This window comes from Lampris incognitus, chromosome 8 (genome assembly GCF_029633865.1).
Source record: "Lampris incognitus isolate fLamInc1 chromosome 8, fLamInc1.hap2, whole genome shotgun sequence".
NCBI classification, from domain to species: Eukaryota; Metazoa; Chordata; class Actinopteri; order Lampriformes; family Lampridae; genus Lampris; species Lampris incognitus.
In genome coordinates this window covers 1,321,667-1,393,755 of record NC_079218.1, presented here as the reverse complement: position 1 = coordinate 1,393,755, position 72,089 = coordinate 1,321,667, and the positions used below count along the sequence as shown (strand labels likewise).

Genomic DNA, 72,089 nt, shown 5'->3' with positions numbered 1-72,089 from the left:
AAATTACAATAATCATACAACATATTACACAATATCAATACACCATACATCATGACTTCTGCTTTTCTATGCAACAATACCATGCTGAAGAGTCAAGTTGAGCTTCATCATGCTGAACGTTTTGCAATGTAAAGCACGATACCAGACCAAAACCAGTTTTAAAATAATATTCCCTCAAATATTTCAGACCTAATTTTTAGAGTAATTTTAGGAAATGGATTCTCGTTATCATTACATTAGAATATTAGATTATTTTGTAACATGACAATGCAATATGCATTTTGAATTACTGCCCAGTCCAAGTAGTCAGTATCTACTTTGTTCACTATACCATGTGCCAATAGTTTAGCACCCATTATGTTTAGTTTTTTTCCCCCCTTTTCTCCCCAATTGTACTTGGCCAATCACCCCACTCTTCCGAGCCGTCCTGGTCTCTGCTCCACCCCCTCTGCTGATCCGGGGAGGGCTGCAGACTACCACATGCCTCCTCCCATACATGTGGAGTCACCAGCCACTTCTTTTCACCTGACAGAAAGGAGTTTCACCAGGGGGGCGTATCATGTGGGAGGATCACGCTATTCCCCCCAGTTCCCCCTCCCCCCGAACAGGCGCTCCAACTGACCAGAGGAGGCGCTAGTGCAGTGACCAGGACACATACCCACATCCGGCTTCCCACCCACAGACACGGCCAATCGTCTCTGTAGGGACGCCCGACCAAGCCGGAGGTAACACGGGGATTCGAACCGGTGATTCCCGTGTCGGTAGGCAACGGAATAGACCGCTACACTACCCAGACGCCCCGTTATGTTAAGTTAGGGTTTGTTTATGTTTATATTTATGTTCATTTACCTAAATTTTGTCATACTAACCACACAGAAGTAAAACTATTACATATTTTTTCTTTGGTCTATGTGGCTCCATCCCCTCCGGAGACGTAAAAGGGCAAGTCTCCCCATTCCAGCTCTCACCACCTTCTACAGGGGCACCACTGAAAGCATTCTAACCTATGGACTCACTTCCTGGTTCGGTAACTGTAAAGCAATTGAACAACACCAGCTGGACAGGATAGCGAAGACATCTAGCAAGATCATTTGTGTCCCTCTCCCCTTCCTGTTGGAGAGTTACCATCAACGCTGTGTTCTCAGAGCCTCCAGCATCATGAAGGATCTCCACCACCCTTCTCACAACCTGTTGTCCCTCCTGCCATCTGGGAAGATCTACAGCAGCATCTGAGCTAAATCCAGCCGAAGGCTAAATAGCTTCTACCCACAAGCAGTCAGGATTATTAACAAAATGTGCCCCCCTCCCCATGGTCATGCCCACCCACCTACCTACCCTCTAACCCCCCCCCCATCAGTGCTGGTCACTCGTTGACAGACACCGGCTGTCAACATTTAAACTGAAATGGCACTTTAATGGATTGTGTTGCACTTGAATGGACTGTGTTGTTAATTGGTTGTGCTTTTTATGTTTTTAGTGGTATGGTTTTTAGGGAATTTTTGGATGTGTATTTTTTTTATCTTCTCTGTTGCACTGCTGTGGGCTGGGAGAAACAGCATTTTGTTTTTATTTATGTTCGCAGGTACATAATGAAAATGACAATAAACTAAATCTTGAAATCTTGAATCTTGAAGTTGCTCAAACAACTTATTTGTCCAAGAGATGCTGGGCATAAACTCATCACCATGGAAACTATAAGACATGCTTTAAACAGTGTGTGCATCAAGACTGTGCAGACAATAACTTCTCAAATCGCTGCACTGACAAAGATCATGCAAAACAGCCTCAGATTGAACACCTTCAACCACAGCATCGACTCAGTGCTTCTCAGTGCACGTTGTCATCTTCCCCTCCCTTCTGCTGCAGACAAACGTTATCTCTCGCTGGTGTCAGGAGAGCTGGCCTGAGTAAGATTCAATTAACGCTGAGCACAGAACGAGACAAAAGGAAGCCTCCAAGGAAAGCAATCTCTTACACGGGAGCGCACGAAGACACAAGCCCTATTTAAGTAATGACCAGCCTTGGTCGTCAGACCATGATGGATGGAGCTGATTAAAAAACTTGATAGGGCATATCTGCAGACCAAGGTATGAGCTCAGTACCCTCTGAGACTTGGTTATGCTGCCCATTCATTTGGGTAAGCACATGGGATGAAAACAACGGTTACAAAGGAAAACATGCTGCTTGGAAAAAATGTTGTTGCAGTCAAAAAGGCTTCTAATTTTTTTTTTTGGACCCCCCCCCCCTTTATCCCCAACTGTATCCGACCAATTACCCCCCTCTTCCAAGCCGTCCCGGTCGCGGCTCCACCCCCTCTGCTGATCCGGGGAGGGCTGTAGACTACCATGTCTCCTCCCATACATGTGGAGTCACCAGCCGCTTCTTTTCACCTGACAGTGAGGAGTTTCACCTGGGGGACGTAGCGCATTTGAGTATCACGCTATTCCCCCCAGTTCCTCCTCCCCCCCGAACAGGCGCCCCGATCGACCAGAGGAGGCGCTAGTGCAGTGACCAGGACACATACCCACATCCAGCTTCCCACCCACAGACACGACCAATAGGTTGTTTGCATATGACATCACGAACTACAGACGGAGAGCAGGAAGCGGTTTTCTACATAGGAAGCACTATCACAAACTTTCAAAATGCCTATGTTTGGCGTCATTAACTGAGAAACCACAAGGAGTTTTTATTGAGTACCAAAAGTTGTTGTTCAAGAGGGGAGAAAAAATGCAAGAAATTGACTGAAAATGCCAGAAAAAATGGCTTGTGAACCGTCGTCTGCGGTCGGGAGGAGCGGAGTCGGATAACGAGCGTGTGCAGTGACCACTTCGTCAAAAAAATCACTCTTCATAACATAAGGATCATGTCCAACATATCTTACTTTCTGTTTATACCTTTCTCTCATAATATCGTCTAAACTAGCACAGTTTGGGCTAAACTAGCTCCATCTCGTCTGTTCTGCTTTTCACTTCCTGCCCTGCATCTGAATCTCACGCGTCATCACAATCACGTGACTGCAAACGAGCTACTTTGTCTGTAGGGACGCCCAACCAAGCTGGGGTAACACGGGAATTTGAACCGCCGATCCCTGTGTTGGTAGGCAACGGAATAGACCGCCACGCCACCCAGACGCCCCAAGGATAACATCTTAGCTGTAAAATAATCATTCACTCCAAAACAAAACATCAAAACATTAAAATCAAAATAGTCAATTATGAATTATTGGCCGGTGAGAGAATGTTCTTAACATGCATTTTATTCACCATTAACATAAGGTGTTTAATAGTATTCACTTAATTCACACCAACTTACGATCATATCCTATTATATAAACCATTATAACTTGATCATAGTTTGTCAAAGGTGTGTCTGTGCATGACCTTTAATATTCCAATACACCAATAAAGCCAAAGAAACTAGATGCCCAGAAAAAGGGAACTAGCAGGTGAGGAGTCACAGCATCACAGCACTGCCACCTTGTTACTGCTGCACCCTTTGATAAGGCATCACAGCACTGCCACCTTGTTACTGCTGCACCCTTTGATAAGGCATCACAGCACTGCCACCTTGTTACTGCTGCACCCTTTGATAAGGAATCACAGCACTGCCACCTTGTTACTGCTGCACCCTTTGATAAGGAATCACAGCACTGCCACCTTGTTACTGCTGCACCACCTTTGATAACACATCACAGCACTGCCACCTTGTTACTGCTGCACCCTTTGATAAGGCATCACAGCACTGCCACCTTGTTACTGCTGCACCACCTTTGATAACACATCACAGCACTGCCACCTTGTTACTGCTGCACCCTTTGATAAGGAATCACAGCACTGCCACCTTGTTACTGCTGCACCCTTTGATAACACATCACAGCACTGCCACCTTGTTACTGCTGCACCCTTTGTTAACGCATCACAGCACTGCCACCTTGTTACTGCTGCACCCTTTGATAAGGCATCACAGCACTGCCACCTTGTTACTGCTGCACCACCTTTGATAACACATCACAGCACTGCCACCTTGTTACTGCTGCACCCTTTGATAAGGAATCACAGCACTGCCACCTTGTTACTGCTGCACCCTTTGATAACACATCACAGCACTGCCACCTTGTTACTGCTGCACCCTTTGTTAACGCATCACAGCACTGCCACCTTGTTACTGCTGCACCCTTTGATAAGGCATCACAGCACTGCCACCTTGTTACTGCTGCACCACCTTTGATAACACATCACAGCACTGCCACCTTGTTACTGCTGCACCCTTTGATAAGGAATCACAGCACTGCCACCTTGTTACTGCTGCACCCTTTGATAAGGAATCACAGCACTGCCACCTTGTTACTGCTGCACCCTTTGATAAGGCATCACAGCACTGCCACCTTGTTACTGCTGCACCCTTTGATAAGGCATCACAGCACTGCCACCTTGTTACTGCTGCACCACCTTTGATAAGGCATCACAGCACTGCCACCTTGTTACTGCTGCACCACCTTTGATAACACATCACAGCACTGCCACCTTGTTACTGCTGCACCCTTTGATAAGGCATCACAGCACTGCCACCTTGTTACTGCTGCACCACCTTTGATAAGGCATCACAGCACTGCCACCTTGTTACTGCTGCCCCCTTTGTTAACGCATCACAGCACTGCCACCTTGTTACTGCTGCCCCCTTTGTTAACGCATCACAGCACTGCCACCTTGTTACTGCTGCACCACCTTTGATAAGGCATCACAACACTGCCACCTTGTTACTGCTGCACCACCTTTGATAAGGCATCACAGCACTGCCACCTTGTTACTGCTGCACCCTTTGTTAACGCATCACAGCACTGCCACCTTGTTACTGCTGCACCACCTTTGATAACACATCACAGCACTGCCACCTTGTTACTGCTGCACCCTTTGATAAAGAATCACAGCACTGCCACCTTGTTACTGCTGCACCCTTTGATAAGGCATCACAACACTGCCAACTTGTTACTGCTGCACCCTTTGATAAGGCATCACATCACTGCCACCTTGTTACTGCTGCACCCTTTGTTAAGGCATCACAGCACTGCCACCTTGTTACTGCTGCACCCTTTGATAAGGCATCACAGCACTGCCACCTTGTTACTGCTGCACCCTTTGATAAGGAATCACAGCACTGCCACCTTGTTACTGCTGCACCCTTTGATAAGGCATCACAGCACTGCCACCTTGTTACTGCTGCACCCTTTGATAAGGAATCACAGCACTGCCACCTTGTTACTGCTGCACCCTTTGATAAGGCATCACAACACTGCCACCTTGTTACTGCTGCACCACCTTTGATAAGGAATCACAGCACTGCCACCTTGTTACTGCTGCACCCTTTGATAAGGCATCACAACACTGCCACCTTGTTACTGCTGCACCCTTTGATAAGGCATCACATCACTGCCACCTTGTTACTGCTGCACCCTTTGATAACACATCACAGCACTGCCACCTTGTTACTGCTGCACCCTTTGATAAGGCATCACAGCACTGCCACCTTGTTACTGCTGCACCCTTTGATAAGGCATCACAGCACTGCCACCTTGTTACTGCTGCACCCTTTGATAAGGCATCACAGCACTGCCACCTTGTTACTGCTGCACCCTTTGATAAGGCATCACAGCACTGCCACCTTGTTACTGCTGCACCCTTTGATAAGGCATCACAGCACTGCCACCTTGTTACTGCTTCACCCTTTGATAAGGCATCACAGCACTGCCACCTTGTTACTGCTGCACCCTTTGATAAGGAATCACAGCACTGCCACCTTGTTACTGCTGCACCCTTTGATAAGGCATCACAGCACTGCCACCTTGTTACTGCTGCACCCTTTGATAAGGAATCACAGCACTGCCACCTTGTTACTGCTGCACCACCTTTGATAAGGCATCACAGCACTGCCACCTTGTTACTGCTGCACCCTTTGTTAACGCATCACAGCACTGCCACCTTGTTACTGCTGCACCACCTTTGATAACACATCACAGCACTGCCACCTTGTTACTGCTGCACCCTTTGATAAGGCATCACAGCACTGCCACCTTGTTACTGCTGCACCCTTTGATAACGCATCACAGCACTGCCACCTTGTTACTGCTGCACCCTTTGTTAAGGCATCACAGCACTGCCACCTTGTTACTGCTGCACCCTTTGATAAGGCATCACAGCACTGCCACCTTGTTACTGCTGCACCCTTTGATAAGGAATCACAGCACTGCCACCTTGTTACTGCTGCACCCTTTGATAAGGCATCACAGCACTGCCACCTTGTTACTGCTGCACCCTTTGATAAGGAATCACAGCACTGCCACCTTGTTACTGCTGCACCCTTTGATATGGCATCACAACACTGCCACCTTGTTACTGCTGCACCACCTTTGATAAGGAATCACAGCACTGCCACCTTGTTACTGCTGCACCCTTTGATAAGGCATCACAACACTGCCACCTTGTTACTGCTGCACCCTTTGATAAGGCATCACAGCACTGCCACCTTGTTACTGCTGCACCCTTTGATAAGGCATCACAGCACTGCCACCTTGTTACTGCTGCACCCTTTGATAAGGCATCACAGCACTGCCACCTTGTTACTGCTGCACCCTTTGATAAGGAATCACAGCACTGCCACCTTGTTACTGCTGCACCCTTTGATAACGCATCACAGCACTGCCACCTTGTTACTGCTGCACCCTTTGATAAGGCATCACATCACTGCCACCTTGTTACTGCTGCACCCTTTGATAAGGAATCACAGCACTGCCACCTTGTTACTGCTGCACCCTTTGATAAGGCATCACAGCACTGCCACCTTGTTACTGCTGCACCCTTTGATAAGGCATCACAGCACTGCCACCTTGTTACTGCTGCACCCTTTGATAACACATCACAGCACTGCCACCTTGTTACTGCTGCACCCTTTGATAAGGCATCACAGCACTGCCACCTTGTTACTGCTGCACCCTTTGATAAGGCATCACAGCACTGCCACCTTGTTACTGCTGCACCCTTTGATAAGGCATCACAACACTGCCACCTTGTTACTGCTGCACCCTTTGATAAGGCATCACAACACTGCCAACTTGTTACTGCTGCACCCTTTGATAAGGCATCACATCACTGCCACCTTGTTACTGCTGCACCCTTTGATAACACATCACAGCACTGCCACCTTGTTACTGCTGCACCCTTTGTTAAGGCATCACAGCACTGCCACCTTGTTACTGCTGCACCCTTTGATAAGGCATTACAGCACTGCCACCTTGTTACTGCTGCACCCTTTGATAAGGAATCACAGCACTGCCACCTTGTTACTGCTGCACCCTTTGATAAGGCATCACAGCACTGCCACCTTGTTACTGCTGCACCCTTTGTTAACGCATCACAGCACTGCCACCTTGTTACTGCTGCACCACCTTTGATAACACATCACAGCACTGCCACCTTGTTACTGCTGCACCCTTTGATAAGGAATCACAGCACTGCCACCTTGTTACTGCTGCACACTTTGTTAACGCATCACAGCACTGCCACCTTGTTACTGCTGCACCCTTTGTTAAGGCATCACAGCACTGCCACCTTGTTACTGCTGCACCCTTTGATAAGGCATTACAGCACTGCCACCTTGTTACTGCTGCACCCTTTGATAAGGAATCACAGCACTGCCACCTTGTTACTGCTGCACCCTTTGATAAGGAATCACAGCACTGCCACCTTGTTACTGCTGCACCCTTTGTTAAGGCATCACAGCACTGCCACCTTGTTACTGCTGCACCCTTTGATAAGGCATCACAACACTGCCACCTTGTTACTGCTGCACCCTTTGATAAGGCATCACAGCACTGCCACCTTGTTACCTGCTGCACCACCTTTGATAAGGCATCACAGCACTGCCACCTTGTTACTGCTGCACCCTTTGATAAGGCATCACAACACTGCCACCTTGTTACTGCTGCACAACCTTTGATAAGGAATCACAGCACTGCCACCTTGTTACTGCTGCACCCTTTGATAAGGCATCACAACACTGCCACCTTGTTACTGCTGCACCCTTTGATAAGGCATCACATCACTGCCACCTTGTTACTGCTGCACCCTTTGATAACACATCACAGCACTGCCACCTTGTTACTGCTGCACCCTTTGATAAGGCATCACAGCACTGCCACCTTGTTACTGCTGCACCCTTTGATAAGGCATCACAGCACTGCCACCTTGTTACTGCTGCACCCTTTGATAAGGCATCACAACACTGCCACCTTGTTACTGCTGCACCCTTTGATAAGGCATCACAGCACTGCCACCTTGTTACTGCTGCACCCTTTGATAAGGCATCACAACACTGCCACCTTGTTACTGCTGCACCCTTTGATAAGGCATCACAACACTGCCACCTTGTTACTGCTGCACCCTTTGATAAGGCATCACATCACTGCCACCTTGTTACTGCTGCACCCTTTGATAACACATCACAGCACTGCCACCTTGTTACTGCTGCACCCTTTGATAAGGCATCACAGCACTGCCACCTTGTTACTGCTGCACCACCTTTGATAAGGCATCACAGCACTGCCACCTTGTTACCTGCTGCACCACCTTTGATAAGGCATCACAGCACTGCCACCTTGTTACCTGCTGCACCACCTTTGATAAGGCATCACAGCACTGCCACCTTGTTACCTGCTGCACCACCTTTGATAAGGCATCACAGCACTGCCACCTTGTTACCTGCTGCACCACCTTTGATAAGGCATCACAGCACTGCCACCTTGTTACTGCTACGCCACCTTTGATAAGGCATCACAACACTGCCACCTTGTTACCTGCTGCACCACCTTTGATAAGGCATCACAACACCGCCACGTTGTTACCTGCTGCACCACCTTTGATAAGGCATCACAGCACTGCCACCTTGTTACCTGCTGCACCACCTTTGATAAGGCATCACAGCACTGCCACCTTGTTACCTGCTGCACCACCTTTGATAAGGCATCACAGCACTGCCACCTTGTTACTGCTACGCCACCTTTGATAAGGCATCACAACACTGCCACCTTGTTACCTGCTGCACCACCTTTGATAAGGCATCACAACACCGCCACCTTGTTACCTGCTGCACCACCTTTGATAAGGCATCACAGCACTGCCACCTTGTTACTGCTACGCCACCTTTGATAGGAAACTATCAGGCAGACATTCTAAAAGTTGCAACTGGCTGACCGATTTATGTTTAATCCAAGTAATCTATATGCGTGCAACATGTTCTCATTCACTGAATACTGTGGGATTACCGTTACTGACATCGATGTTATTAGTAAAAAAAAAATTAACAAACACGTATTTAGTAGGTCAGGTGAATCGGCCGTACTAAACTGTCCCTAGGTGTGAATGTGTGTGTGTGGGCCCTGTGCTGGTCTGGCGGCCTGTCCAGGGTGTCTCCCCACCTGCTGCCCAGTGACTGCTGGGATAGGCTCCAGCATCCCGTGACCCTGAGAGCAGGATAAGCGGTTTGGATAATGGATGGATGGATGTTATTAGTAGTAGTTCCAGTTGTAGTAAATTTAGAGTTTTACATCAAAGAAAGATGGCCTTTATATGTCTGACAGGACAATATAACACAGTAGACTACAAAAAGTTAAGGGGAAAAAAGAGAAATCGCACACTTGTCACCTTGACATACACAGTAGCTAATTCAGCGGGTTCATGTATCCTTCTGCATCTGTTACTCTCACATTAAGCCCGTAGTCATGAATTCAGACTGCACTATTCCAGTTTAACTTATCTTCTATCCATCCTCAAGTTGAAGCAGATACTGTTATTACAACTAAGACTACCTTATCTAATAATGGCAGAACTGAAAATGAAGATTTTCAAACTTTCAGTCATATCCATTGATCCCTGCTGTACGGGACTATCTACTATACGTATGTCAGCTATGTGACAGTGCATACACTACATTTTGAGAGTGCACACCTAATTTCATGTTAATCCATGAAAATGGTGCCACACAGGCACATGCAGCAGTGGGGTGTGGGTGGGGGTTTTTTGTGTCGGCTGGAGGCAGAGAAATCTGAGTGGCGCTGTCTCATCAGCAGCACAACTGCAGGTTAGCAAGCACACACAGTGATTAACCCACTACACACGTGAGTCTCCCTTATGTGAGACTGGAACATGAACACTCTGGACGTACCAGAAGTGAAGCAACATCTGAGTATAGAAAGAACTGGAGCCACGTCAGTGTTTGTACTGAATCAGTAATGGTGAAAAGATGTGTGGATCCTTTAACTACGTGTTGTGTGGGAGTCAGTAAAACTGGACTGAACTCAACTGTGTTTATCTCAATTCAGTGGCAGAATAGCCATCATTTCTATAACCACCAAATTTTAAAAAATGGAGTATAAAACAAGGATTTACAGTATATTAGTACCAAAATAATATTCTGTATTTATGTATTCATGAGTTCTGAATTTATTGGATGCATGTGGTTATCGTGACAAGAGTTCTTTGGATTAATGTCACTATCACTGTGTCTTCTCTGGTGCAGGTTTCTAAATCTGACAGTGTCCCACAATACACTACTCAAACATTATGCAAAATGTCATTCTGTTAAATGCAGGATACCAGGATTACAGGAGAGAGTGTACTTCGTTTAGAGGATTGAAAAAAAAATCCAGGAAGATATACTGAAACCCACAATGTATCTTTCTATCCTGAAACACACTGGTAACTTGCAGGGCTGGATTATAACGTGGTTCCCTCATGATGTGAGAGAAGCAGTCTTATCTAGCTGGAGAGGGAAGCAGAACACTCAGTGCCAGGCTGGACTGTCTGTCCCTCAACTGCACAATTAAAGCACTGAGAGTCGTGGGGATGATGAATGGGTTAATCCACACACAGATCCACTCTGCAGTGATGGGGTTTAGCTGGGGCGCCCATGCTACTGGCCAGATTAGACGGCACCTAATGCTTTGTAAGATGATTACATCTATTTCAGGAGGCATTTGTTCCATGGCAGAGTTGTAACTGTATTTCATTGTGTTGCTAGACCTATTGTTTGTCAAGACTGTCAGAGGAATCAGTTAAGTGGTTAGGGTCCATTTCCAGCAGATAGCATCGTTTGTGGTAAAAAATTAAAAAAAAGTTTGCAAAATAACAAAGCAAGGCATGCTTTCAGCCAATTATCAGTCAATGAAAGTCAAGCAACCAGCCACTGACATGAATCACTAGGATACTGCCGCCCACTCCACTTCTCCAGACTCCATTAAAAATTCCAGATCTATGGCAAAAAAATATTAAGTATTAGCATCTACAAGGGCTTCACCAAATGATTAGCTCTGCATTGCACTGGTAAACAGATGCATAGTAATCAATACTGCTTTCTATGGACAACTTGTAGTCTAGTATATATACACATATATATTTCTAATGCAGAGCCTTGCAAGTTTTAGATATGGATATGTTCTTGGAAAACATCTGTTGCAGAATATTATGTAAGTATTCAAACAGCATGTCGGGAAAGATTAGAAATGTAATTCCTAAATTAAAATCATTACAGAAAGGGATCCCAATGGAGACTATCCCCCCAGAGAATTTGGAGAATACGTTTGTGGTTTTCCCTCCGATTTTTGTGTCAAACTGGAAACTGAAAACACATTTGAAGGTTTAAAATTCTGAGAAACACCATAATCCAAATGAAATGCCCACATTCGATTTGGCTTAAGATGGTGGGACAGATAAACTGTAATTCCCAACTGTGAATTGGGACAAACACTTTTCATGATGACTTTATTTTCAATGAAGAGGTTAATATTGTGTCAGACCTGCATGGGTGAGAAATATTACCACTTACATTAGCATTTACACTTGTTGCAAAAATATTCTAGAATTTGATTCTGATCATACATAGAGCTTAGATCTGACCCACTGTGGACCTTTTCCCCCGATGCCCAAATGGTGATCAGGCTTTTCCCCTTAGAAAGTGATCAGAAGGCGGCTAGCAAAGTCATTATCATTACTGAAAGCAGAATGAATCACTACAGTGCAACCATATTGAGTTTTGGGTTGCATCAGAGGATCTCATATTGCTCCTGTCTTGAAATACTTGCACTCGTAACCAGCAGATTGAGACTAGATTTCAGATTATTTTTGCAGGTCCAGCCATAGACTTAATCATGAATATGCCTACCAAAGTATACTCCTGATACAGCCCTCATATCTGATCTCCGTTCTTTTAGCGATTCCTAAAACCAAAGGCACACACTGATGCTGCTTTTTGCCATTTGGGGCCTAGATGTGGGAACTGATCCTTTTTAAATTTTGTTTCTTTTCATTCCTGTTTATGGGGTTTTTTTCAGAGGTTTTTTTTTTTTTTGGCGCATCCATTGATCCATTGACCCCTCCCAAACTGCACCATTACCCAATAACAAAAAGCACCCAGATACTGGCTACTCTATTGCTTTCTGGTTCACTTTTTGTTTTGCATTAACTTTTATCAATTTGTTGTGTAGTTTATCATCCCTAAGTTAGGAATTTTCTTTTCAACCTCTGGTTGAACTCCAGGGTCAGCTAGCTAGTAGCTAGCTGTTGTGAAGTAGCTGTTGAATACCCTGCTCACAGAGACCGTCAGAAATGGCCACACAGTGGATGGCAAATTAAACTCCAAGGCTCCAGTGGAAGCAATGTAGCAGCTAGGGTGGACAATATGGGAAGCAATGTGGCAGCAAGGGTGGACAATATGGGAAGCAATGTGGCAGCAAGGGTGGACAATATAGGAAGCACCTCACTTGTCTTGGCATCTGAGTCTTCATGAAAAGGCTTCTCTCTAGAAAACATCAGTATCTCGCTTCTAACCTTTCGTTATGAATGTTATCTTCTTCACCGTCACCAGTCTTCATTGCCGTTTCTTGGGTCTGAGTCTTTCCCATGCAAAGAAATCAGGAGCCTTCTCTCCAAAAATGAACTCTTACCAAAAACTTTCCGGTTGTTGTTTTGATCCAAGATGTAACATCTGCTGCAGTGTTCCTTTTTTCAAGTGGAAATGTAACACATAGCTGATAACGCATAGGTTAGATCTTTTTATGCGGGCTACATTTCAAACTCTGCCATGCTGTTCAGTGAGGTGCCTCCTGTAATATGTCTGCATTGTAACCAAGAAGATTCGAGTTGCAGGAGCTCTGACAATTTGGCCAACACCATTTGCAACATTATATTTATGACAGTGGAGTATAATATTGCCATTATGCTGAAATGAAAATGGCCAATACTGAAATTGCTTCCGCCCCAGTTTTTTTTTTCTTTCCAGTTTACACATTTCATAAATTAGATGCACTTGGTTCTGTATTCATGCTTTTTAATGGAAATTCAATTACGAAACTTTAATGGAAAAAAAACTCTATTTCATTACTATATAAAATGCAGCTTGATTGATTTTCAACATTCATGCACTTGGGGCGTCCGGGTAGCGTAGCGGTCTATTCCATTGCCTACTAACATGGGGATCGCTGGTTCGAATCCCCATGTTACCTCCGGCTTGGCCGGGCATCCCTACAGACACAACTGGCCGTGTCTGCGGGTGGGAAGCCGGATGTGGGTATGTGTCCTGGTCGCTGCACTAATGCCTCCTCTGACGGTTGGAGCGCCTGTTCGAGGGGGGGGGGGGGAGAGAACTGGGGGGAATAGCGTGATCCTCCCACGCACTACATCCCCCTGGTGAAACTCCTCACTATCAGGTGAAAAGAAGCAGCTGGTGACTCCACATCTATGGGAGGAGGCATGTGGTAGTCTGCAGCCCTCCCTGGACCGGCAGGGGGGGTGGAGCAGAGACCGGGATGGCTCGTAAAATAGGGTAATTGGCCAAGTACAACTGGGGAGGGAAAAAAAAGGGGGGGGGGAATTAAAAAAAAAACCAAAAATATTCATGCACTTCTAGAGGACATATAGATAACATTTTCTTGGGTTATATGTTTTCACCAATACCACTATTGGTTGACTACCAAAAAATACTTATTAAGCCGCTTTAAAAAGACGGCTGAGATTTCAATGCATTTCTATCATAGCAGCAGAGCCATTTGGAAAGAATGTGTGTGTCCCAACCGTTGAGCCTTGACATACACAATCTAGGAATCCTGAAGCTAAATGGGTAGCGGCCAATATTTCGGGGCTCCCTGTGTAGCTGCTGGCTGTTTGCTTCCATTTCCTACGAAGACTTCCTCTTCCGTGTGCCCATCATTGTTTACAGTCAGATTAGCAACTTGAGTCATAAGAATGGGGCTGAAGTTGCGAGACGATGTCTACAACTGGGACTGTTTCACAAGCAGTCAACACGAGTCGAATGTTTCTCAACACAATACACAAACATTGATACTTTTTGTAGGCGTTTTAGCTACAGAAAACATTTCAGCTAATGCATTCTGCCTCTTTTGCTCCCCCACATGGACTGTTATCAACAAAGCATGTTCCTGTAGAAACACAAACACCAACACCCCCTCCTCTCTTGCTCCTTCTCCAGCCCCTCCCTTCCTCAGGTAGCCCTTCCCCCAAGCAAAACTCAGACTCGTTCATGTGAGTTCATTTTTACCGGCGGTGGTAACAGAGAAATAACAACCTAATGCTACAGAAAACAGAAAGGAGCTCCAGTATTTTATTTATTTATTTATTTATTGCTTGAATATGCAGTTGTTGGCAACGGAGGAATTGGAAATTTACAAGGAGTCGATTCCAACACTGCCTGAGCTTCCTTGTCCACCATTGTTATGGATTTCTCATGAACGTTCAGGAAACTCAAGACAGCAACATGATTGACAAGAAGTAGGGACAGCCCCTCAACCTATCAGGGCGGAGGGGCCAGAGAGAGGCCCTGATTGGTCAAAGCTTACGGGAGCGGTAGCATTTTCAGATTCCTGAATACAGAGGCAGGGGATAACACTGAGATCCTGATTTATTCTCAGACCACTTATATTACCGATAGCTGAAAGGGTATTATGGCATTTTTACCCAAAAAAACACAAAAAAAGTTACCAACTGTAACTTTAATGACACCCAATATGTGAAACCACCTCTTTACCCCTGCCAAGTTAGATATGGCTTTTCGAGCATGGCATGGGAATGGAATTGGTTTTATAAAGGATTTATTTTTTGATGGGATATTTGCTTCATTCAATCAATTGGTACCTCACTCCCACTTCTACCGCCATTTACAGATTAGGCATTTTGTTCAGAAGGGTTTCCATCCTTTCCCTGAAATTCCTCTGACCACATCAATCGATACACTTTCAGCCACAGAGGCTAGTCTCAGGGGCGCCATCACAAGGATCTATAATAAACTAGCCACTATAAATCCTCAGCCAATGGCTAGCCTTAGAAACCTCTGGGAGCAGGATCTTGGTACTCCTCTCCCTGATGATCTGTGGGATGCAGTTTTGGAACAGGTACACTCTTCCTCTTCATGCAGTAGATTTGGGCTCATTCAGTTTAAGACTGTTCACCGTGTCCACCTTACCAAAGCTAAATTAGCCAAAATTTACCCCAACACATACCCCACTTGTGACAGATGTAAACATGCACCTTGTTGCATATGTTCTGGACATGCCCTTATCTACATACGCTTTGGTCAGCGATATTTAAATCCTCAAGCGAAATTTTTAGTACAACTATTGATCCGCATCCTTTAATTGCCATACTTGGTGTGAGACCGGAAGACTGTGACTGGCCATCTAAAATGTATAAATCGGTGGCCTTTACTACATTACTAGCTCGGCGCCTAATACTCATAAATTGGAGGAGCTCAAGACCCCCATCCCATGTCAGATGGATTGGGGATATTATGAATTATCTCAAGTTGGAAAAGATAAAATTTACCATGAGGGACAAGTTCAAGAAAGTCTGGATGCCTTTTCTGACTTACTTTGACACTTTAACCAGTATAACAGACTGGGAGGCCTCTTGACTCGAGTCAGGAACGGCCCAAATAGTGTAGACTGTAAACCGAGAGATTTTTTTTGTGTATAGGTGAACCATGCTGATTATTTATTTTTCTTGAACCTTTTTTTTGTCTTCGATTTAGCTGTATGTAATTTCATTATTTCTTTAATCTGTATTTCGCCTTGAGGATCAGGGAATGTCGGGTGAGGGGAGGTGAAGGGTTTATTGTGTTAAATTATTCAATATGTGACTTGTTTAATATGCTAAAATTGTAAATGCCAACATTTTCAACAAAAAAAAGAGCAGATAGTAATTCATTAATATGTAGCCACAGCTGGGCAAATCATAAATAACCAATCTTTTCTGTATACTTCTTGACGATTCATTTTCAAAGTGTAATAAAGTAGATAGCAGCTACCAGTTCAGCCAGGGTGCAGGAACTGATTTCCCTACTGATATTTAATACTAGCCGATGTATTTCCTCTCTCCTGTCAGTGTCGGTGAGTCTCTATTTATGGTAGAGTGAATTTTCTGTAGCTAAAAGAAAATTCAAAAATATGACAAAAAAGTACCTAAACTTTTATTTTTTTGCCAACAATTGTGTTTTTAATCATTCTCTATGTTTCTTCAGGAAAATCACACCTGAGTTCAGTATTTCGCTGTACGAGACAAATTAGAATAGACTTCATGTTAAATGTTGACTGAAGTATCAATGACCCCAAGTATCTAGCCAAAAAGTCACATTCTACATAAAAGTGGGAAATGTACTTGGAATATGACAAATTAGACCAATTATCATAAAATGAGTTTAGAAACTGAATTGAATATATTTCTGTTTTCAGGAACAGGCTTATAGGAAAGCGTTCTTGTCCCGACTTGGGTTAGATTTATAGTTGGCTCACAACACAGACCTCTATGAAGTTTCTGCAGGAAGCACACATGACACAAATACTCTGATTCTGGAATTGAAGAGACACTCCACAAGGGAGCAGTAGACAACATAGAGCATGTTGAAAGTACCGGAGGCACTTTGAAGCAAGTACTGTCAAATCAGCAGAGTTAAAAATAACCAAATTTCACAAAAAAAAAGAAAAGAAAAAGAGGACAAATGTGAGAATGTGCTGCTCTATGCAGGCTGACAAATGGGATGGTAAACAACTTTACATACAAAGACGCCAGATAAAAGAAAGCATATGGTCCCTCTGCATATACTTGGTGACCTCTGTGGCCTAAAGACTGCATTGGTCCAACTGTTGCATTATTCAAAGCCTACAGGAAATGGGACAGCACTTATCGCAGCATGGTAAGATTGTGTTTGCGATGCATGTGAATGGTTGTAATCATCTTACATAGCGTCCTTTTCATATATAAAAAAGGGACAATCCTTAATTCAAATGTAAACAACCACTAACAAATGCAAAACACAGGACTGGAACCTGCTATCACTCCCAAATTTACATAAAACTCATCAATAATGTATGTAAATATACTTCAGTTGTATATGGCCAAATGAATCACATTTAACCCATGTTGAGAAAAATAACTTTAAGCTTTGAAATGTCAGGATAGATTACAATCGACCTGGTCAGCAAGCAGTTTATTTGCACCTTTAGCTCCCTTAGCATCTGAATGATTCTCAGATTGTCATTCCTTTGGCCAAGGTCTGGGTTATAAGCACGAGTCTAAATAAAAACAAAGATACATTATGGGATGGGTCAAGGTAGCCTCACTGACTTACCAAGAAGGGCTTCAAACAAGTTGCTTTTAAAGATCATCATCACTCTCTGAATGGCAGTTTTCAGCTGTTGCTCCTCTGGCTTCTTCAGTTTGGAGCAATACTCCTCTAAAAGCCCCAAGGCTCTAGCGGTGTCTGCAGGCAAAGGCAAATATGACAGTAGCTATTTTAGATGACTGCAACATCTCAACACATTTTGCAAGCTGAACCATCTGTAGCCAGTACGGCTGCCATACAGCACAGCTCTTACGAGAGATGTGACAAATGAGTAAAGAAGCGCGTCTTTCCCACCGCGCCCACATGTACCACAACGCACCACCGCGCCCACATGTACCACAACGCACCACCGCGCCCACATGTACCACAATGCACCACTGCGCCTACATGTACCACAATGCACCACCGCGCCCACATGTACCACAATGCATCACCGCCCCCACATGTACCACAATGCACCACCGCCCCCACATGTACCACAACGCACCACCGCGCCCACATGTACCACAACGCACCACCGCCCCCACATGTACCACAATGCACCACCGCCCCCACATGTACCACAATGCACCACCGCGCCTACATGTACCACAATGCACCACCGCGCCCACATGTACCACAATGCATCACCGCCCCCACATGTACCACAATGCACCACCGCGCCCACATGTACCACAACGCACCACCGCCCCCACATGTACCACAACGCACCACCGCGCCCACATGTACCACAACGCACCACCGCCCCCACATGTACCACAATGCACCACCGCGCCTACATGTACCACAATGCACCACCGCGCCTACATGTATCACAATGCACTCACTGTATGTTACGCTTCTGTGTCGGCGTCCATGAAGTCATGTGACCCCTGGGGGCCGCTCACACGGAAGCGTTTTCAACTTAAACCGGCCAAGTATTGTTGCGCTTCGGCCGTTCGGTCACACGAAAACGGCGTTTCGGAGGCCTGAAAACGCAAACTTTAGAACCCGGGTTCCGCCGTGAAACCTTCTGAAAACGCAAACTTTAGAACCCGGGTTCCACCATGAAACCTTCTGAAAACGCAAACTTTAGAACCCGGGTTCCACCGTGAAACCTTCTGAAAACGCAAACTTTAGAACCCGGGTTCCACCGTGAAACCTTCCGAAAACGCAAACTTTAGAACCCGGGTTCCACCGTGAAACCTTCTGAAAACGCAAACTTTAGAACCCGGGTTCTGCCGTGAAACCTTCTGAAAACGCAAACTTTAGGAACCGGGTTCCACCGTGCAACCTTCTGAAAACGCAACGTAAACCAGCAAAACCGGGTCCTGCGGAAACGGTGACGTCACGGCTCCGCTTCGCCACGCGCGAGTAAGAGGACCGCGTGAACGATGGCGGCTTACCGAGCTGTGTTTGCGCCGTCATCTCTGCTACGTTTCTTAACGCTCGTCCAGCAAAGTGTAGACTTGCTGCGCCGCTGCCGTGGCGCTTTACAGTCCCGGGTCACAACTCCACTTCATCGTCCGTCCAGACAAAAACCCGGTGTTTGGAGCGTCCGCTCGCTGTCCACCGTCTGCTCACTCGCCGCGCTGAGAGTACGGCGTTGTGCGCAGGCGCGTGGTGTCATCGGTCCACCGGAAGAGCTCTCTACTACAAAGTTTCACCGCCACCTACTGGCCTGGCATGCACACTGCAGCGTTTTCCGTCGGTTTTTTTGCGGATCGTATTCAAAACGATGCCGCCTGAACGCGGAACTTTTTTAAAACGCAAAGGAAAAACTTCTCCGTATTTAGCGAGAAAGTTGTGGTGTAAACGTGACCTCAGTCTTTTCCACAGCACCTACATCAGGGGTCCCCAATTACTTTTCATAGCGGGCCACTTTTAGGGTCACTTTTAAAACCACGGGCCACTCAACCTCCAGCAGCATGTTGTTCGTTAGTTTGTTTCGGTGTCGATACGTTGCAGGTATTATAATTTAAACAGAGATTTTTCATCTATTTTTCGATATATTACTAGTCTTACTTTTACTAAGAAATTAATTATTTCACATACAGTAGTGGCCAAAAGTTTAGTCCGGGTGCCGAATTTGTAGGTTTTCAATAGAACGATGATTCGTAAGATCCCGATGTTTATTATATTTAATGAAAAGAAACTAACTGAAGCATTTTCAGTAATGCTGATAAGGTCATGTGACGCGCAAGTGAGGGGGGGCTGGATTAGCCCACAAGGGGAAATGCGGGGTGGAATTGATAGTTACAAGGCAGCATTTATTGTTGGATTGATTGCCGAAATTATTTTTGGAATAGTGTTCCCAAACATAATGTGTAGAAATACCAGAAGGAAGAAACAATTTTTTATTTCCAAAAAAAAATTAAAAGGTTTTTTTTTGGTAGGGAAATAAAACAAAAATCTTCCTTCTGGCATTTCTCCAAAAATTCTCGCGGACCATAAATCAACCCGTCACGGGCCGGACGTGGCCCGCGGGCCGCCTATTGGGGACCCCTGACCTACATGTACCAGAATGCATCGTGTGCTGAGCTCCTGTATCGTTGTCCATAAACTCATCTGAGTTCGTGTTGTGGGATGTCATTTACCTCCATATCTGTGTCAGAAAGTCTAAGCTAGCTGTGTCTGCCGCTAGCCCACTCGCACATGCTTTAACCCTGCCGCTGTTGGTAGACATTATTGCAGCTCAAACAATGATCGTGACGGTAACAATACTGTTAGTTATAAAACGGCATAAGTAAAAAAGGCGTGTCTTAAAGGAATCAATTATGTAGAAGAAGACGAGGAGACCTTTAGAAAGACGTCCTCGCTCCGCCATGACCCGGAAGTCCTCCGTGGGATGTCGTTTCCAACAACGGAAACATAGCAGAGAGAATGAGAAGGTGTTTCTTGAACAGCGTGTAGAATAGATTAGTGTATTAGAAACTTGCTTGGTTGTTTTGGGGGTTTTTTCCAACTCTCTATTAAAGCAACGACCCTGCTAGGTTGTATTTAGCTTTTCAAGCCGCCAAATGACGTCACGACACATCGCTGGGGAGAAGGAAATCGGTTTCACTTCCGGCCCAGAGATGTACAACAACCTGGAGCTGCAGGTGTTTTTCATGTGCCGTCCCTGTCGCAGATAGACAGAGATAAGGGTGAGGAGCTGTGCATTTCCCCTTTCAGTCGTGTTCACAGCTCAAAACAGTAAAGCCACTGACATTATCAAGCAATTATCATTGCTGCATGAATATGTCAGCCAACCCACAACACTAAAAGAACAGTCCTATCAGCAAAAGCAATACAGAAATCCAAAACCTGAACCTAAAAAGGAAAATCTGCCCTGAGAATGAGTCAGTTCAAATAATCTTGAACAAGTCAATATGCATTTGAGAACATGATCAGCTCAAAATCCAACACAGACATGGGACTAACGCGTCAGCTTTCTGTAACCTGCCCAATTGATAGTAAAAAGGAACGCTTGCAAGGTTTTATTGGATATTTATTCAGTTCTTATCGATCAGTTAGCTACTTTTGATGAAAATTGTTTAAAAAAACACTTTTTTGTAAAGGGGTTCATGTTATTCCACATTATACTATCGTCAAACGACTTTGCTGAGAAATTCAGTTCATGAGAAAGACATAATGGGCCATTAGTCTGATAATGTTAGCTTTTGACTGGTCGAAAATTGTCCAGACTCTAATAGAGCAGTACGATATAGGAGCCACGTTCCATGTTCAAACTTGAGTTAAGACTGCTATGACCACAGTCAACACTAAACAGCCGAAGGATGTCCCGTGATCACATAAAAACATTCATTTAATTTGCTGGAACCTGAATGGGCTGTGTCTCGTCTTTACCTGACACTGCAACTCACCCTTTTTCCTTACAGGCATGGTAACACCACACACTCTCGAGTCACAGTGAGTCTTCCAGTTCCAGGTCTTCTTCAGTGCATGGTCAAAAAGTTCATTTGAAATTGACAGCACCACAAAAAAAAACCCCAAAACAAACCCACAGCCCAGAAACAAGACGTGTTTGCTTTCTAGATAGCTGGTTCGTCTTCAAACAGAAAGATGTTCAGGGGACGTTTAAGCTGTCGAAACCATGCAGTGCACAGGACTGTGCTTATATCCACTGTCTGGTACCACCTCATCAATACATCCTGGCTGGAGAGTCAGCGTGATGGAGGCTCGGTGATGGTTCACATAGCATTACAGAGATAGGTGGCTCAATGGGAGCTGCAGATCTGGGACTACACGAGCCACCCCGTCTCAGTAGTAGGGTGTAGCCGGTGCAAGGCCGATGGAGGTGTGTTGACAGGTAGCAGGCTGGCCCGAGCTGAGTCTAGCTGCGCCCCTGTTCATTTCACCGAAAACAACCGTGGATGCGGCGGGTCGTCGTTGGTTTATGTGCAGGATAACATGGAGATGATCTATCCTGGCACGCTGGTCACATCAAACTGTCCGTCTCACGTTTCAGCCAAACAGAGATTCATGTACGGCGCAGGGCACGTCCAAAACGCCAAGTAACGGCTCTGTAAAAACGAAAGTTCGCCAAAGCAGCGGTGCATTAGCAAGAGGATAAAAATGGAAAGCCTTTCCTTTCAACACAACGCTGCAGATGCCGGCTGGCGCCCGGGCATGCAGGAGTTAGTGTCGTGTGGTTTTAACTTATGCAGGAATGCCTTTTACACGTCGAGGCGGCGGCGGCGGCGGCGGCGGCGTTACAGCGACTCGGTGTAACGGAGCGCACATCGCTGCGAGTTACCGCGGCACAGTCCTGCAGGATCGGGCGGCTAGCAGCCGCTATCGGGCTACACGTCAGCACAGCCTCTCAACCCAACGACGCTCTGCAGCGCGACGCCTGCAGGACAACACCTGCCTGCCTGCCTGCCTGCCTGCCTGCCTGCCTGCCTGCCTGACTGCCTGCCTGCCTGCCTGCCTGCCTGCCTGCCTGCCTGACTGCCTGCCTGCCTGCCTGCCTGACTGCCTGCCTGACTGCCTGCCTGCCTGCCTGCCTGCCTGCCTGCCTGCCTGACTGCTTGCCTGCCTGCCTGCCTGCCTGCCTGCCTGCCTGCCTGCCTGCCTGCCTGCCTGCCTGACTGCCTGCCTGCCTGACTGCCTGCCTGACTGCCTGCCTGACTGCTTGCCTGCCTCCCAGCTGTGGGTGAACGCGCATGGCTCTCAATGTCTCCATCTATTTACGCATTCCGTGAATATGTGTGTATTTGATGAATATGTCCCCTTGGTGAAAACAGTATTGTTATTCCCGTGGCCGTTAGATCCTCGCGTCGCCACATTTTGTTTTACTCCCGACCAGCGTGACGTACAGTCGGCGGCGCTGGCCGGGAACAGCGACAGCATCATCGCCACGCCACTTTTCGCTTACCTTAGCAACGTAGAGGCTGGCTGCCCGTTAGCTGGTACCCGCCTTGATTGACAGAACCCTGCGACCAATCGCACAGCGGGATTTCTTGTCGCAGCAGGGCGCGTTAACCAATAGGACGCGAGACGCGGGTGAGGGGCGAGAGTTAAATATGGCACACGTGTTTCGATATGGCTGCGCCCTGTTCCGTGTAAGACTTTTGAGTTGCTTTTGGCATAAAAAAGCCTTTTTAATCGGTGCTCCGTAAAGGTGAGGATTGACATGTTGCATTTACAGCTACTGCCCATGCAGTTGTTTTCGTATTAACTTCAGTACACCTGTTTCCGGCGAGCTTCGTCAGGAGAAGCGCCGCGCATCTTCGCCTGTGAATGGAGGTGGTACACGTTTCGTCTGGTGACGTCGTTATTTCCACGCCGGGAATTATTCAGCTGCAAATACAGCTGGTCAGTAGGCTGGCATGAATGATGTTGGCACTCTTGTAATGCCATGCAATCGCCCAGATAACTCAGGTGTTTGTTGCCAAATGCGTTTTGACTTCGCCAGGTGGTCACAGGCCTGTCGTGTTCGTGTAATCTGTGTGTAATCCACAACAGTGTCATCAGTACTCCGCGTTTCCACAAACGTACCCATTACTGGTTGGTTTTGCACAGAGCCCAGCAGCTCTGAGAAGTCGGCTGCAGATGGCGTCCCTGCCTGCCTGCCAGCCATGCCGCTGTGATGCCAAACGTGCAGCTCGTAAGTGTGCACCGTTGTGTGGCTCTCAGCACACTGCTGCACATCGGACCGGCGTGAGAATGAACAGAAATACATATATCGTGTTGGTGAGCCAAGGATTTGCTGCCATAGGTCCAGCCCTACACCCCATAAAGGTCCCCAAGGACATAATTCTCAGACTAAAATGTCCGTGATATCTGATGACAGGAAGCAGTCAGGGGCTTCGGGCTGCACAGAAACAGCTGAGAGCTTCTGCTGCATGAGGCCCATGTTGTATTGAGTACCTGGAAGTTTCCACACTCTTGCAGATCGTTGTCATTGCTTTGCTGGCTAAAATAAACTTGTCACTTTCTTTTGGAATTAACTAGCAAAAGTGGGGTAAAGGTAAGAAACGATTATAATTTCTGACAGTGTATTATAGTTGGAACATTTAAATACCTTGGTTGCATAAGTGTGCACGTCTTTTACATAACAGTGTTTCTGCATAATACTGAGCAAGGGCGCCTAATGCTTTGATAACAGCCGTTAGACTGGACAAGTCATGGCCCGTTTGTATTTGAGATTTTTTTTATTCTTTGTTGTAGTTCATTGCACTTTGTATTTCTGTTTCTATTGGATGGAGGTTTAGGCTCAGACTGGGGCATTTCCTGATTCCTGAAATCAGTTTTCCTATTTACAAGGATAATCTTCTTTAGTTGATGTGACTGTGCATCAGATTGTTGTGGTAACAAAAGATTAAATTCATTCATGGAGCATATAATAAATCTTCAACAATGTCCTGGGTTTAATTTATTCAATCATACCCCCCCCACACACACACACACATACAAAGGTTATTTCAGGTGATGGTGTTTCAGGTCATACTTTAAAAATGTGACTGGTTAGTTCTGAACATATGTACTATCCTCAGTTATGAGGTTAGTACACACTTATACAAGCAGGGTGTTTTAGCTTTTTGTTTTTAAATATTGTCAGAATGAGAAGCCTTTTCCAATCTTCGTTATGTTGGCTGCTATATACTTTTTATCGCTGTTATCCTGCCGGATGGGACAGGCAGTAGCTGTCTAGGATGTTGTGCTGCCAAGTCCGTCACTTGGCTCCTGAAGTAGTTGTGATTGTTAACGAAATCATCTACTTTTGTCATGTCTTTCTTTTTCTCCATCGTCTTTCTTACAGGGAATACTTACACCAATGAAGGCAAAGCTACATTTGGAGGAGTGATGGCCAAGACCGCTGAAAAGCAGTCAAGGAGAGATGCTGATGGTTGTTCTTTCCTCCACCGCTGTCCTACAGAAGGCAGCAGTATCTAAACCTTAATTGATAAGGGTTTTTGTTCAACAGATTGTTTCTGTTCAGCACTTATAACAAGTGTCTTAAATTGATCAGCTTGTTGGCAAATATGACGTGCACGTGTCAGTGCAGTTGCCAGTGGCTGTTAGCCAGTTCTACTGGCTTGAACTTTAAATTCAAACTCTGCAAGCAGGGCTATGCCTTGTGTCCCTCTGTCACTGTGTACACGGTCTACCTTGGCAGCCAGGATGGCGCGTCAAGTAAAGAACCTCTCTCATGTGTTGTACTGTATTTTGCACCAGAATGGTTTGGTATGTGTAATGGGCTGAATGGTTGCAATACAAATAGCTTGTTGAAGCATGTGATCAAAGATATTTTCCTGTACAGTTTGTTGAGTGTCTACTACTTTGCTGCTGCAGTCTTTCTCCTATAGCCACCCATTTTAATTTATTTTACTTTGATTTGAGAAATAAAACTGCTTTGTAACAGTGCTTGAACTGCCATTATGTCTGTGCAACTCATGTTGTATGATGGAAAACTGTGACGACCCCCTATTCCATATAACCCCATCACCTAATAGCAAAGTAGGTGGTCTGATCAGAGGCAGGGCGTCTGGGTAGCATAGCGGTCTAGTCCGTTGCCTACCAACACGCGGATCACCAGTTCGAATCCCTGTTAACCTCCGGCTTGGTCGGGCGTCCCTACAGACACAATTGGCCATGTCTGTGGGTGGGAAGCCGGATGTGGGTATGTGTCCTGGTCGCTACACTAGCACCTCCTCTGGCCAGTCAGGGCACCTGTTTGGGGGGAGGGGGAACTGGGGGGGGGGGTGTGATCCTCCCACACACTCCATCCCCCTGGTGAAACGCCTCACTGTCAGGTGAAAACAAGCGGCTGGTGACTCCACATGTATGGGAGGAGGCATGTGGTAGTCTGCAGCCCGCCCCAGATCGGCAGAGGGGGTGGAGCAGAGACCGCAGAAGAGTGGGGTAATTGGCCAAGTACAATTGGGGAGAAAAACGGGGTGAAAATCCAAAAACTGATGACCCCCTATTCCATATAACCCCATCACCTACTGGCAAGTGGGTGGTCTGGTCTTTTTCTCCTCAAGGTGGAGGTCCCGGATCTGCTTTAATTTATCAGAGGCAGCCTTAGTGAATCAAACACAAAACAATTTCAGTGATTTTTTTTCTTTTTTTATTTCTAAACTGCTGTTTTTAAATTCTGATAATTCACCCACAAACTTAGCATCGCAGAGAAAAACATGTAATGATGGTTTTAAAACAGACGTGGCTTGCCACGCTAAAGGTCATGTTACCCTGGCATTTGGCTCCCTGACCAGTTTTCTTTGCCAGTTTCCTTGGCTGGCTCCCCTCGTTACCCTCGTTACCTGGCACACGCCGGTGTGTTGGTTTCTTCTACAACACACTATCAGTACATGAGCCATCCTTCTCTCACTCAGGGAAGAAGTTATTTAACCTCTCACTACTTGGTAGCATTGTTCTTAAAATTCCCCACCAGTGCCCTGAAATTTTTATTAAAAACTACTACTACCACCACCACTACTACTACTACTGCTGCTTTCGGCTGCTCCCATTAGGGGGCGCCACAGTGAATCATCCGTTTCCATCTCTTCCTGTCCTCTGCATCTTCCTCTGTCACGCCATTCACCTGCATGTCCTCCCTCACCACAAAGAGGAAGGCCAAACTTCCTCTTCTCCTCTTCCCTGGCAGCTCCATCTTCACCATCCTTCTCCCAGTATACCCAGCATCTCTCCTCCACACATGTCCAAACCATCTCCATCTTGCCTCTCTTGCTTTGTCTCCAAACCATCCAACCTGAGCTGTCCCTCTAATATACTCGTTCCTAATCCTGTCCTTCTTCATCACTCCCAATGAAAATCTTATCATCTTCATCTCTGCCACCTCCAGCTCCACCTCCTGTCTTTTCATCAGTGCCACTATCTCCAAACCATATAACATAGCTGGTCTCACAACCATCTTGTAAACCTTCCCTTCAACTCTTGCTGGTAACTTTCTGTCACAAATCACTCCTGACACTCTTCTCCACCCACTCCACCCTGCCTGCACTCTCTTCTTCACCTCTCTCCTGCACTCCCCATTACTTTGGACAGTTGACCCCAAGTATTTAAACTTATCCACCTTCATCACCTCCACTCCTTGCATCCTCACCATTCCACTGTCCTCCCTCTCATTTACACATAGGTATTCTGTCTTGCTCCTTCTGACTTTCATTCCTCTTCTCTCCAGTGCATACCTCCACCTCTCCAGGCTGTCCTCCACCTGCACCCTACTCTCACTACAGATCACAATGTCATCTGCGAACACCATCGTCCATCATCATCGACTCCTGCCCGATCTTGTCCGTCAACCTGTCCATCACCACTGCAAACAAGAAAGGGCTCAGAGCCGATCCTTGATGTAATCCCACCTCCACCTTGAACCCATCTGTCATTCCAACCACCCACCTCACCACTGTCAACATTTTATTAAAAACTACACAGCAAATAATATGTGTCTCCTAGGTTCACTTTCCATTGGGTTCCTTTGCTTGTTTGCCACCCTGGCAGGCTCATGGTATTGTAGGTTGACAGCAACAGGCAGCCCTCCAGCCAAGCTTGTTTAAAAACATGAAATACACAAAGCTGTCTTGGTCTGACAGTGAAACTAGCGTATGTACAGTTTGGAAGGTTGGTAAAGTTGGATTGTCTTGTGTTGATCAGAACATATGGAAAGACCACATGTGAGCCTTGGTGGTCTTCATAGTTCTCATGCAACATACAGGAAACCTAACATGATGGTAATCCCTCTGTCTAACTCAATGTTACGCTTTAGATCATTAATACAAGTTTTTTTTGTCTATCGAAGACAAAATAGTTTGCTATAATAACTAGATAATAGAAAATTATACACAAATCATCAGTGCTTACAGACTAAAGATGTCTTCCTTCTGCATGAAACTGTTTTTAAGTATGTTGGACAACAACTTGTCCTAAATTTGGTCATGTTTTTAATACTTAACAGAATCGCACAATTTTTTGTGAGATGCAGCTGAATGGACAAGTAAATGTGGATCATTAAGACACTGAAAACATCGCAGTAATTTCTAACTCAGTCATCATCCGTAACCCAGCACAGAACTGACCAGCTCACTTCATCTGTACTTTGTACTGTGTGGTTTGCAGATGCATCAACATTCACAACTACAGAATGCCTGCACAGTTATCAGTATACGCTGCTCGCTCTCATTTTGACATGCTTTTTGCCATCACCAGCATTCTCAGAGGTAAGACATCCTCCACCCATTCACCATGACTCTGCATCATCCTCTGCCACAGATATGCCTCGTTCGTCGTTGAGTCCATCCACGCCACTTCTGCCCCATAACTTTTACCTGCACAGATCAGGACGGATGTTATAACTGTCAGGTTACAGACTGCCCATGAGGCGGTGATTGCATGTGTGTATTTATGTACGGGGAAAAGAACTTATGCATGGAACATTTGTGGAGGGGATGCAATCACAGCAAGACGGATAATGACCCCTCAGTGAAGTGTCAGCCTCCTACCTGTTCCAAGGCCAAGCCTAAGGCCCCCAATATAGTGATTATTCAGACGGTCGTGATCCCATACTGTGAGCTCCACACAGGCCTCTTTGAGGTCCTCTGGTCGGAAGCCATCATACACCATGGTGTGGTTGAACATGGGGTTGGTGGTCCTCTTCACCACTCGGGTTTTCTGTCGGCTTTTCCTGCTTGTATCAGGAAGTACCGTGCTGCAACAGAGGTTTCATACAGGAAAACAATGAAATTACATGGTCTGGGACGTAACGCGAACCCCTGCACGGGTCTTCTGGTCAAACGGCCTCAACATTTACACAACACGGTGTCTTACACATAGTGTCTTTACGAAAAGCGGGGGAACATCAAGCTACCAGAGAGTTGCCATTAATTTGGGCGTCTGGGTAGCGTGGCAGTCTATTCCGTTGCCTACTAACACAGGGATCGCTGGTTCGAATCCCTGTCTTACCGCCGGCTTGATCGGGCGTCCCTACAGACAATTGACTGTGTCTGTGGGTGGGAAGCCGGATGTGGGTATGTGTCCTGGTCTCTGCACTAGCGCCTCCTCTGGTCAGTGGGGGCGCCTGTTAAGGGGGGAGGGGGAAGTGGGGGGAATAGCGTGATCCTCCCACGCGCTACGTCCCTCTGGTGAAACTCCTCACTGTCAGGTGAAAAGAAGTAGCTGGTGACTCCACGTGTATGGGAGGAGGCATGTGGTAGTCTGCAGCCCTCCTGGATCAGCAGAGGGGGTGCAGCAGCAGAGGCCGGGACGGCTCGGGAGAGTGGGGTAATTGAATTGGTCGGATACAATTGGGGAGAAAAAGGGGTAGAAAAAAAAGAAGAAGAGGAAGCCACTAGTTTAACGATCTAAAATGATTAGACTGTGGTCTGTATGGTACTATCAGTAGTACAGAAGTAGGGGAGACTAACCATTTCACAAACGGGTCAATAATGACACCTCTGACCGGTGGAAGGTTCTTGCAGTCTTTCACCCAGATCTGCACCTCACCGGTCTCCATCTTGGATGTTTTCTTACCTACGGATGTCATATCACATTGAATGATCGTGTTAATCACCATAATACCACATGAAGGAGAACGGTCAGCGAAATGGAGAGGATGCAGGCTTACTCTGGGATATCTGTGGTAAAAACCGCAGCGCTACTCTCATCAGGCCTCTCTTGTCCGTTGCCGGGGAGAGCGAGGTCGTTCCGAGCTGTGACGAGACCTATGGGAACGGTGAAAGGTAGCGAGATGTCTCAGCAAACCCTTAGGGCACATACACAGGCGCTCGTGTGGGAATGCGGGGTCATTACCCTGGCTTTTAAGGTGTACACATTCATCTCTGTGTTGCTGAAGTCCCATCGTGACAAATCCACATCCACCTCTCCAAGGAAGGTATTCCGCCCGAATGTGTCATTGTGCCACACCGAGACGTTGAGCTTTTGTGTTCTCAACACCTCCATTGTGACTTTGAACTACAAAACAGGGCAAATGGGGGCATTAAAAGGCGGTAATGAGATAGACGTGGAAGAAGAAGTTTAACTGGTGTTTCATGTGGAATCTTTACCTGAAGAATTTCATTGTAGGTGGGATTCAGTGTCTTCTTTTTAACACTGGTCTTCCTCTTTCCCATCTTTGTTATGTCAGGAAGAAGATAACATTTTACATACCTAAAGATTAATTCAAAATTACATTCACAACCAAAGCAAAACGTTTAGGATGGGGTTACTACTGCTACAACTGAATCGCATCTTATTTGTATTCTACAATATTTGGATATAAGCTGCTGTCTTCATCGTGCCAGTGATAGAAATGACCGAAAAGGGACACCTGTCTGCATGCAAATCTTCAGGGTGGCCGCTTTAGAGGGTCCGTGCATAGAGAACTCTCTCTATACTTCACGATTAGTAAGTACAACTCTGATACTGCTTGATATTTGCATATATTAATGCAGGGCCCTTCAGTGAGTTGGGTCTTGGTCGGTTCCGAAAGAGATTTTTAAGAGTATGAGGGAAACCTGCCGTACATATCGCTGCTATCTCTTTGCCCAGTGCAGCGTAAGTGTTTCGTCTGCCAGTACCCCTTCAGGCCTACGTATTGAGCACCTACGGATCAGAGCGGCTCTTCTTGGGCTCGGCCACGGCCAGGTCATGGCAGTGGACCACGAAGATGTGGAACTCTCCCACTTTTTGGACATAGTTCACAGCAAACTGGATGGTGCCCTGGACTTCAACGTCACCAACGTCGACGGGGTAAAGGCTGCCCATACTACCGCTGATCTTTACATTAAAACAAACAAACAAAAAAACATTATTAGTGATATTATAATAAATAGCTTGGTTATGACTATGCCCCCCCCCAATTGTGCCCGTCCAATCACCCCGCTCTTCCAAGCCGTCCCGGTCTCTGCTCCACCCCCTCTGCTGATCCGGGGAGGGCTGCAGACTACCACATGCCTCCTCCAATACATGTGGAGTCACCAGCCGCTTCTTTTCACCTGACAGTGAGGAGTTTCACCAGGGGGACGTAGCACGTGGGAGGGTCACGCTATTCCCCCCCCCAGTTCCCCCTCCCCCCTGAACAGACGCCCCGACCGACCAGAGGAGGCGCTAGTGCAACGACCAGGACACATACCCACATCCGGCTTCCCACCCACACACACAGTAAATTGTGTCCGTAGGGACGCCTGCCCAAGGCGGAGGTAACACGGGGATTCAAACCAGCGATCCCCGTGTTGGTAGGCAACAGAATAGACGGTGACGCCACCCAAACACCCTAGTTATGACTATTTTTGATTCAATGTTTCTAAACCTTATAGGTGTGGTGCAAAGACTAATTCTGTGGTATAAAGTCAATCAAATGTGATGCCTGTGTCTATCTTATGTCGAGTCATAGCAGGAAGTTCCTCTCGTGAGTTTGAAGCCTTTACAGACGAGCATTTGCATCGTGAGTCATTTGCTGACTTTCCCCCTAAAACCTGCACAAGCTTGCGCATGTCCTGTCGCTGGAGCTCCCAGCGCAGTTTATCTGATGAGCAACTCTGCATGCAAGTTTATGTGCAAATATGCATGTGATGCACACCTTTCTGTGCAGCTGCAGCACAACATGGATCCCCGTGTGTGAGAGCTCTGTTGTGAGAAAGAGCTGAACTTTGCAAGGCAACTTGTTTGAAAGTTAAAAAGGTGTGTAAAGGTGTGATTAACTTGTCTGGGGGACAGACAAATGTTAGGATATACGCATTGCCAGATTGCTGTCTGGAGGGAGCTTTAATAAATATGTTTGGAAGAGAAATAGTAAGAATAAGTATCTAAACAGACATAAAGTGTTACAAGATTTTCAAAAATCAAGTGGACAGACATACTATATTAAAAAAACACAATATTTTTGATATTCTCATCGTGTTTCATTTGAATGTTGTGTGCTTCTCTAGAAAGAGCTTTAGGTCGCCTGCCCGGAGGAGACAGCTATGTCAAGAAATTGAGTTCTAAGCCAGTTTGCGAGGCCTGTTTTGTTGGGAAGGAGCTACGCTTGATGATAAGGAGATAACCTGAACAAAACTCTGCCCTTTAGCTAAGATTATGTCAATCTAAACCAATTTTGTTCCGGCTTCTTTACATTAGTTTAACTAAAATAGGTTTTTCTAACTAGCTCGCCTCTCTACAACAGTGTCCAAACAAAGCTGCTGAGTTTGCTGTCAGGTGGATGAGCTCATAACTACGTCAGGTAGATGAGCTCATAGTGTGACTATGAGCTCATTCAATTTTGCATGTTTGAGAAGAGCAACCAGTAAGCTGTCTGTGGTACTGTCCCAGTGTTAACGTGAGCGAGCGCCTCTGAAACTAGTCATACTTCACAGATTGCACCCAACTTTTCAAGACCCTTTTGAACCCCCCTTCCCTTTGACACACAAGTAGAGACACACATTGCTGCGTGCTTGACTGACATTTCAGAGTGGATGGTGACACACCACCTGAAGCTCAATCTGGACAAGACAGAGCTGATGTTCCTTCCAGGGAAAGGTTGCCCGCACCGAGACCTGGCCATCACCATTGACAATACCGTGGCGATGCCAGCTGGGACTGTGAGGAATCTGGGTGGGATCCTGGACGACCAACTGTCGTTTGCTGCAAACGTTGCATCGGTTGCTCGCTGCTGCAGATTTCACCTCCATACCATCAGGAGGATTCGCCCATTCCTCACCGACGAGACAGCACAGGTGCTCATCCAGGCTCTGGTCATCTCCTGGCTGGACTACGGCAACTCCCTCCTTGCTGGCGCCCCGGCGTCGGCCATCAGTCTCTGGAGCTTGTTCAGAAAGCTGCAGCTCGTCTGGTGTTCAACCGCCCTAAGTTCCCCACACAACTCCCCTTCTCATGTCCCTACACTGGCTCCCAGTAGCTGCTCACATCCAGTTTAAGACTCTGGTGCTAGCCTACAGGGCAGTGAAAGGAACAGCTCCTTACTATCTCCAGGCCATGGGCAAGCCCTACACCCCCGCCCAACCACTTCGCTCCGCTGCCTCGGGACGCCTGGTTGCCCCGTCACTCAGAGGCCCCTGCTGCCGATCGACCCGGTCACGGCTGTTTTCTGTCCTGGCCCCACAGTGGTGGAATGAACTCCCCACTGATGTCAGACACAACGCTAGTCACACTAGCACTTACATTCAAAGATAACATGTCAACCTACAGATCACATGATAACACCAGGTTTAACGCCAACATCCCATGATCATATGTATCTTCACCATCTAAAGCCACGTTTCAACCCAAAGTACCCGGAACTTTTAGTCCCAGGAACTACTTTTCAACCCAAAGTACCCGGAACTTTTAGTCCCAGGAACTACTTTTCAACCCAAAGTACCCGGAACTTTTAGTCCCAGGAACTATTTTTCAACCCAAAGTACCCGGAACTTTTAGTCCCAGGAACTATTTTTCAACCCAAAGTACCCGGAACGTTTAGTCCCAGGAACTACTTTTCAACCCAAAGTACCCGGAACTTTTAGTCCCAGGAACTACTTTTCAACCCAAAGTACCCAGAACGTTTAGTCCCTTGAACTACTTTTCAACCCAAAGTACCCAGAACGTTTAGTCCCAGGAACTACTTTTCAACCCAAAGTACCTGGAACGTTTAGTCCCTTGAACTACTTTTCAACCCAAAGTACCAGAAACGTTTAGTCCCAGGAACTACTTTTCAACCCAAAGTACCTGGAACGTTTAGTCCTAGGAACTACTTTCAACCCAAAGTACTCGGAACGTTTAGTCCCAGGAAATACTTTTCAACCCAAAGTACCCGGAACGTTTAGTCCTAGGAACTACTTTCAACCCAAAGTACTCGGAACGTTTAGTCCCAGGAAATACTTTTCAACCCAAAGTACCCGGAACGTTTAGTCCCAGGAAATACTTTTCAACCCAAAGTACCCGGAACGTTTAGTCCCAGGAACTACTTTTCAACCCAAAGTACCCAGAACTATTAGTCCTAGGAAATACTTTCAACCCAAAGTACTCGGAACGTTTAGTCCCAGGAACTACTTTTCAACCCAAAGTACCCGGAACGTTTAGTCCCAGGAACTACTTTCAACCCAAAGTACCCGGAATGTTTAGTCCGGTTCCCTGGAACTTAATTTAGAACCTGGTTCCTGTGCTGGAAACGCACTGAGTTCCTCAAAAGGTTCCTAGTTCCTGGGGAAAGTTCCTGCGGTGGAAACACAGTGGTGCCCACTAAAGACTGAGCTTTTTTTTTTTCTGTCTGCTTTGTTTTTCAAAAAACAATTTTATGTAGGCTTCTATGCAGCCTTGTGCATGACTGATTCACAGCCTCTAGTGTACTTCATGTGTTCAGCGATGATATTTCAGTGATGAGAGAGTTGTGTGTGGACATACAGAGGACATGCCAGAGGAGATGCTAATGTTAGACATGGAGCTCCCAGTATTTCTCCTCCAGGCCATGGTGTTCTCTGAAGTGCTGTCACTGTCCATCTAAAAGTGGGAGAAGAAAAAGGCAGCCATGACACCCTGTCCATCCAACTCTTCAATAAATTTCAAGCAAATGAGTCAGTGTTGCCAAAACAATATCTGAATTAAGCTGAGTTTCCATCTGACCTGTTTAAATGAATGAAACTCTGAACTCGGCCTACTTGTCGTACATCATATGTTCACACTTTCACACCCACGAGAAGGATGGACCAGCTCACATAAAGAATCGCTGATCGTGTGATTAAATTCTACTCACATTTCACATTTTTATTTGGCAAATGTGTTTCCATTTCAATTTATTGAATTTCTTTATTGTCAAATAGAAAGTTGAGCCACCTCAAGTGAGCATATAAACTTATGTGTACATTTTGGGGATTTTATTTCCATCAAGTTTTTTGAATTTGAAATGACAAAATTCACGTTAAAAAATGCATATGCGCTGGCTGGAAAAACTAGCAAAATCGGTTCACTGAAACTTTTTTTGTTATCAAAAATTTTTAAAAACTAAAATTGTACATCAATCTATCAAGTGCAGTTAAGGCAATGAACAAATCAGTTCGAGTACTACAGTCTAGCTGCTGAACACTGAGTGCTTTTGGTCGCACACAGCTGCGAGTACTGTGTGCAGCAGCCAGCTGACAGTAGTTTACCTCCTCTTGCTGGAAATCAGCCACTGGTTCATCGTGTCTCACCGGCTCTGGGTCAACAATAGAGAAGGCTGATGGCGGAATGGCAGAAACTGGAAAAAAGATAAAACACGTAATCTCTCCCAGTGAGTTATATTTGGTAACCCTCATCTTCAAATGAATCCCAAACATCAACATGTAAATGTCAACATGATTTCCAGGCCCAGCGGACGCATGTCGTGCTCTCATTTACCATCATCCACACTTCGATTCACTTGTCTTATCAGGGCACTTTTACTGCTTTGTTCACCTGTAAAGACAAATCCGTTTTCAAAGGGTAGGCTGTTAATTACGTGTCACTAACATGAGCTGTTATAACACACACCTCAGACACATTGTTATTACACATCACTAACATGAGCTGTTATAACACACACCTCAGACACATTGTTATTACACAACACTATCATGAACTATTATAATATAACACACGCCTCAGATACATTGTTATTACACAACACTAACATGAGATGTTATATTGTAACACACACCTCAGATACATTGTTATTACACATCACTAACATGAACTATTATAATATAACACACACCTCAGACACATTGTTATTACACGCCACTAACATGAGCTGTTATATTATAACACACACCTCAGATACATTGTTATTACACGCCACTAACATGAGCTGTTATATTATAACGCACACCTCAGATACATTGTTATTACACAACACTATCATGAGCTGTTATATTATAACACACACCTCAGATACATTGTTATTACACGCCACTAACATGAGCTGTTATATTATAACACACACCTCAGATACATTGTTATTACATGCCACTAACATGAGCTGTTATATTATAACACACACCTCAGATACATTGTTATTACACATCACTAACATGAGCTGTTATATTATAACACACACCTCTGATACATTGTTATTACATGCCACTAACCTGAGCTGTTATATTATAACACACACCTCAGATACATTGTTATTACACATCACTAACATGAGCTGTTATATTATAACACACACCTCTGATACATTGTTATTACACGCCACTAACATGAGCTGTTATATTATAACACACCTCAGATACATTGTTATTACACGCCACTAACATGAGCTGTTATATTATAACACACACCTCTGATACATTGTTATTACACAACACTATCATGAGCTGTTATATTATAACACACACCTCAGATACATTGTTATTACACGCCACTAACATGAGCTGTTATATTATAACACACACCTCTGATACATTGTTATTACACAACACTATCATGAGCTGTTATATTATAAAACACACCTCAGATACATTGTTATTACACGCCACTAACATGAGCTGTTATATTATAACACGTACCTCAGATACATTGTTATTACACGCCACTAACATGAGCTGTTATATTATAACACACACCTCAGATACATTGTTATCACACGCCACTAACATGAACTATTATAATATAACACACGCCTCAGATACATTGTTATTACACGTCACTAACATGAGCTGTTATAATATAACACACACCTCAGATACATTGTTATTACACGTCACTAACATGAGCTGTTATAATATAACACACACCTCAGACACATTGTTATCACACGTCACTAACATGAGCTGTTATATTATAACACACACCTCAGATACATTGTTATTACACGTCACTAACATGAGCTGTTATATTATAACACACACCTCTGATACATTGTTATTACACATCACTAACATGAGCTGTTATATTATAACACACACCTCAGACACATTGTTATTACACGTCACTAACATGAGCTGTTATATTATAACACACACCTCAGATACATTGTTATTACATGTCACTAACATGAGCTGTTATAATATAACACACACCTCAGATACATTGTTATTACACGTCACTAACATGAGCTGTTATATTATAACACACGCCTCAGATACATTGTTATTACACGTCACTAACATGAGCTGTTATAATATAACACACACCTCAGATACATTGTTATTACACGTCACTAACATGAGCTGTTATATTATAACACACGCCTCAGATACATTGTTATTACACATCACTAACATGAGCTGTTATATTATAACACACACCTCAGATACATTGTTATTACACGCCACTAACATGAGCTGTTATATTATAACACACACCTCTGATACATTGTTATTACACAACACTATCATGAGCTGTTATATTATAAAACACACCTCAGATACATTGTTATTACACGTCACTAACATGAGCTGTTATATTATAACACACGCCTCAGATACATTGTTATTACACATCACTAACATGAGCTGTTATATTATAACACACACCTCAGATACATTGTTATTACACGCCACTAACATGAGCTGTTATATTATAACACACACCTCTGATACATTGTTATTACACAACACTATCATGAGCTGTTATATTATAAAACACACCTCAGATACATTGTTATTACACGCCACTAACATGAGCTGTTATATTATAACACGTACCTCAGATACATTGTTATTACACGCCACTAACATGAGCTGTTATATTATAACACACACCTCAGATACATTGTTATCACACGCCACTAACATGAACTATTATAATATAACACACGCCTCAGATACATTGTTATTACACGTCACTAACATGAGCTGTTATAATATAACACACACCTCAGATACATTGTTATTACACGTCACTAACATGAGCTGTTATAATATAACACACACCTCAGACACATTGTTATCACACGTCACTAACATGAGCTGTTATATTATAACACACACCTCAGATACATTGTTATTACACGTCACTAACATGAGCTGTTATATTATAACACACACCTCTGATACATTGTTATTACACATCACTAACATGAGCTGTTATATTATAACACACACCTCAGACACATTGTTATTACACGTCACTAACATGAGCTGTTATATTATAACACACACCTCAGATACATTGTTATTACATGTCACTAACATGAGCTGTTATAATATAACACACACCTCAGATACATTGTTATTACACGTCACTAACATGAGCTGTTATATTATAACACACGCCTCAGATACATTGTTATTACACGTCACTAACATGAGCTGTTATAATATAACACACACCTCAGATACATTGTTATTACACGTCACTAACATGAGCTGTTGTATTATAACACACACCTCAGATACATTGTTATTACACATCACTAACATGAGCTGTTATATTATAACACACACCTCAGATACATTGTTATTACACGCCACTAACATGAGCTGTTGTATTATAACACACACCTCAGATACATTGTTATTCTTATTTTAAAACATCCCTGGATGAGTTTAATAAGCAAAAGGAACACTAGATTCCATTACAACTACAATTTGGTCTTTTGTCTCCTTTTTTTTTAAATTTGGATTTTTTTTCTCCCCAATTGTACTTGGCCAATTACCCCACTCTTCCGAGCTGTCCCAGTCGCTGCTCCATCCCCCAATCCGGGGAGGGCTGCAGACTACCACATGCCTCCTTCGATACATGTGGAGTCACCAGCCGCTTCTTTTCACCTGACAGTGAGGAGTTTCACCAGGGGGACATAGCGTGTGGGAGGATCACGCTATTCCCCCCAGTTCCCCCTCCCCCCTGAACAGGCACCCCGACTGACCACATACACACATCCGGCTTCCCACCCGCAGACACGGCCAGTTATGTCTGTAGGGACGCCTGACCAAGCCGGCGGTAACATAGGGATTTGAACTGGTTATCCCCATGTTGGTAGGCAACAGAACAGACTGCTACACCACCCGGATGCCCTCACAATTTGGTCTTTTAAATATCAACTGTCTTTGTGAACAACAGTACAACAGTTAACATAGACAGGACACTTACTTGTTGTTTGCGAGGTGAGGTTCTCTAGACTTTTAGATGAAGACATGGATGTGGGCCTTGAAGACATCTGTTTCAACGCTGATCTTAAGGGGCTAGAATCATCATCATAACCTGCCACAAACGACACACAATCAGCTCTGGACAATACACCAAATGTGACGTTCCACAACAGTTTATTCACTAAAGATTTCAAAAGTATAATACTTGTATGTCAGTAAAGGGGAGAAACAGAGTCTATGTGAGATGAAATGTTCCAAGTGTTTCCATAAATTTCAAAGACTAACTGACTACTTCTTGGTAAATGAGTCTCAAACTCCTACCCAATACCAATGAAGTCTTCCATGAGATGTCCTTAGAATTCCATTAAGTTTGAATTAATAGCCGTATTCTTAATGCCCAGGTGAGTTTGACTCATCATACTGATATTTAGAGCACATGATTATGCCGAAATCCCCAACTACTGGGGAATGTGCATCACCCAGGGGGTGCTACACATTGGTGGTGTTTGAGGAGAGTTTCCCCCCTTCACTGTGAGGCGCTTTGGGTGTCAAGATAAAGCGCTAATGAAATGCAATCCATTATTATTATCATTATTATTATTATTACTGCATCAACACCCCCTCAACCAATAAAAAACTGTTTTCAAAATGAAAAAGTACATTTAGCTGTTAGTCATATTAAGATAATGAAAATGGTCTAGAATGACTTCAGTTAGAATAAAATGGGAATTAGAATAATGTATATCATATATACATCAGGTAAGAGACAGTTTAAGTCTTTCGATAGTTAACTAAAAACTGAAACTTGATATTAAAGTGAGCAGGAATTAGGAAGGCAATCAACTCATAATGAAACACCGAAGGGGAAAATGAGAAGCCCCACAGAAGAGATGGGGAGTCAGGATTTCAGCAGCTTGATAACAAGTTGCCCAACAGGATGGATGCATACCAGCTCTCAGAAACACCATATTTGCTGTGATTTGAACGTGTTAAGTTTGAAACATCTCAAAGCTACAATCTTGAAGATTATCGTTTTTAACTTACTGATGCAAAAGGGGAAACTGATAATTTGTCAGCACCTTCTCTACCACCATCAACTACAGTCAAGTCAAGTCAATTTGATTTGTATAGCCCAATATCACAAATTACAAATTTGCGTCAAGGGGCTTTACAGCAACACAACATTACACAACATCCTTAGACTCTCGCATTGGATAAGGAGCAACTCCCTGAAAAAACCTTAAACAGGGAAGAAAAAATAGGAAGAACCCTCATTGTCTTAAATACATCAGCAATCAGTAGTTAAGTGTCAGATGGGGCATTGGTTTGCTTATAAATCTTCAAGGTTGTAGCTTTAATAAATCAGAGCCTGTTCTAATAACAGACACTACTGATAGGGTTGACACGATTGGCTTCAACAATCGAAATCTTCACTGTGAGTAACAACTCTAAATCTAATCTAGAGGGAAAAAAGATAAATACAAGGAAGAATTATAAAGCTCACTGCCTGAACTTGCCCGAGATTGAGACCAGACCATGGTTTCTCTTTCCTGGCTGGAGCCATTAACATTTTGCATGACCCAAGAACCGATCCTAGATTGATTCCCTTCGATGGTACTCTTGCCATCGACTCCCTCACAGTCTCTGGGAGGACTCTGTGGTCTTTGCTCTGTACCAACCAATGCACCAGGAGCTGGAAGTTTCCCATCTGACTCATTGGCAGTTTTTTCTTGGTGAAAAGGGGGGAGATGAGCGGTTTCAGGTGCCCCAAGAAAATGCTGATAGTCTTGAGGGATGAAAGATCTCGCAAATCGGGTAAAAGTGCCTGCCTTTTTTGAAAACCCTGATAATTTTTGTTTTTTAAATTCTTTAGAAATTGGTTGTCCGATTTTATCAAATTCTGACACCTTTCTGCATTGTTGTTCAGCGGAGGAGTTCAGATGAATGTGCTGTTGACTTAGGATTCCAACATTGGTCCCTCTTGCTGACTGGGTAAACAGCTGTGCAGAGTCAAGCGAATTCTGTTCAGAGATATTTTGGGACAGCGTAGGGTGATGATGCACATAATTCTCAGGTTGTAGTTGTGGAAGGCTGGATTTTACTTCTGTACTTGGTTTAATGTCCATTAACCCAGACCAATTTGCCTCATGTGAGGGACTTTTTCTCTGTCTAGTTGCAGGAGTTGGCCTCCCTGATTGTTCCTCATGGTCTCTTCCTGCGGAGGCAATGTCTATCAGAAAGGTTTTCAAGGGAGAATCTTCCAGTCTAGATTCTCTAGGCAGGGCTTTTGGATGGCATGTCTTAGATGGGCTTCTCCTGACTTCATCATCTGTTGAGTCATTTGATTTTGGAGTGTGTGTTGGACTAGGACTGAGAGGCCTTTCTTGTCTCAAAACCGAATCAACTTCGGACTTAAGCTGCTGACAAGGTGTTTGTGCAGTAATGCTGTAACTACTCAACTGCCTTTTGTCTAAACTCTGACGGTGAAAGCCCTTGTCAGTCATAACTTCAGAGTCTGAGACAGCATTACACATAGCTCTGCTACTTGAAGATTGTTGCAGATCAGAGTGAGGGGCAACTACTTTATTTTCAAGGTGCACAGACGTCTCTGAACTTGATCTTGATTGTACTGGACTGACTGAGAGCTCCTTGACTTTTCCAACAATGATCTTGGGTCCTGAGTATTCTTTCTCCCAGAAACACTTTAGGTCACTGATCTTTGTGGTCCTGTTCTCTTGCAGAGATTGCCTGGGGAGGGGAACTGGGGTGTCCTTTTTTTGCTCCTGTGTGTTATTATGGATGTCTTGCTCTGGCAGTAAAATCTGAGAATCTGTTATTGAACCTGTTAAAGAGTCATCTGTCTCTTCACAGATGAGAACTGGAAAAGCTCTGTACGTAACATCCTCTTTTGGAATATGTAACAGGAGGGGACTTTCAGTCTGTGGAGGAGAAATCTCTTCACCGGACTGGGCAGCATTACCCTCAGGTGAAAGATGATCTACCAGTTCTGTTGTAGGTGAGAGGTCATTGTTTTGACTTTCCACAAGAGGGTCAATCTGCTCATTTTGTGAGCCATGTGTGTCTTCTATTTCTTTATTGAGGCTGTTTCCATGCCTTGCCTGGTCTCTAGTGAAGATTACTTTGGGACCACTGTTTCCTCTCTCCCAGAATGCTTTTAGGTTGGATAGAGTCTTTGAAAACTTTGCAGCTCTATCTATGCTCTCTGTTGGCACCTGGTGAGATTCTGAGTCTGAACCTAGAGAGGTCGAGATTTCTTTAAATGGGGTCTTTTGTAGTGCTGTGAGATGTAATGCTCTGAGTGCTGTCCCAGTAGCTTTATCTTCACCTTTGACATGAGCAACATGTATTTGACTGTCCTTGGTAATATCTGTGGCAGATTGGGAATAATGGAGTTCCAGGACATAGTCATCCAGTTCCTTTTGCTTGGACAATGTCACCTCCTCCTTGTTTGGACTCTGTAATTCGGTGCCTTTCTTGTTGACTTCACCTCTACCAAATATTCCAGGCAGCCTTTTTTGTGTCTTTGGTGAAACACCATGCGACAGACTCTGTTTGATGTTATTACTTAAAGTCTCAGTATCTGAGCCAGCCTCAACAAAAATGTTAGGTTTGTTGGTGGATTTCTGAAGCAGCTTTGGTTGTGGATTGATGCTGTTTCCAAGACCCTGCCTGAGCCAATCTGTGTCAGTTTCTTTACCTTTAGAGTGACCGTCCTCTTCAGGCCCTGTCGCCTGATGAACAGGCTTACCTGGCGCCTGCCCAGTTGAAAGGTTGGACACTTGAGGATTAAGAAGCTCGATGTGACCTTGTTCACATGGACCTGCAAAGGAAATAAACATCTCTTGGATCACCCCAATATCCTATATCTATGGTATCAAAGAAAAGCTATCCATGCAGGATTTTTTGAAGGATACATTTTTTGTCTTTGGACTAGAAACAATATCACTCTTAATTTTACTGTCATATTTCAATTAGAATTCCTGCATGCAACATAAGAGATCAACAGAAAAAAATCAGACATTTTGACAAAAATTAAAGTGGCACTTTCACTTTGTCTAATTTTATTAAATTTTTATTGGGGGGAGGGGATTCCCCCCCCCCTTTTCACCCCAACTGGATCCAGCCAATTACCAACTGTCCCAATCGCTGCTCCACCCCCTCTACTGATCCGGGGAGGGCTGCAGACTACCACATGTCTCCTCCGACACATGTGGAGTCACCAGCTGCTTCTTTTCACCTGACAGTGAGGCATTTCGCCAGGGGGACGTAGTGCATGGCAGGATCACGCTATTCCCCCTGGTTCCCCCTCCCCACTGAACAGGCGCCCCTAACGACCAGAGGAGGCGCTAGTGCAGTGACCAGGACACATACCCACATCCGGCTTCCCACCCACGGACATGGACAATTTTGTTTGTAGGGACGCCCAACCAAGCCAGAGGTAACACGGAAATTTGATCCAGCGATCCCCATGTTGGTAGGCAATGGAATAGACCACCACGCTACCCAGACACCCCCTAATTTTTTTTTAGGCTGTATCAATGTCAGTCCTTGTTAGTAGACTAAAGTTGACCAGACTAGATGGCCATTTACCTTTGGCAGTGACAGAATCAGTTTAGTAATCACGGATTTGTTAGACATTCTAAAGCACCAATACTGCCAAAGCATTGTCCCAATGTCCCAGTAGTGCAAGAAAAAACCAGTATTCAGTAAGCAACAGTTGAACATAAAACTATAATCAACAACCTCTGAGCATTTGCTTAAGCATGAATATTAGAACGCATGAACATTTCAATTGTGAAAAATTATAAACTGGATCAGGTTAACATACTGGCATATTTATTGATCAAATGTTAATGCTGCTATGAGTAGTTTTTAACTGATCATTTTTAGTCTCAATTTTATTTTGATGCCTCCGTATGACCATACCAGAGGGAGAATGTTGATCTTTGTGACAACAGGTAATGCTTATGCAAAATTAAGTTGTTCTTCCATGACACACTGCTGCTTTTGTCCACAAGGGTTCACAAAGTAAATAAAAGTCCAAAACTCTTCATAGCAGCTTTAAATTAATTCAGAAAGGTTTGTTTTCTCATGTCTACATATTGAAGTCATCAGTTGCTTGCTTGTTAGGTTCTTTGATTGGTGTTAAAGGTACAATCCGCAATCGATGCACACAGTGGCTGTCCACTCCACTTCCGCCACTGGTTTTGTCAGACTTCATAAACGTTGCTAGCTTTATTACTTTGACTGAGAAAATCAGCCAGTGCCCCATCGTTTTTGATTCCTTTCATGGCTTTCTGTTGTGTCTGCTACACAAACAAATACACAAGTTTGACCTGATGGCAAGATTTGTAAATTTTCTTGTTGTCAGTAGACCACTCGTGTTGTCGCAGTCCTCCACATAGCGATGGTGGTGTATACCATTACAGATTGTACCTTTACTGTCTAACTAATTGCTTGATTGTAAGGTTTTTTTTGACCGGTTGTCCTGTTTTTTTACGACTGACTGATTGGTTTACAAGGAAGTTCTTACCACCAGGAAGCTGGTGAGGGCCAGTATCTTGGTTATGGACATTTGGCTCCCTTTCCCACCTGGAACCATCTTCAGCTACATCCAGTTTATTTTGTTTAAGTAGCGGTCTATGTATGCCACCAGCTATACTCCTCATATTCACAGTGTTGTTTTCCTCCTCAGAGGGAATGACAGAGTCCACATCAAGCAAACTGTGCTCTCCTAGCTCCTTCCCATCCTGCCACTCCATGCTGCTCTGGCCAACTGCAGAGCAGAACCTCACATGTTTTCTGTCTATCCAGCCTAAGGCTTCTTTGTCTGTGGCTGAGGTACTCTCAGTGGGAGATCCCAGGTCTACCGGACTCTGGGAGGTCAGCCAGGAGTAGTGAGAGTCTGTGGAGCTAGAGCTGGACATGTGTTTCAGTATGCCCCTTGGTGTGGTAGAGTTTGTCTGTCTACCTGCAACTACCTCAAATTCTGATTTAATCTCCTCCTGAGGTCTGTTATTGCTTTTTCTCTTTTGGGGCTCAGGCACATGTGTGTTCAGGGTTACCGGACTGTCTTTAGGGTGGCCTTGTTCTCGGTTAGCAGTATGAGAACTGCAGTAGTCGGACGATAGTAAAGGTTCTGAAAGAAATGGAAGAAATACAAAATAGACACATTTATCACTATTTCAGTCAACAGTGTACAGTTTCTTTTTTCTTTTCCATCTCCTCAATGACCATGCTCCATTATACAATGATGCAATCTACCATCTTAATGCTCCTCATCACCTACAACTTCCTCTGCAGTCTCAGACCAGCTAAATCCTACTTCCCCAAAATGTTAGACTTCATACCAGGTGTAAAAAATGGATAATGTACAGTCAAAAATGGAACAACTTATGGTTGTGCTGTCCTTCTTATCAGCCAAATGGATCATTCTAATGAGCTGGAAGCAACAGAAACCAAACTGTTTTAGAATCAAGAACGGGTTGACAGACTTATGGACTTGCTATCGGCGGAACGATGGTGTCAGTACTCCAAGAGTATGATAATGGACTTGATGGACCCTGGCAATGTATAAGGTCTTAACTGGAAAAAGGTTAACTCATGTCCTGGAGTGTTATAATTTATTCAGAAGCCTGTAAGAGTTTTAATTTGTATTATGAATTTAAGTTTTGTATTTTGCTTGATCTTATTTCTTATGGAATAAATAATGTTCCTCCTTGAATTCTATATAGTGATTTGAAAACCCCCCCCTTCACATTTTTCTCCTTGTCGCTTGTATTATTGTGATTACTGCAGTTTCTCTTTTGTTCCCAAAAATTATTGGGAAAAAAAAAATTATTAGATTAGAATTAGATTATTAGATTAGATTAGAGTCAGATCATGATGGACAGGCCTTTGTGTGGCGAGCCAGAGCGTCTAGAATGACCTCCCAACGTACATGAGAGAAGTTCCCACTCCCTGAACTCTAATAATCATCAGCTAATAAAACACTTTAATACTCCTATTTCTGCAGCTCATGCAAACTGCCTTTTACTATCGTAAATATGATTATAATGTAGTAGCTGGTGTTTCTGTAAAAATCACTTTTTTTTCAAAAACAACTTTGGATCTCACTGCCAATAAGTTGGGGGATTTCTGCACCTTGCACATTAGTAAGTCTGATTGTAATTTCTGAAAGCCAAGCTGCACCCTTATTATGGCAACATTAAAGGCTCTTTATGTAGCGCTCAAACGTCTTGCAGCAGATAGAATGGCAAACATTATACCCCATTTTTGAATTAATCATGCCTTGGTCTGGCTTATAGTCTGAATATATGTCTACACAAATACACTAGGCAGTTTAATTTGATACAAATATCAATAATAATTATGTCCATTGTCAGTATTAGCATCCAGGTTTTGCATTTTTTTCTTATAATTTTTCATTCAAAAACATTTGTCTATAGCTCCTGTGAAATATTTTCCGCAGGCACAAGTCATGCAGAAAAGATTATGTCTCTGGAATGTATTCCTATGTAATCCCTTTGGAAGTTGGGCAGCCCCATGTAAGAATGTCCTTCACCTTGACAACCCCTGGGAAAATAGCCTCAGTCCCCTTAGTTCATTGGCTCATTTCAAAGCAATTTCAAGAAAACACACACCGAAATGGGGGGGGGGGTGGCAAAAGATATAGATTAATTAGCTCTGGTTACAGAACTTGGGTCAACTTGACTTCAATATTTTATGCACACGATCGGAGATTTCGTGCTTTTTAAGTTATAAGATATGAAACCAAACTATTGACGGCTAAGAACCTGATTAAATGCTTTGGGTGCCTAGAAAAGTGCTATATAAATATAATAATAATAATTATTATTATTAAACACAAGAGTTTCACCTACTGCCAACTGTTTGCAAACTGCAATGTGGTAAAAAGACCACAAAGTAAGGACAGGCTCAGCTTATGTAGTATGTGCCATGTATGAAAAGTTACATGCTAGGGACTGCCATGCAGCAAACACTCATGCCAGCAATCTGTTTAAAGGCAGAGACAAGAGAAGAGCAGCGCTCCCACATACCAGTGTGTCAACGGGATGGTGTTTACTACACTTACATTGGTCTGCAAGGATCACGCTCTGACCATTTGTCCGTCAAGTCATCCGCTCCAATAAGGACATTAGACACGATTTGTTACAGCAGATCACGACAAATCAAGTGGAGCACTCACCATCACAAACTGTTTTTATAACGAGTTAAACCTCACCTCCATCAAATGTCTGACTTTGTTCCAGTGACGTGTCTGCAGACTGGCTCTGCTTGTCCAGCACACTGGTAGGTGCAACAGGCTCGCTGTTGAAAGGATTCTGTCTTTGCTTTGGTAAAGAAGGCAAAGATATTGAGCAACATAATCAATTCGTATTCTTGATACATACATTTTTGTATGCATTGATGACTTTGCTTCACCTTACCTTTGTAGGTGACTGTAAAACTGGTTTGAGCACCTCTTGTGGCTTTTCATATGGATTCCAAATGTTATCTCTATTACAATGCACAAGGAAAATTAAAATCAAGATAAAGCAGACAATTTCTGCATGCATGAAATGAAATATGAAGATTACTATCAAGCAAATTGTTTAGTCATCTGTACAAATTACAAGTATTTTGGCCGAGGGTCAGTTCTCTTGTGTAGTCTTATGCAAAGTGGAGCAAATTAACCTCTCATCTCACACACACAAACAGCTGCTGGCACGAGCTGCTTGCTTTTAAGCACAAGTGTTTTCAAATAACCATGGTTTGCTGCATAAAAGCCATAGAGAACTGACTTGCATGACTGAATATGACCATTCCTCAGAGGCGTGGAAAACAATACCATGTGAGCTCTGACCTTCGAGCAGATTACCGAGAACCTGAGGCGCCAATTACTGAGTATAGATTCACTGTTTGCTCGACTCCCTTCAGAAGCAATTATACCATATAACCTGCTCATATGTTTACTTGTACGACATGTGGTAATGCTTGAAACAGATGACAGGAATTCCCTTTCTCTTTTTTTTTCCTATGGCGCCACGCAACTGCTGTCGTGGACTATGCGTCGCAAATTGTGGTCACTCACTAACAGACAACCTGAGAGTGACGCTTAGTAGGGACGTTTTAAATGTGTGCTTGTTAGTCTTTGATATATTAACTGTATGTATTTCGAGCGTCCGGGTGGCGTGGCGGTCTATTCCATTGCCTACCAACACGGGGATCGCCGGTTCGAATCTCCGTGTTACCTCTGGCTTGGTCGACATCCCTACAGACACATTTGGCTGTATCTGTGAGTGGGAAGCCGGATGTGGGTATGTGTCCTGGTTGCTGCACTAGTGCCTCCTCGGGTCGGTTGGGGCGCCTGTTCGGGGGTGGAACTGTGGGGAATAGCGTGGTCCTCACATGTACTACGTCCCCCTGGTGAAACTCTTCACTGTCAGGTGAAAAGAAGCGGCTGGCGACTCCACATGTATGGGAGGAGGCATGTGGTAGTCTGCAGCCCTCCCCGGATCAGCAGAGGGGGTGGAGCAGAGACCGGGGTGGCTCAGGTACAATTGGGGAGAAAAGGGGGGGAGGGGACAAACTACATTTCAAAATTTCTCGGAATAATGATAAGCTAGCTAAAACAGAAGGAGTCTCTGTCTCTGTCCTTTGATTTTCTCAGCAACCGCTCATACGATCAACTTCACACTTGGCGGGTACCCTGTGCGTCTGGGCGGTTTCATGCTTGTTTTCTTCAAATAAATGAAATAAAACCGCTAACACTGAGCATTACAGCTCCTTAAATTCTTCATTCATGCAAGGTGGTGTTCCTGCAATGCATGGTTGATTAATTCATCAAAATCACTATTTATCCAGGTAGGCTATATGTTATGCGCTATATGTTGTGTAAGATGGTTCGTACAACCTCAGTAATAAAAGGAAACAAACTGCCCTTGTAGCTTGTGTTAAATCCCTGGATTTCATATAACGTCATACATCTCTGGCCTTCTCCAGCTGTACACAAATCTCTTTGTGCAAACCGGTCGCTAACAAGCAATAATTGAGTTTGAGAAGGGCTGAATTGCTTCACAGAAAGAGGGATGAAAGCTCCCTGTTACGCGAAACACATCTTCTTACATCATCACAATGAACGGATGAAGGCTGAAGAATCTCACGAGCATTTCAGATAGCCAGATAAGCGATGCCAAAAAGGTTTTCCTTAACAGACAAGGTTGCATGAAGTCAGCAGCCAGAGTACCCCCACCTGTGCTGCACAGCGAGTCCCAAGTCAAATCTCAATTCCCTGGAAAACCCGGCAATTAATCCGTGCAGGAGAGATGACACGGACACACTGTAAGATTCTGTCAAACGTGCAAACGTGAACAGCAGCAACATCTACTTAGCTGTTGACTGGTTGGGGAATTGCATTGTGTATGCACTGTTTATTCTTTTGAGGAATGTTTTCGACAGGATTAGTGAACTTGTTTAATCCGTAGTTCAGCTGCCTAATGTTCTATCCGATTACATGTAGATTAAGCAACAAAATTTTTTTTAATCAGTCACTAAGCTGATTTTGGGTCTATCCCAACTACTCCGATTTAAACTAGGCTCAACTATTTGGCCAGGGGTAAACACTAACAGAGAGCTATTACTTCACTCTCTAGAAATGGAAAGCAGTACTGTATTACACCGAAGAGTCAAGATTTGGAAATTTTAACAATACATCCAAACTTCAGATACGGGATCTGACAATCTGCAAACTGACACAGAGTTTTGATTTTAGTCACTTGATGCTCACCTTTCACTGGTGAACTGCACAGGTGGCTCCTCTATGAGTCCACAGAGTACGGGTGGGATGTACACATCCTGGTTCTCACTACTTACAAAGCTGGCTTGCTCAGGCCATATCTGTGAAACCTCCACTGAAACACACCATAGACATAAATAAACCATTTGTAGATAAATAACAAATTACATAAATAAACAGCTTGTAATTTTTTTTTTTTAAATTTATTTCTGATTTTTCCCTTTTTTCTCCCAATTTAGTGGCCAATTGATCCCTATTTTTAATTCAAACACCCACCCTCGTATTGCATGCGTTCGCCAACTGTATCTCTCCGGCCGGCAGTCTCGAAGGAAAGCGCCTCCCCACTTTCGTGACAAGGCGAATCCAAGCCGAACCACTGTTTTTCCGACACACACAGAGACGCATTCACATGACGAACACAAGCCGACTCCGCCCCCCTCCCGAAGACAATGATTGCTGCTTCCTCGAGTCCGGCCATAGTCGGATCTGACGAGACCGGGGCGCGAACCCCAGTCCCCAGTGGGCAACTGCATCGACACCAAGCCGATGCTTAGATCGCTACGCCACCGCGGACTAATAGCTTGTAATTTTTTAAAAGAAAGTTAACACTTTTTTCCCTCCTACACCCTATTATATATATAACTTTATTAAAAGAAACACTCAATGGTAGGGAAAGTGCTCAACAAATGAGCAAAATAATCTTTATATTCTTATATATATATATATATATACATACACACATATATATCTATCTATCTATCTATCTACTATATATATGAGAGAGAGATAGAGATAGCTAGATATATATACATCCATCCATTATCCGAACCACTTATCCTGCTCTCAGGGTCGCGGGGATGCTGGAGCCTATTCTAGCAGTATATATGTATGTATGTATGTATGTATGTATGTATGTATGTATGTATGTATGTATGTATATGTGTATATGTATATATATATATATATACACTACCGTTCAAAAGTTTGGGATCACCCAAACAATTTTGTGTTTTCCATGAAAAGTCACACTTATTCACCACCATATGTTGTGAAATGAATAGAAAATAGAGTCAAGACATTGACAAGGTTAGAAATAATGATTTGTATTTGAAATAAGATTTTTTTTACATCAAACTTTGCTTTCGTCAAAGAATCCTCCATTTGCAGCAATTACAGCATTGCAGACCTTTGGCATTCTAGCTGTTAATTTGTTGAGGTAATCTGGAGAAATTGCACCTCACGCTTCCAGAAGCAGCTCCCACAAGTTGGATTGGTTGGATGGGCACTTCTTGCGTACCATACGGTCAAGCTGCTCCCACAACAGCTCAATGGGGTTCAGATCTGGTGACTGCGCTGGCCACTCCATTACCGATAGAATACCAGCTGCCTGCTTCTGCTCTAAATAGTTCTTGCACAATTTGGAGGTGTGTTTAGGGTCATTGTCCTGTTGTAGGATGAAATTGGCTCCAATCAAGCGCTGTCCACTGGGTATGGCATGGCGTTGCAAAATGGAGTGATAGCCTTCCTTATTCAGAATCCCTTTTACCCTGTACAAATCTCCCACCTTACCAGCACCAAAGCAACCCCAGACCATCACATTACCTCCACCATGCTTAACAGATGGTGTCAGGCATTCTTCCAGCATCTTTTCATTTGTTCTGCGTCTCACAAACGTTCTTCTTTGTGATCCAAACACCTCAAACTTGGATTCATCCGTCCACAACACTTTTTTCCAGTCTTCCTCTGTCCAATGTCTGTGTTCTTTTGCCCATCTTAATCTTTTTCTTTTATTGGTCAGTCTCAGATATGGCTTTTTCTTTGCCACTCTGCCCTGAAGCCCAGAATCCCGCAGCCGCCTCTTCACTGTAGATGTTGACACTGGTGTTTTGCGGGTACTATTTAATGAAGATGCCAGTTGGGGACCTGTGAGGCGTCTGTTTCTCAAACTAGAGACTCTAATGTACTTATCTTCTTGCCCAGTTGTGCAACGCGGCCTCCCACTTCTTTTTCTACTCTGGTTAGAGCCTGTTTGTGCTGTCCTCTGAAGGGAGTAGTACACACCGGTGTAGGAAATCTTCAATTTCTTAGCAATTTCTCGCATGGAATAGCCTTCATTTCTAAGAACAAGAATAGACTGTCGAGTTTCAGATGAAAGTTCTCTTTTTCTGGCCATTTTGAGCGTTTAATTGACCCCACAAATGTGATGCTCCAGAAAATCAATCTGCTCAAAGGAAGGTCAGTTTTGTAGCTTCTGTACCGAGCTAAACTGTTTTCAGATGTGTGAACATGATTGCACAAGGGTTTTCTAATCATCAATTAGCCTTCTGAGCCAATGAGCAAACACATTTTACCATTAGAACACTGGAGTGATAGTTGCTTGAAATGGGCCTCTATACACCTATGTAGATATTGCACCAAAAACCAGACATTTGCAGCTAGAATAGTCATTTACCACATTAGCAATGTATAGAGTGTATTTCTTTAAAGTTAAGACTAGTTTAAGTTATCTTCATTGAAAAGTACAGTGCTTTTCCTTCAAAAATATGGACATTTCAATGTGATCCCCAACTTTTGAACGGTAGTGTATATATATATATATATATATATACACACACACAAATTTAATCAATCAATATCACTGCAGCATATACTATATACAGACAATCTTTATCAACAAAGATGAGTTGCAAGTGGAGCATGGTCGCTACCATCTCCAGTTAGTCAAATTAGCTCAGAACAATGAAATTCTCCATCAAATTCATAGGTCTGAATGCGGCTGCACCACACCGAAGACTCACACCAGAGCCTGAGGGGACCAGCATAGCTCTTTCCCCGACAAAAGTCTTCGATGGGGTGCAGCTGCATTTAAAACCTGTGAATCTAATGAAGAATTCCACTGTGCCGAACTAATTAGGCTAACTGGGGACAGTTGCGACTGCACCCCACTCGTCACAGTCACCAACTGACTGTCATTGACCCGAGCAGACAGACATTTTGTCAGACACATGTATGTTCATCTGCTCGTCTACTCTACGTATGCTTTTGTGGGGATTTGTAAATGACAAAGAGAGGTGAGAGAGAGAAAAGGACATTTACTCACGGATGGTCAGAGGTTTCTGTCTCTGTCTCATGGAGGCCCGTATAATATCGGAGCCATGGATGCGGTCCTGATGCCGCACCATCTTGGTCTCGTAAAACCATTCTCCAGTCAGGTACTTAAGCTGACCTTTGTCAGTCACTGACTTCTGTAAGTTCCTAGGTTCAGACGTGGGTAGAAAAATGTATGTGGTCACTATTTCACTACTCAAAAGGAAAACGAAATAACATCTGTTTCAAAATGTGGTCGTAGCACTATTAATCATATAAGATTGATTACACTTCCCTTCTCAAGAGAGGGATTCTATCTGTCTGTTGCACATGAGCGCAGTCCCCGGTAAGCAGGCAGCTTTCTTTTAATCAGTGAGTAGGGGCCACACGCTCTAATTCAAAACATCAGTCATCTGTAACCTCCAGGGCCCGGAAAATTAAATCACAGCACTCTGCAGTTCCACAAAATTTAAACCCTTGACAACGGTGTTCTCCACACAAATAGCCTTTTTTATTCAGGGAAAACTACTACCCACGTGGGAAAGTGGAGAAGAGAAAGAGTAATTACTTCTGTGTTCTGCGCTCTCATTTGTGATATCGTCCAGCAGTTTCGGTTTGTAACAGCTTCTTTTCAGAAGGCATTTTTCTCTCTGCCTTCATGATGGTACCATGCAGGATGGTATCATGTGTTGTTATGCAACTTCCTTAACAACCGAGCCAACTGGGAGATGCACTGGACACAGTAGATACAGCAGATAAGGTAGCACAGGGGTCCGTACAACACACAGCTCATTTGCTCTTTGAAGAAGTACTGTGTGATTTACCCATAAACTGCAGACTGTGATAACGGGATAAAAAAGCATTAAAGGAAAACTGCAGTGTCTCTAAATCTAAACCCTGTTTTCCTATTATTAGGAGTAGGGATGGGGATCGCTAAGATTCTAGAGGTACTCTACTCTTACCGATACTACCGATCCGGTACTTTAATAATAATCTATTATTAGGAGTAGGGATGGGGATCGCTAAGATTCTAGAGGTACTCTACTCTTACCGATACTACCGATCCGGTACTTTAACAGTAATCTATTATTAGGAGTAGTGATGGGGATCGCTAAGATTCTAGAGGTACTCTACTCTTACCGATACTACCGATCCGGTACTTTAACAGTAATCTATTATTAGGAGTAGGGATGGGGATCGCTAAGATTCTAGAGGTACTCTACTCTTACCGATACTACCGATCCGGTACTTTAACGGTAATCTATTATTAGGAGTAGGGATGGGGATCGCTAAGATTCTAGAGGTACTCTACTCTTACCGATACTACCGATCGGGTACTTTAACAGTAATCTATTATTAGGAGTAGGGATGGGGATCGCTAAGATTCTAGAGGTACTCTACTCTTACCGATACTACCGATCCAGTACTTTAACAGTAATCTATTATTAGGAGTAGGGATGGGGATCGCTAAGATTCTAGAGGTACTCTACTCTTACCGATACTACCGATCCAGTACTTTAACAGTAATCTATTATTAGGAGTAGGGATGGGGATCGCTAAGATTCTAGAGGTACTCTACTCTTACCGATACTACCGATCCAGTACTTCAACGGTAATCTATTATTAGGAGTAGGGATGGGGATCGCTAAGATTCCAGAGGTACTCTACTCTTACCGATACTACCGATCCAGTACTTTAACGGTAATCTATTATTAGGAGTAGGGATGGGGATCGCTAAGATTCTAGAGGTACTCTACTCTTACCGATACTACCGATCCAGTACTTTAACAGTAATCTATTATTAGGAGTAGGGATCGCTAAGATTCTAGAGGTACTCTACTCTTACCGATACTACCGATCCAGTACTTTAACAGTAATCTATTATTAGGAGTAGGGATGGGGATCGCTAAGATTCTAGAGGTACTCTACTCTTACCGATACTACCGATCCAGTACTTTAACAGTAATCTATTATTAGGAGTAGGGATGGGGATCGCTAAGATTCTAGAGGTACTCTACTCTTACCGATACTACCGATCCAGTACTTTAACGGTAATCTATTATTAGGAGTAGGGATGGGGATCGCTAAGATTCTAGAGGTACTCTACTCTTACCGATACTACCGATCCAGTACTTTAACGGTAATCTATTATTAGGAGTAGGGATTGGGATCGCTAAGATTCTAGAGGTACTCTACTCTTACCGATACTACCGATCCAGTACTTTAACAGTAATCTATTATTAGGAGTAGGGATGGGGATCGCTAAGATTCTAGAGGTACTCTACTCTTACCGATACTACCGATCCAGTACTTTAACAGTAATCTATTATTAGGAGTAGGGATGGGGATCGCTAAGATTCTAGAGGTACTCTACTCTTACCGATACTACCGATCCAGTACTTCAACGGTAATCTATTATTAGGAGTAGGGATGGGGATCGCTAAGATTCTAGAGGTACTCTACTCTTACCGATACTACCGATCCAGTACTTTAACGGTAATCTATTATTAGGAGTAGGGATGGGGATCGCTAAGATTCTAGAGGTACTCTACTCTTACCGATACTACCGATCGGGTACTTTAACAGTAATCTATTATTAGGAGTAGGGATCGCTAAGATTCTAGAGGTACTCTACTCTTACCGATACTACCGATCCAGTACTTTAACAGTAATCTATTATTAGGAGTAGGGATGGGGATCGCTAAGATTCTAGAGGTACTCTACTCTTACCGATAATACCGATCCAGTACTTTAACAGTAATCTATTATTAGGAGTAGGGATGGGGATCGCTAAGATTCTAGAGGTACTCTACTCTTACCGATACTACCGATCCAGTACTTTAACGGTAATCTATTATTAGGAGTAGGGATGGGGATCGCTAAGATTCTAGAGGTACTCTACTCTTACCGATACTACCGATCCAGTACTTTAACGGTAATCTATTATTAGGAGTAGGGATTGGGATCGCTAAGATTCTAGAGGTACTCTACTCTTACCGATACCACCGATCCGGTACTTTAACAGTAATCTATTATTAGGAGTAGGGATGGGTACCGTCAAGATTCTAGAGGTACTCTACTCTTACCGATACTACCGATCCGGTACTTTAATAATAATCTATTATTAGGAGTAGGGATGGGGATCGCTAAGATTCTAGAGGTACTCTACTCTTACCGATACTACCGATCCGGTACTTTAACGGTAATCTATTATTAGGAGTAGGGATGGGGATCGCTAAGATTCTAGAGGTACTCTACTCTTACCGATACTACCGATCCGGTACTTTAACGGTAATCTTGTTGGTTCTTTCTGCTCTTCTTTTTCAAGAGAAATAAAGAAGAACAGAATTAATGTTGCTTTATTCTCTCGTGTCTGAACCTAGCGTTACTTTTCATCACTAAACCGTGTCTGTATGACTGCAGGTGTCCCCCCCCTTATAAACAATACAGTGACTGCAGGTGTCCCCACCCTTATAAACAATACAGTGGCTGCAGGTGTCCCCACCCTTATCAACAATACAGTGACTGCAGGTGTCCCACCCTTATAAACAATACAGTGACTGCAGGTGTCCCCACCCTTATCAACAATACAGTGACTGCAGGTGTCCCCCCCCTTATAAACAATACAGTGACTGCAGGTGTCCCCACCCTTATCAACAATACAGTGACTGCAGGTGTCCCACCCTTATAAACAACACAGTGACTGCAGGTACCCCCACCCTTATAAACAATACAGTGACTGCAGGTGTCCCCACCCTTATAAACAACACAGTGACTGCAGGTACCCCCACCCTTATAAACAATACAGTGACTGCAGGTGTCCCCACCCTTATAAACGATACAGTGACTGCAGGTGCCCCCACCCTTATAAACAATACAGTGACTGCAGGTACCCCCACCCTTATAAACAATACAGTGACTGCAGGTACCCCCCCTTTATAAACAATACAGTGACTGCAGGTACCCCCATCCTTATAAACAATACAGTGACTGCAGGTGCCCCCACCCTTATAAACAATACAGTGACTGCAGGTGTCCCCACCCTTATAAACGATACAGTGACTGCAGGTGTCCCCACCCTTATAAACGATACAGTGACTGCAGGTGTCCCCACCCTTATAAACAATACAGTGGCTGCAGGTACCCCCACCCTTATAAACAATACAGTGACTGCAGGTACCCCCACCCTTATAAACAATACAGTGACTGCAGGTGTCCCCACCCTTATAAACAATACAGTGACTGCAGGTGTCCCCACCCTTATAAACAATACAGTGGCTGCAGGTACCCCCACCCTTATAAACAATACAGTGACTGCAAGTGCCCCCACCCTTATAAACAATACAGTGACTGCAGGTACCCCCACCCTTATAAACAATACAGTGACTGCAGGTACCCCCCCTTTATAAACAATACAGTGGCTGCAGGTACCCCCACCCTTATAAACAATACAGTGACTGCAGGTGCCCCCACCCTTATAAACAATACAGTGACTGCAGGTGCCCCCTCCCTTATAAACAATACAGTGACTGCAGGTGCCCCCACCCTTATAAACAATACAGTGACTGCAGGTACCCCCACCCTTATAAACAATACAGTGACTGCAGGTGCCCCCACCCTTATAAACGATACAGTGACTGCAGGTGTCCCCATCCTTATAAACAATACAGTCACTGCAGGTGTCCCCACCCTTATAAACGATACAGTGACTGCAGGTGCCCCCACCCTTATAAACAATACAGTCACTGCAGGTGCCCCCACCCTTATAAACAATACAGTGACTGCAGGTGCCCCCACCCTTATAAACAATACAGTGACTGCAGGTACCCCCACCCTTATAAACAATACAGTGACTGCAGGTGTCCCCACCCTTATAAACGATACAGTGACTGCAGGTGTCCCCATCCTTATAAACAATACAGTCACTGCAGGTGTCCCCACCCTTATAAACGATACAGTGACTGCAGGTGCCCCCACCCTTATAAACAATACAGTGACTGCAGGTGTCCCCACCCTTATAAACGATACAGTGACTGCAGGTGTCCCCATCCTTATAAACGATACAGTGACTGCAGGTACCCCACCCTTATAAACGATACAGTGACTGCAGGTGTCCCCATCCTTATAAACAATACAGTCACTGCAGGTGTCCCCACCCTTATAAACGATACAGTGACTGCAGGTGCCCCCACCCTTATAAACGATACAGTGACTGCAGGTGTCCCCATCCTTATAAACGATACAGTGACTGCAGGTACCCCACCCTTATAAACGATACAGTGACTGCAGGTACCCCATCCTTATAAACGATACAGTGACTGCAGGTACCCCATCCTTATAAACGATACAGTGACTGCAGGTACCCCCACCCTTATAAACAATACAGTGGCATGACGACCCAAACCAACGATCGGTTTCATATGCAAATTGCTGTGACCATTAACTAGAGTTATAATGGCCATGTGTACTAGTCACAGAGGATTGGGGAATAGTTACAATCACAGCATTGTAAGATGGTGACAGATGTACTCTTAGCCCCCCGCTCGGTTCAGGGACAGTCGTTCCCTCGTCACATAGATGGTCTTTTAGAATGATTCAGTATTTATCAAGCTAGCATCAACCGACAGCTGCACACTAAACTGTAGTAGCACACTAAACTGCCCGTAACACTGGTGCATGACTGGCAATACTTTGTTGAACCATATTATGTATGCAGATGACCTTGTCATTCTTAGTCCCTGTAGCGCTGGTCTCCAGCAGCTCCTTGATATATGTTCTGTGTATGGTGTGGAGCATGACATCAAATACAATGCTAGTAAGAGTGTTGTCATGATCTGCAGAACCAAAGAGGTCAATCATCTAAAACTTCCTGATTTTAAATGGTCTGATAATTATCTTGTGGTATGTACTAAGGTGAAATATCTTGGGCACTAGTATATTACTGAACAAATGACAGACGACGATGATGATGTTTATAGGCAATGCCGCATGATGTATGCACAGCACACACTCTGTCACGCAGGTTTGGTATGTGTTCAGTTGGTGTGAAGATGTCTCTGTTCAGAGCATATTGTACAACACTTTATACTGCCCCCCCTGTGGTGAAACTATAAAAAAAGCAAGCTTAAAGAGGCTTCGAGTGGCTTATAATGATGCTATGAGAATACTGCTAAAAAGACCTAGATGGTGTAGTGCAAGTGAAATGTTTGTGGCTGCAGGAGTCAGTACCTTTCAGGCTCTTCTAAGAAATCTTATGTATAAATTTATTTGCCGGCTCAATGACTCTGATAATGTAATCATCAAGAGTTTAACTAATATAAGATTCAGTGCCACACGCTACCAATCCCGGCTGTGGGACCACTGGTATAGCTGCCTTCTTTTAACACACTGACTTGTTCCATTCATGTTCTTTTATTGTGTTTACTCTGTGTATTGTATAGGGATTGTCTTTTACCTATTTGTCTTTGTCTGTTATGGACCCCGAGTCTGCAATAAAGTTTTGAATCGAATTGAATTGAATTGAATTGAATCGTAGTGCACTTTTTAGGGGCATGAGAGTCTCCTCAATAGCATTAACTAGAAGAGCTCTTTTTTGGCACAAACAGGCTCACAGTGATTTGAGAAGAGTCTAAAGAGGCTTAGCCTTGATATAAATCATGAAATTATATAGATATCAATCCATTTCTACCCCGGAGTAGAAGTCTCACTCTGCAATCCCATGAGAAGTGAATTGTTGCAGGAAGACAACAGTGCACAGCAGAGAGTTGGAGAGAAGTGCAAAAAAGAAAAATGCAAAAAGGTCTTTCACTGCGCTGAATGACTATAGCAGGATTGTTTTTCATAATGGAAGGTGTTTTCAGACACATCTCAGAAAGTGCTCTTTAGTGGATGATCTTTGATGAGCGCTATTGCCCCTAAGGATTATATTGCGGCTTGGTGCACACCAGTTGGCTGACCCAAGCTTGCTCAGTACTGAATCAGTTTAAAAAATCACGCCGCCCATCACTCAGACTGACTCCTACTGGTAGGAAAATATGGCTTAGGTTAAAAAATACCGGACTTTTCCTTTTACGACAACAACTGTGTCAGGTAAGTTGCATTTTAAAATGGAACTATTGGAATAAAATATATTTACAAAAAAAAAGGAACTATTGGAGACTGTGAACTTACTTGACACGAAGCTCTTCGGCCCTCTTGAGCTCAGCGTCTCTTTTCAGGACAGTCAAAATGATCTGTTGCTCTTCCTCCGTCAAGAAGCTCAAGTCAATCATGGTGATTCGTCGGAAGTTTGCTGCCCCCAGGCCAGATGGTTATCGCTGCTTTCAGGTACGGTCTCAGTGAAGAGCACAATCGCTCCTGTATGGGATTCGATGCTTGACAAGCCCTTCTTCTGGAGCTCCAGGTTAGGGTAGGATCAGTGGTTTACATGCACGTTTTGACTGGTATGGGTTTCCTCATACCAAAACATCATCTTTTGATTGTAGATGAGGCACTCCCAGCTTCCTGTTGTCTGCGGTCAGTTTTTTGGAGCTTGGGTAGTTTTGGATACTTCTGACTTGCTCAACTGCGGCTGTTCTTCACAGCCATATTTGGCCTTTTCTTGGCTCCTTTCTTGCCTGGAAGTAACAACAAAAATATAGAAGAGAAGGCTGATTATTTTTGTTTCATGGGAGACGCGGGCTTTTGCTCTTGAATTCCCCAGGAATGAATGGGAACAGAGTGAACGGTCTCGATATTTCTTGCTTGAATTATGTGGGAATGTCTCAGTACATGACAAAATCAGATGATTTGTGTCCTTTAACCCACTGAGGTGCCCCTTAGGCCCAAGGCCAAAAAACAAAGTACCCACACTAAAATGGCAGTAGCTCTAACACTTTTGAAATATAATCATGGTCTTTTCAGAAAGATAACCCTTTGCTATGACTCACTGGAGCTATTAACACAATTCTTAGGAGATGTCTCTTCAATTTAAATTGTGTAGCACCATAATATGAAGATTTTACATTGTCTTAACTATGGATATGCATAGGCATATCTCTCAGAGGCCACTTTGTGCCAAATAATGTCGTGGGCCTTTCACAGAGTGCAAGACAACATGTTTTTGTGGCTCTCGTCTAAATGCTCCTGTAGGGGGCTGGTGCATGTTCAAGCTTTCACTGCTGCAAGAGCTTTTGGTGATTTTCACTATAGCATCAAGCAGTAAACTTCAGATTATCTTAGCTACATAAACACCCCGTTTTAGTGTGCTTGAGTGGTAGATGCTCAAGTTATGGTGTCAGCGTATGTGTAATACCGGGCCAAATTAAGTCGTGGTTGACATCTATCAGCTGGAGTCTTGCCTTGCTGTGGAGAAACTCTGTTTTGATTTCTGTTGTCGGTGGAGTTCAGACTTTAAACTGAATCAGCTGATGATAAGCTGTAGATGCAAAAAGCTGCTGAAAAGTCTGATTAGTTCTCCATCGTCTCTACAGTTTAGTCAGTCAGTGAGTTTGTATGCAGTGGTAAGCAGACACCAACTGGGAACATGGGCTCCTAACAGCCTTGGATGCCCCACAGGGCTGAACAATTTATTATTTCAGAACTACCAATATACACATTTGCAATAGTTGTACTGTAAAAGATGAAAATAGGGTCCATCATTTATGTTGGGCTAAAACTCCCATGGCTTAATCATAAAAAAAAACCTAGCAAGGTCATCCTATTGTATAGAAGCAATGGGCAGCTGCAGCACCTGGGGACAAACTCTGGTTCCTCTTTCCATTGCCTTGCTCAAGGGCACAGGCAGGAGTATTTACCCTAACATGCATGTCTTTTTGATGGTGGGAGGAAACCCACGCAGACATGGGGACAACATGCAAACTCCACACAGAAAGGACCTGGGACGGCCTAGAGTTCGAACCCAGGACCTTCTTGCTGTGAGGCAGCAGTGCTGACCACTGGGCCATTGTGCTGTAGTACAGAACAACCCCCCCTCCCCCCTAAAAACACTGCAGTGATGATTTATGTCAGTATTACTCAGCCCTAACACACAAACACTGGCAGCAAACAATGAGGCCACGGCTGTTTAGAGGGACTGGGAGTTAACGGCTTGACTCTGAAGTCCCCGTACCAACTTTCAGAAGGCTCGCTATTACATGGGCACTTCTAGCCTCAACATGTAACGATGACACAATGCTGACAAAGTACACAGGAGACACTCCTTTATCCCTCTCCCCCCCTCCCCTCTTTATCCCCCTCTCTCTCCTCCCCCCGTCCCCTCTTTATCCCCCTCTCTCTCCTCCCCATCCCCTCTTTATCTCTCTCTCTCCTCCTGTCCCCTCTTTATCCCCCTCTCTCTCCTCCCCATCCCCTCTTTATCTCTCTCTCTCTCCTCCCCCGTCCCCTCTTTATCCCCCTCTCTCTCCTCCCCCGTCCCCTCTTTATCCCCCTCTCTCCTCCCCATCCCCTCTTTATCTCTCTCTCTCCTCCTGTCCCCTCTTTATCCCCCTCTCTCTCCTCCCTATCCCCTCTTTATCCCTCACTCTCTCCTCCCCCGTCCCCTCTTTATCCCCCTCTCTCTCCTCCCCCGTCCCCTCTTTATCCCCCTCTCTCTCCCCCCGTCCCCTCTTTATCCCCCTCTCTCTCCTCCCCCGTCCCCTCTTTATCCCCCTCTCTCTCCTCCCCCCGTCCCCTCTTTATCCCCCTCTCTCCTCCCCATCCCCTCTTTATCTCTCTCTCTCCTCCTGTCCCCTCTTTATCCCCCTCTCTCCCCTCCTGTCCCCTCTTTATCTCTCTCTCTCCTCCTGTCCCCTCTTTATCTCTCTCTCTCCTCCCCCGTCCCCTTTATCTCTCTCTCCCCTCCCGTCCCCTCTTTATCCCTCTCTCTCTCCTCCCCATCCCCTCTTTAGCCCTCTCTCCCCTCCTGTCCCCTCTTTATCCCTCTCTCTCTCCTCCCCATCCCCTCTTTATCTCTCTCTCCCCTCCTGTCCCCTCTTTATCTCTCTCTCTCCTCCCCCGTCCCCTTTATCTCTCTCTCCCCTCCCGTCCCCTCTTTATCCCTCTCTCTCTCCTCCTGTCCCCTCTTTAGCCCTCTCTCCCCTCCTGTCCCCTCTTTATCTCTCTCTCTCCTCCCCCGTCCCCTTTATCTCTCTCTCTCCCCTCCCGTCCCCTCTTTATCCCTCTCTCTCTCCTCCCGTCCCCTCTTTAGCCCTCTCTCTCCTCCTGTCCCCTCTTTATCCCACTCTCTCCTCCCGTCCCCTCTTTATCTCTCTCTCTCCTCCCATCCCCTCTTTAGCCCTCTCTCTCCTCCCGTCCCCTCTTTATCCCTCACTCTCTCCTCCCCCGTCCCCTCTCTCTCCCCTCCCGTCCCCTCTTTATCCCTCTCTCTCCCCTCCCGTCCCCTCTTTATCTCTCTCTCCTCCCCCGTCCCCTTTATCTCTCTCTCTCCTCCCCCGTCCCCTCTTTATCTCTCTCTCTCCTCCCCCGTCCCCTCTTTATCCCCCCCTCTCTCCTCCCCGTCCCCTCTTTATCCCTCTCTCTCCTCCCCCGTCCCCTTTATCTCTCTCTCCCCTCCCGTCCCCTCTTTATCCCTCTCTCTCTCCTCCCGTCCCCTCTTTATCCCCCTCTCTCTCCTCCCGTCCCCTCTTTAGCCCTCTCTCTCCTCCCGTCCCCTCTTTATCCCTCACTCTCTCCTCCTCCTGTCCCCTCTTTATCTCTCTCTCTCCTCCCCCGTCCCCTCTTTATCCCCTCTCTCTCTCCTCCCGTCCCCTCTTTAGCCCTCTCTCTCCTCCCCCGCCCCCTCTTTATCTCTCTCTCTCCTCCTGTCCCCTCTTTATCCCCCTCTCTCTCCTCCTGTCCCCTCTTTATCCCCCTCTCTCTCCTCCCCCGTCCCCTCTTTAGCCCTCTCTCTCCTCCTGTCCCCTCTTTATCCCCCTCTCTCTCCTCCCGTCCCCTCTTTATCTCTCTCTCTCCTCCTGTCCCCTCTTTATCCCTCTCTCTCTCCTCCTGTCCCCTCTCTCTCCTCCCCCGTCCCCTCTTTATCCCTCTCTCTCCTCCCCCGTCCCCTCTTTATCCCCCTCTCTCTCCTCCCGTCCCCTCTTTAGCCCTCTCTCCTCCTCCTGTCCCCTCTTTATCCCTCTCTCTCTCCTCCTCCTGTCCCCTCTTTATCTCCCTCTCTCCTCCCCCGTCCCCTCTTTATCCCTCTCTCTCTCCTCCCGTCCCCTCTTTAGCCCTCTCTCTCCTCCCCCGCCCCCTCTTTATCCGTCTCTTTATCAGTTCTAGCCTGACTATGACACACGTCCCTCTGAGTGTTGACCACCTACAGTAGCATCCTCCTCAGCACCACCTGGGATAAAGGCTTCTGCACTGCTAAAGGATTCTCCTGCTCCCAAATCAAAGTATGCTCCCAATTAAATGTCCTCCCTTTACTGGTTTGTGTTGCAAAGATAACTGATGAAACTTAAGGAAGGCATCCAAAGGAGCTGAATCAAGTGAAACTGGACTTGGTATATTTCACGGATATATACCAAGTCCAGTTGCACTTGATTCAGCTCTTTGGATAACCATGATGACCTGGATGAAGGAGAACATTCACAGACATCTCAAGGAAGGTAGGTACGTGGCTGGTAAGTCATAGAAAGTTAAATAATATTAAATTCCTATTTCCATTTGACCTTAGAGTTACATTCCTGAAGATGTGTTTGCCAACAAGTATCCTTCTTGATGCGTTCTACTTCTGATGTGTTGAACACAACATTTATTCCATAAACATCCAAATGACAAATCCGCTGGTAGTTACTGTTTGGTTTAGTAAGTGGCAGGTCGGAATTTCCTGGAAAAACATTATTGGACTCGTTTCACATCCTCCCCATAGCATCTACTGTACTGTACTGTACTGTACTGTACTGTACTGTACTTTACTGTGTTGTATTGCACTGTATTGTACTGTGTTTTATTGTACTGTACTGTATTGTACTGTGCTGTGGTGTACTGTACTGTACTGTACTGTGGTGTACTGTATTGTATTGTACTTTATTTTACTGTACTGTACTGTACTTTACTGTGTTGTATTGCACTGTATTGTACTGTGTTTTGGTGTACTGTACTGTACTGTACTGTATTGTACTGTGCTGTGGTGTACTGTACTGTACTGTATTGTACTGTGCTGTGGTGTACTGTATTGTACTTTATTTTACTGTACTGTACTGTACTGTACTGTATTGCACTGTAATGTAATGTATTGTACTGTATTGTGTTGTGTTGTATTGTATTGTATTGTATTGTATTGTATTGTATTGTATTGTATTGTATTGTATTGTGTTGTGTTGTGTTGTGTTGTGTTGTGTTGTGTTGTGTTGTGTTGTGTTGTGTTGTGTTGTGTTGTGTTGTGTTGTGTTGTATTGTTCACACGTTTTGCGTGTTGTAGGCAGCTTGTGAGCTTGAGGGAGAACAACGCCACGCCGTCGTCGCCATTGTGAGTCGGACTGCGTAACATCATCGTGTGCGTTGTGTGTTGACTTCGTGTTTAGCCTCGTGATCGTAGCTTCACAGTGTAAATGTGACGCAAGTGGCAGTGACGCGCCGCAAGTGGTGGCCCCAAGTGGTGGTGACGCGCCCCAAGTGGTGGCCCCAAGTGGTGGCCCCAAGTGGTGGCCCCAAGTGGCAGTGACGCGCCGCAAGTGGTGGCCCCAAGTGGTGGTGACGCGCCCCAAGTGGCGGCCCCAAGTGGTGGCCCCAAGTGGTGGCCGCAAGTGGTGGCCCCAAGTGGTGGCCCCAAGTGGTGGCCGCAAGTGGCGGCCCCAAGTGGCGGCCCCAAGTGGCAGTGACGCGCCCCAAGTGGCGGCCCCAAGTGGTGGCCCCAAGTGGTGGCCGCAAGTGGTGGCCCCAAGTGGCAGTGACGCGCCGCAAGTGGTGGCCCCAAGTGGCAGTGACGCGCCCCAAGTGGCGGCCCCAAGTGGTGGCCCCAAGTGGTGGCCGCAAGTGGTGGCCCCAAGTGGTGGCCCCAAGTGGTGGCCGCAAGTGGCGGCCCCAAGTGGCGGCCCCAAGTGGCAGTGACGCGCCCCAAGTGGCGGCCCCAAGTGGTGGCCCCAAGTGGTGGCCGCAAGTGGTGGCCCCAAGTGGCAGTGACGCGCCGCAAGTGGTGGCCCCAAGTGGCAGTGACGCGCCCCAAGTGGCGGCCCCAAGTGGTGGCCCCAAGTGGTGGCCCCAAGTGGTGGCCCCAAGTGGTGGCCGCAAGTGGCGGCCCCAAGTGGCGGCCCCAAGTGGCAGTGACGCGCCCCAAGTGGCGGCCCCAAGTGGTGGCCCCAAGTGGTGGCCGCAAGTGGTGGCCCCAAGTGGCGGCCCCAAGTGGTGGCCGCAAGTGGCGGCCCCAAGTGGTGGCCGCAAGTGGCGGTGACGCGCCCCAAGTGGTGGCCCCAAGTGGTGGCCCCAAGTGGTGGCCCCAAGTGGCAGTGACGCGCCCCAAGTAGTGGCCCCAAGTGGCAGTGACGCGCCCCAAGTGGTGGCCCCAAGTGGCGGCCCCAAGTGGTGGCCGCAAGTGGTGGCCCCAAGTGGCAGTGACGCGCCCCAAGTGGCGGCCCCAAGTGGCGGTGACGCGCCCCAAGTGGTGGCCCCAAGTGGCGGTGACGCGCCCCAAGTGGTGGCCCCAAGTGGCAGTGACGCGCCTTAGGGGAGGAAAACAACCACGACCGAAAGGCCAGTGAACTGATCAAGCAAGCGTTCAGGGAGCGGAAACAGCAACAAAGCGGGACAAGCGGGCTACAGCGGCCCCGTGCCCGGGGCGGTTGTACAGGACAAGGGGCCAGTAAGGAGCAAGTAAAAGACTCTGTCCCCGTGAAAGCAACAGTTATCACTAAGCAACGCCGTGGCTTATCAAAATGGAATGGATACTGGTAATTTGGTTAGAGGATCAAAATTAGTGTATATTCCTATTAATTAAGTTAATTAAGGCTCCTCCCGGTATGCAAGACATCAGCTGGAATGAGAGTGTTAACTTTCATCTTTTTTATCTAAACAGCTTAAGAAAAGTTTCTTAAATGTTTTTATACCAATACACACATTCTCCCTCTTACATGACATGACATGACATGACATGACATTACAGTCATTTAGCCGACGCTTTTATCCAAAGCGACTTACAATAAGTGCATCATTTAAGAGAACTACTAGTCATCAGAGGTCATAAGTGCATCTAAACAAGCATCTAGGAGCAAAACCAGTGCTAAAGTAAAAGCACAAGAAAGAGATTTTTTTTTTTAATGAGTGAATACAATAAGTGGTAAGAACAAGTAACAGGGTAGTAGTTCTTAAAGAGGGGAGTTTTCAACCTGCGCTGAAAGATGGGCAGGACTCCGCTGTCCTGACATCAGTGGGGAGTTCAGTCCACCACTGTGGGCCAGGACAGAACAGAACCGTGACCGGGTCGATCGGCAGCTGGGGCCTCTGAGCGACGGGGCAACCAGGCGTCCCGAGGCAGCAGAGCGAAGTGGTTGGGTGGGGGTGTAGGACTTGACCATGGCCTGGGGATAGGAAGGAGCTGTTCCTTTCCCTGCCCTGTAGGCTAGCACCAGAGTCTTAAACTGGATGTGAGCAGCTACTGGGAGCCAGTGTAGGGACATGAGAAGGGGAGTTGTGTGGGAGAAATTAGGGAGGTTGAACACCAGACGAGCTGCAGCTTTCTGAACGAGCTCCAGAGGTCTGACGGCCGACGCCGGGGCGCCAGCAAGGAGGGAGTTGCCGTAGTCCAGCCGGGAGATGACCAGAGCCTGGATGAGCACCTGTGCCGTGTCTCTTAATTATAAATACTGTACTGTAGTAACATGTATTATTATTATTACTGCATTATTTTGTTTATGATGTTTTAGGTAAAATATATACCATCTACTAAGAGAAACATTTGACTAATTGACGCTAGATGTGAACTGTACATAACTGTTCCGACTTACATACAAAGTCGACTTACGGACAGCCTCAAAACCGGGACTCGTTCGTAATCCGGGGACTTCCTGTATTCCCTTTTTCAGTCTTCAAGCATGGCCTTCTAATAGTCTACTAAAAATTAAATGAAACAGGCAAGGCATCAAACTCGGAGCTTATTGTCGACACCCCATGACTCACCGGCCCCCTGCTGTGACCCACTTGTGGGGCGCGACCCACAGCTTGAAAACCACTGATCTACAGGACTGCAACTTTAACCATGGTGTGTACTGCAGTGGGCGACTGCGGTGCGGCTTGTTCATATACGGAAGGACAGTCAGTGCCTAGAGACGAGATGTTACAAAGAGCACGCAGGGCAGGTTATAGCTGCCGATGCATGTTTGTGCCTCTAACAGTGCAGGTGATTTGCCTTGCAGGGCAGACAGAAAACCTGTACTACCCAGAAATGACAGCATGTTACGACAGCGTCTCGGTTGGGAGGAATGTGGTCCTCCTGTGTCTGTGGTGCACACACTGTACAGCAGCAGTCGGGTGCAGAGAGCGTAATGATTTCCCTGAAGAGGGTCATCCAAGTGAAGGGGGGAAAGAAGAATGCAGTGAGTCCTGTCTTAAGAAGGATCATGGAAACACCGACACTTATTTCCTCATTGCTGCAGCACTTCCTGGAGAAAATGCAAAAGCCAGCAAGGACTTCAGGTTAACTACTATCTCTCAGGATACTTGAACACCACATAGAACAAACAATGTATTTCAAGTGCGCCGTAAACGACGGATTAGTTATTATAGGCTACAATCAAACCTATGTCCACTTTAGCAAGCTGTCGTCACATGAACGGTGAATATGTTAGTTTGAAACAACAATGAGACCCCTCTCTCTGATCAGTCCAAGCCGCGGTCTATGTAGGGTCTATGTAGGGTCTATGTAGGGTGTTTAGATGGTCTTGTTCAGCCTCCCCCGGTAGGACGGCAGAGAGAACAGCAGTGGCGGTGCCAGTGGGTCCGTTGTAACAGCTGTTGGTCTAATGTCACTAACATCCAACCACACACTCTGTGGCGTGCCTCAGTACTTTGGAGCTATGCATTCCTTACTTTAAATTGAGATATAAATGAGATACATAAAAAGGCTGGAAAGAGGGCCTCAGTGCCAGACATTTCATGAAGTGGACTTGTTACCACAGCATTTCCTGCTTGTTTTCCAACACCAGATTGGGGGAAGTTAAGAAATATTCTTTCTTCCTTCGGTTAACTAGTGCAGCGGCTGTTCGGGTGTAATCCCCCTTCTGACCACAACGTGGGTTGCAACAGCAGAGTGGCGCTGTTCGCTCGGTCGCCGCGGGGAGAACGTCTAGATTTTCTAGACAACCGCTCATCAAGACAAGCTCACGTCACACCGGACGCGGCGCGACCCCGAGGCCACGGGGACGCGCCTACCAAGCGTGCAGCCTGTCGGAAGAACGGGCGTCGAAAAACCCGAATGACGGACGTACACGGACGTACACACACATACACACACACACACACACACACACACACACACACACACACACACACACACATACACACACACACACACACACACACACACAGACTCCTCCCATTTTAGTTACAAGTTGGCTCCCTTGAGCAAGGCATGTGGACTCAATAAGGTGTGAGAGTAGACATGGAAGACAGCGGGTGGAGTGGGCGGCTTGTCGCTGTCCCTGCATGTGTGTGTGTGTGTGTGTTAATCGGAGAATTTCTTTTTTATGTACAGTATTAGACAGGCCAACACTGGGGCAAGTTATCTGTCTGGATTATTATTATTATTATTATTACTATTTATTTTTGACAACCTTAAGTAGGTGCTCTGGGATCCTGAAAAGACAGAGCCACAGCTTTCAACAGGTGTGTCTGAGAAGTGAGGTTTATTTGGATCAAATGCTCCATGTGACGCTCCAGAGGAGCCGGAACCAGCCGGCGCGCCGCGGCGGCGCGTTAAGTAGACGGCACCGCGGGGTGAACCCGCACACCCGGCGCAGGCGGCGCGTTAAGTACACGGCACCGCGGGGTGAACCCGCACACCCGGCGCAGGCGGCGCGTTAAGTACACGGCACCGCGGGGTGACCCTGCACACCCGGCGCAGGCGGCGCGTTAAGTTCACGGCACCGCGGGGAGAACCGGCGCAGGCGGCGCGTTAAGTACACGGCACCGCGGGGTGACCCGCACACCCGGCGCGGCAGCGCGACCAGAGTGCTGGGCTTGTCTCCACGAGGCGGCTCGCGGAGTGCACGCTGCAGTGCGCGGGCCGTTCCCGAGATAGGACCCGCACATCCCTACAGACCCGGTCCAGTGTGGACGACAGACCCGGTCCAGTGTGGACGACAGACCCGGTCCAGTGTGGACGACAGAGCCATGTGTGGCCCGGACACAAGGCAGCGCCGGCTCTGCTGTTCGGCCACCGCAGTGCCGCATTCCCGAGCCTAGACGGCAACTTTTAGGAAACCTAAATGTTCAATCGCTCCAAAACAAATAAAGCCAGAATATGTGTGAAACTTTTCCACGAGTGCGGTCGGTATTATTATTATTATTATTATCATGACTATCATGATTATTATGATGATGAAGTTAGAGACTAACTCACCTCAGCTGTCGGTTGGCCGCCGTCAGAATCACGACTGCGTAATAACAAGACAGGACCTGCTGCGTGTAGCCGGCGTCAGCCGTGAGGGGGGCGCCACTGCCGGAACCCTACCGGTGTTACAGCAACATCTGTGACCCTCGGAAATTGTGACCACGGTTGTCTTGAACGCACTTCTGCAGAGCGCCACGCGCCACCTCCAGCAGCGTCACCGTCGTCACAATTTCCGACGGTCACAGAATTTAGTATAACACCGGGCTTTAACCCTTTAAGAGAGAGGGGCGTTTCCGATTGACGCAAAACACCAATTTTCTCTGTCGATACCGTCACGTTACCCCTGTCGCGACTCAACCGGGTTTAATAGCCGTCTCTTGGCGGTGACGACTTGTGCCAAGGATGACGCTCGTAAGCACCAAGAACAAATACGCAGCTCTCAACGCTGTGCCAGGGAGATCACGTGATATTAGTGGGGGAAGATCACGTGATACTAGTGGGGGAAGATCACGTGATATAAGTGGGGGAATAGGGCTGAGATAATTTGATCCTCACATGTCTACACTACTACTAGTTGTAGTAGTAATACTACTACTGAATATGTTTTTAAATACTGTAGTAGTACGTCTACATGAAGAAGTAAATTCAAGGCACAGGGGCATCGAAAGCATTTTGTTGATTGTAGGAAACTTCTGAAGAAAGCCTCTTAGCCAAACATTCAGCAGCAAGTCAACGTGACGACGTACTACTGTGTAAACGTCGCACGTCTAACAAAGAGCCCGACGGGACTTAAAGACGGGCGGCACGCTGCAGTACCGCTGAGCACCGCTGCTTCCCCCGTCAGGCTTGGGGTATGCGACAGCTGCGTTACTCATCTTTAATCAACAATGAATAAATGTGAATTCATACTAGTCACTGTAAGTGTGTTATTGGTCAGTATGAGGACCCCAGCCCATCTGTGCGGAGTTCTCCCCGCATTTGTGTGGGTTTTCTCACAGTCCAAAGATATCCACGTAAAGTGAGCTGGATTCACTAACTTGATAAATCACTAAATAAATCAATCAAATCAATAAATACCATGTGGTGATGCTAAGGGACCACTCGAAGACACACGTCTGTTAGCATACGCTTCTTTACTTGAACAACCACGTCACACTCCTCCTCCCTTGTTACAGTCACTTACATCGCATCTTGTCCTCTAGCTCCCCCTACTGTCCTCCAACTGCATCAACTCAAGACATCACATATCCCCTTTGCAAAAGATAACATTTACATCACCAACTATACAATCACTGCGGTGCTTATGCTGAACTGTATAAGCCATGAACAGTCTTACAATAACAACAGAATACCTTGACCATAAAACAAATAACAGTTTCAAAATAACAGTTTCATGCAGACAATACTAGGTCATTAAAAAATAACAGTTTTGAAATAACAGTTTCATACAGACAGTACTAGATCTATAAGAAATACCAGTCTCGAAATAACAGTTTCATACCAAATATAGGCT

General features: G+C 45.2%; 2 protein-coding genes across 5 annotated transcripts in view; both read right to left on the bottom strand.

Moving 5' to 3' along the window:
• Window positions 1-21,540, bottom strand: part of dlg2 (discs, large homolog 2 (Drosophila)) — a 472,305-nt gene extending 450,765 nt beyond the window's left edge. The window contains exons 1-2 of the mRNA XM_056284931.1: window positions 21,522-21,540; window positions 17,683-17,814 (exon numbers count right to left, since the gene is read on the bottom strand). Coding sequence (XP_056140906.1) covers window positions 17,683-17,814; window positions 21,522-21,540 — 151 coding nt within the window. The remainder of the gene's footprint in view (window positions 1-17,682; window positions 17,815-21,521) is intronic.
• A 6,560-nt stretch (window positions 21,541-28,100) lies between these two features.
• sytl2a (synaptotagmin-like 2a) lies at window positions 28,101-70,639 on the bottom strand. 4 transcript variants are annotated; one of them, XM_056284727.1, is made up of 18 exons: window positions 70,586-70,639; window positions 60,223-60,668; window positions 53,066-53,220; window positions 49,957-50,080; window positions 47,618-47,687; window positions 47,413-47,521; window positions 42,865-42,987; window positions 39,148-39,258; window positions 35,470-35,526; window positions 35,241-35,329; window positions 34,498-34,593; window positions 30,728-30,897; window positions 30,186-30,288; window positions 29,932-30,093; window positions 29,747-29,843; window positions 29,547-29,652; window positions 28,626-28,831; window positions 28,101-28,451 (listed from the first exon to the last, which is right to left on the bottom strand). In XM_056284727.1, exons 2-18 carry the CDS (start codon window positions 60,321-60,323, stop codon window positions 28,303-28,305), a joined length of 2,028 nt encoding a protein of 675 aa, XP_056140702.1. In that variant the 5' UTR covers window positions 60,324-60,668; window positions 70,586-70,639; the 3' UTR covers window positions 28,101-28,302. The 4 variants fall into 4 exon arrangements, with proteins under 4 accessions (XP_056140702.1, XP_056140703.1, XP_056140704.1 ...); XM_056284728.1 differs by lacking the exon at window positions 42,865-42,987; XM_056284729.1 differs by lacking the exons at window positions 47,413-47,521; window positions 47,618-47,687; window positions 49,957-50,080; ... (1 more) ...; window positions 60,223-60,668; window positions 70,586-70,639 and adding an exon at window positions 44,701-45,119.
• Between the last annotated feature and the right edge of the window lie 1,450 nt (window positions 70,640-72,089).

Excerpts from the sequence above, each read along its gene's own strand:
- sytl2a (XM_056284727.1), bottom strand. The coding sequence starts at position 60,323 with ATGATTGACTTGAGCTTCTTGACGGAGGAAGAGCAACAGATCATTTTG. Across the intron at positions 53,221-60,222 it reads GCCGAAGAGCTTCGTGTCAA|GAACTTACAGAAGTCAGTGA; the intron begins GTAAGTTCACAG and ends GTCTGAACCTAG. Across the intron at positions 35,527-39,147 it reads CCTCACCTCGCAAACAACAA|GTGAACAAAGCAGTAAAAGT; the intron begins GTAAGTGTCCTG and ends TTGTCTTTACAG.